The following is a 72,089-nucleotide window of genomic DNA, read 5'->3' as shown; positions in this document are numbered from 1 at the left end:
TAGCAGCTCCTGAAGCTGCGTAGACAACTCCTGCGTCTCAGGTGGCGTCAGGCGATACTACGCCTTGGCTATTAGAGCCTCACCAGGAACCGAATCAATCTGAAACTCGACCTGCCTCTCGGGAGGCACTCCCGGTTAATCTTTGGGAAATACATCGGGTAAATCCTGAACAATGTGCACCCCACTCAACTTCAACGTGCCCTCAACTTGAATGTCTGCAACATAAGCTAGAAACCCATAACAACCCTGTTGCAGGTATCTCCTGGCCCTCACAGCTGAACAGAGAGCTGGCCCATGCAAAGCTCTCTAGTCAAGAATAAACAGTTCTTCCCCACTTAGGGTTCGAAATCTCACTAGCTATCACTCGCAATTAATCATGGCCCCATTGGGCCCCAACCAATTCGTCCCGATGATTACCTTCAATCCACTCAAGGGAATCGGTACCAAATCAATAGAGAATGTCTAACTAAACAGATTCAGGACACACCCACGGTGAATCCTCGAAGCACTCACAGTATGGTCATCCGTAATCCAACCTCTAATCGGGAATCAAAAGTCTCGAGAGCATCGCAAAACTTCTTGATAAGTGCAAGAAATACAAAGGATCGGGTAGCACCTAAATTAAACAGAACATGAGTGGTCAAAACATTAACCAAAAGGGTCCTTATACAAGATCAAAATAATCATAAGAATGAACAAAGAAGGAAACAAAAGATAGAGAGAATTTACATACCAGTAACCACATCCGGCACTGCACGGGCCTCATCGGTGGTCAGTTAAAATGCCCTGCTCTTCACCAAAGGAGCCTCTGCCTTACCGTGGCGACCATCAGTAATCCTCAATGTGGCTGGTGCAGGCGCCGCCATGATTCCCCCTGACAAACTTAGACAATCGGTCTTGTTTATGTCCGGTCTGATTGCAATGAAAGCAACTCAGAGCACTCCCGGGGAAGTCCCTACTCATGTGGATCGGCTGACCATATTCAAAACATACAGAACCCGTCACACGACACGCCCCACCATGCAGCTTGTCGCACTTACTGAAGAGGTTATGACCCTGCGGGCCTCTAACAGGTGAATCAAAAGTCTTGGGCCTCATGGCCTGGCCCACCACTGTCTGTACATGCTCTGGCATTTGCTTCGCCCAAAGCTCCAACTCAATCTCCTGATCACGGGCCTTCTCGATCATATCATTCAGGGTCTTGCACCCTGAAAAGCTCACGAACTCCCTGGTATCCTCTCTCAACATGTTATTATACATCATCATCCTCTTCATCCGCAGCGTACTGCGGGACCAGCAAAGCCCTCTCCCTGAATTTGATGGTAATCTCCGCCACAATCTTAGTAGTCTGGTGAAGGTCCTGGAACTCCCTCGCCAGCTGGTGCACCTCAATAGTTGGTGCAAAATCCCTCTAAAATCTCTGAACAAAATCCTCCCAAGACATAATTGCCGATGTCACTGACCCTACAGCTTGGCTAACCTCTTCCCACCAGTCTCGTGCTCGGTCCCTCAGCAGGCAGGATACAAACCCCACCTTGCCCCCCTCAGGGCAAAAACTCAACTGCTGAGAATTTTCCATGTTAGCGATCAAACATCAGTTAGAGATAGGGTCCTGAGCCTCTCACCCTCTAGCTCCAAAATCCCCTCCTTGATGGTATCGAATATCACAAGAGTAGCATCCAAGATACTGCAAGTAACGTTAGCCAAAATGAAATCGTGCAGACGCTCATCAATCGGCTCTAAGTCGGAGCTAGAACCTGAACCAGAAATAGAGCCAGAACCTCCTCGAGTAGTCATCACAATCCTCCAAACTGAAACACAACAATAAACATCAACACATGACTCGAGGGGATCCCACCACATAAGCCTCCTTAGAGTTTCCAGGTTTGCGCTTGTCTCAGGTACAGATCATGTGCTTCTAGTAGTATGTGCCCAATACTACCTTTCACACTACCTGTACCTTCCTCAAGGTCAATCTTGATTCCTCTGAGCCACCACACTAAAACTATATACCAATCCTATGTTATACAACATGCGAATCCTATGCTTTTCTAGGAAATCTCAACTCTCACTACTCACACTACCAATAACCTCAATCAATACCGATGGTTGCCTTATGCATGCAAGTTATAAACAATATAGGATCACATAGACTTTCAAATGATGATTCTACCCTAAGTCCACAACCAAACAAGTAACAGGAAATGAGGCCAAATCGATCATTCTAGGGTTATACAATCCTAATCGTATACAACTTTGAAAGCATACACTTAGCAATTAACCGAGCCGATATCAACTCCAAGTAATACATAGCATCAAGTTCCAATAAATACGGGATAAGCTTCATCTTTTCTGTGAAACTAGCAGCGTATTTAGTAACGCTCGATTTCCCCTTCTTCAAATTCTAAAACTCATTATTGATTTCCAGAAGGTCCTGCTCGGAGCAGTATTGCAGTTTCAGTTGTTCCACAAAGTCTTCCAAAGACATTTTGCTCGCTTCTCCCTTGGGCATAGAGTTAGCTAACAACTTCCACCAACTCAACACACCAGATTTTAGCAGAGGGATCACAAGAGCGGTCTTCTGCCTGTTGCTGCATTCGCAACTTTCAAACATTGTCTCCATTTCGGAAATCCAGTCCATAACTTGTACCGGCGTCGGGCTTCCGGATAGACATGGTGGTTTGGATGCCATGAAATCCTTGTACTTGCACCCACGCCCATCATTTCCTCTATCCTGGTTATTCCGCCTAACAATCGATGGGTCGTCTTGACCAATGATCCCACTAAAGTTTCCTCCTTCAGACTGCCCTCCATTCTCCTCGGGCTCTTCCACTTGAATTGACGGTTCTTCACGATTCTGCCTAAGCAGACTTCTTGTTTCTTCCATCTGACGATCCAACATTGTTTGAATCATCAACTGTACACCAGCCATTGTTATCGGCTCAGGTGCAGCAGCTACAACAGGTACTTGCTCGATCACTGGTGGTTGATTCCTGTTTTCATCAGTATTTCCCACTCCTCTCCTCATTCTCACCATTTTTGATCTATACACCGAATAAGGCGAAATTAGATCCTCATTCACGATAGATATTCAAATCATCCTTATCACTCCGAAACGTTTACATGTTAGTTCTAATACCGTAGACGTACGCTTAGAATCCTACACACATAAGGTTTCCATATCCGGTCGGCAACAGACCATAGATCCGAAAAAATAATATCATATATGGCAACATATAACATTTAGCACATAAAAGCATTTTAGGCAGCTTCCTAAAATATACTAGTGCTCGTGTCTATATTATAACAGACACACATCTCACAATCTCCACTTAGCATTCTAAGTTTAAGTCTAGAAATCCTACAAATTCCTAGTTCACTTAAACTAATGCTCTGATACCAACTGTGACATCCCCAAAATCTCGGGCAGAAAAGACCGGTTTCATTTATGTTTTTTAAACATTTTCAGAGTAAATTCTTTTGATTTAAAAAAGTTGCGGAATTTGTTTCCAAAAACAAAATATGATAAAATAATATTTATCAAAGCATTTCATCAAGAGATGCATTTTCATTATATAAACAAAACTCGGGATGTCAAGTTCCGATACAAACCATAAAGCATAAACGATAACATTACAAGTCATTCAACAAATATATACATATACAGACTTGTAAACAAAACAACTTAATGATTCATCCATCTTATGCCCTCGCGTCACTACCTGTGACACAAATAAACTGAGTGGGTCAGGCTTGGGAGCCTGGTGAGCATATAGGGTTTTCAACCGGCAATAAATAATTATATTTAATTTTACCAACCAACAATAACCCGATTACCCGTTCCCGTTATCCTCACTTTACGTCCCTAAAATAACATCTATCTCAAAGGACTTAATCTAGGATTTTCATCGGGACGGACATTACTGCAGAGGGGCTTCCTTAGCAATAAGTGTCCTAAAGGCCACCATGTGGGGGATAGAGTACACCGGTGAACACATCGTTCACAACACCTACAGGTTATGAGTCTGCTAGCATTCCACATGACTGTCTAGAAGGAGTCTGTGGTCGTTATACATACTCTGCTGAATAACTAGATCAACAACAACAACAACATTGAGGCCTCTCATCTGTTTATCACACATCAACTATCTACCCATGTTCTACCCAACATATTACTAGATAAATAAATAAATATATATATATATATATATATATATATATATATATATATATTTATACATAGTTTAAAACCTGTATAGCATTCTCATTCAATACATATTCCAAACAATAGATGAGACACTTACCCATAACACGTATTTCATAGATAATAAAGCATATCTATGAGATAAAAGAAAGTGAATATACATTCACACATATAACAACATAATATACACATAACACGTAATTTGTATAAAATACTTCATAATTATGTGTTAGAAGAAGGTAACTACACACTCACTTGATCAGAAGATGATCGGACAGCACTACGACTTGTAGAAGTAGTATTCTTCGATAGATCTGGAAGATCTTCACAAAAACCGGGCTCCTCGCGGGCAGAGCTTCGGCTCAGGAATCTCACTTCTCGGGATCGTCGGGACTTCGGAACTTGCTTCAGGACTCGGGAATGATACCGGGGCTTCGGGATATAATTGGCACACAAATCGAGGCAAAAACTAGAGAGAAAGGAAGAAAAATGGCAAGGAAAATGGATAATCTCGGTTTCTATTTATAGGTTGCTGGGTTTGGGATTACACTGGGCGTAATTTCCAAGTACGTTGGGCGTACTCAGTACGCTGGGCGTAATCTTGGTTACGCTGGGCGTACTTTGACGTCACTGCATGCGTCATTTGGTGGCACTCGAGTATTGGTCAAGCAAGTTGCACTTATCCGAGTACGCTGGGCGTACTCAAATTAAGATGGGCGTAATTTGACTCGTCAAACTTCTAAATTGCGTAACTTTCGCATACGAGCTCCGTTTCTGACGTTCTTTATATCCACGCGTAGGTCAAACCATACTCTACAACTTTCATTTTAGACTCCGTCGGCTAATTTTGACTTTTATTTTTATTATTTATTTTTAGTAGGCTGGGACAGAAAAACTTCGTTAGAAATTCATAACTTCTTCCTCTGATGTCCATTTTCGTCTGTCTTTTCACCAACGCACTACTATCAACGAGATCTTCGATTCTCGTTTAGAAAGTTTCAGCTAAAACTCGCTCGATTTCAATTCGAACTTTTGGGCTGTCTACTGCTAAGCTGAAACTTCGATAAATCATAACTTCCTCATACGAAGTCAGATTTAGGCGTTCTTTTTATGCATGCTCTCGGTTCAACACTATCTACGTCTTTCGTGTTGATCATTAAGGCTAAATATCACTCCTTCGTAAATTCACTATTTACGTCATGCTGTGCCACACCGGTTTTGTCGCGAAACTTCGACAGGTCATAACTTCTTCGTTATAACTCGGATTTCAGCATTCTTTATATATTTGGAAACTCCGTTTCAACTACTACAACATTATCCATAGATATCGATTTTATCTAACATTTCATTTTGACGCTTATTTTTATTCTTAATTCAATTAAGACACACAATTAAGCACAAAACACATAATACTCAAATAATACATTCTTATTATTTCAAATTGGGTTACAAAGGTTAACCTAGACTATTACATTGCTAAACAATGGCAAGCCCAGACACACGGGCGTTACATATTTCAACCCGATCAACACATATGGGTCCTGCCTTGGGGTCTATTCTGACCCGATCATATGTAGTGAGCCCCTTTGGGGTATATTTCAACCCAAACATACTATATTGGGCCCCTCCATGTAGTATATTTCAACCCAACAGACAATCGCATACAAACCACATAGTACTACCATTCTGAGTAACACTACAATGGGCCAGCATTGGTGCCTTCGACCCATGGATACAGTGAGAAGACTCATCTCAGAGATCGATGAGTAAACTGAAAAGCACGTTGCTCCGAAATCGACTCTGACCGTCACTTTGATAAAGTCAGTGACACAAACTCACCTTTCAAAACAAAATACCTAAAATATCCCTAGGTCAAACCGTAGTCAAAATCCAGGTCGAGTCAAATGAGTTGACTTAGTGAGTACACTAGGCGTACTCCTTACGTACGTGGGGCGTACTGCATGGTTGACCGGAGTTAGGGAGCTGACCACGTATGCACATCATACCTCTTGCAGCGTACGCGGCTGCTCACCACCTAAGCCATTAAGTGCTTAATCCTTAAGCAGTTACGTCCAAAATTCAGATCTAGGCTCAGAAAGATGTCCTCAAATATAAAGTTTCCAACTTTATGGTTTAGCATGGTTATTAACACCTTAGATCCAAAAACTCTAGCTTCTTTACCAATTAAGACAAACTAGGTCTTGCATGGAAAGAAACTAATGACCAAGAACATATTATTATGACTTAACACCCCCTACAACTTCAGAAAGGACAACTCAAATGCCTTGGAGTATCTCCTACTCACAAAGATAGAGTTTGGGAAAAAAAAGGTGACAACTTTGGGCTAAAACTAGATCCATAAGAAATATACATCAAGGTTGAATCTTTTTACCTCCAAAATATACACCAAGGGAAGTAGATGTTGGATCCAAGGCCTTAAGTGAAACACCACCACCTCAAAGTTCTTCCTTCTACTCCAAAAGCTCCAAAATGACACCAAAAAGGGCTCTTCAAACTTCACAATGAACTAACTCACTTTACGGTTTTGAAAGGAGGAAGGGGGTTGGAAATAAGAGGGTGCATGGGGCTATAAAGGTGCTTAAATAGGGTCCAAACCCTAAAATTTAGGGTTTGCACCCTGGCAACATATGCTCATCATACTAGCACGGAGTCGGGTACGCCCAACGCACCAAGGTGTACGCCCAGCATACCCATGATGCATCTGGAATTACGAAAATGCCATTAGGGACTAATCTTGAAAATAAAACACAACGCAAGGGTAAAAAAATGAATACCTGAAAAATTAGGTGTTACATGAGTGATCATGATAATTGAAGAAAATGTGAATGATCAAAGGAGAACTCAAAGGATGAGACTGAAAGGAAACCAGATTAATGATGAAAATGAGATGTAAATATTTTGATTGCAAGTAGCAATACATGATTTTTCAAAGATAGAATGATTTTGATAACTAAAACATTAACTTTGACATATATGTCTATAGTGCAAGAGTATAAAGCACTTACATTGTGAATATGATAATGAGTTGTAATAAACATATGATGTGATAAAGCATTTTATGTAAAATGAGATAACACTGAGTATAACAAGACATATGATAAATCTACTTAAGAGAAGAGTGAAAAGAGAACAGAACTTGAGAATATGAGATAATGACACACGAGATGATATAGAGTATGATTATGACGAGTAGCAAGAAAAAAGTAGATAGTTAAGAGATATGTTGGATTGAGACCACATATATGAGAAAAAAGAAAGAGAAAGATAAGTGATGCATGTGGTTGGGTGAAAGTGGGACAAAAGATGAAAAATGACATTGATCATATAACGATATTGCATAAGAGTACATAAAGAAATAGGCGTCCTACAATAACCATTTTAAGTAAGGAAATTGACAAAGTTTTGACACTGCATTGATAATGCAAAAAATTGGAAAGTAGATTGTTATTTAGGGTTATGAGGTTAAATAATAGAATAATATTAGATTGGAGGTCATTAAGTGAGAATATAACCAAGAGAGCAAGTGTAACATCCATAAAATTCATGAAAAATTTAAACTTTTAAAACCACCCAGAAATCATCATTGTCTACAAAATAGTTTTCAAAACATGTTTAATATCAGAGTTTTCCCAAAAACATAAAACCAAACACGAGGAGATGCACGATCACGTCTTCGCCTTCCCGCGATCCTCTGAGGTACCCGAAACATAATCCAAAACTGTAAGCCCAAAGCTTAGTGAGTTCCCCCAAAATACCAACACACAAACAAATAGCACATATAACATAACAGCATGCAATAGGTCCACAGCTAAAAGACTAGATTACCCCTGAGCCCATAGCATAAGTTTGGCTTGCCCTCAGCCCACAGCTTATGTTTGTCTTGCTCCCTTGCCAGATCAGTCCTCAGACTGAATACCACAAAGCCCTCAGTATAAGTCTTGCATGCCCTTCCCATCCCTCAACTTGTATCTGGAATGCTCATGAGCCCTCAGTATGAGTTTGGCATGCCCTCCCCGGCCCTTAGCTCATATCTGGCTTGCTCCATGGTTTGTTGGCTACCGTACGGAGCAGTACAACCTCAACCCAACCCACGTAATATGTCGACTGATCATAGGTAGTCCTACAGATCTACCAGACTAGCACATCAAAACTAGAACGCATATCTATTCCATACTCAGCATATCAACGAATATCAGGTTATCAAACCAATGGGTCGGCCTTAGTGCCTTCACCGCGTAAGTACAGTGAGGAAAACTCACCTCACACTGCTAAATCACACTGAAAGTCTCTGATTGTTGGCTCACTAAAATCCCCGTGCTATCACAACAAAATAACCGTCCAATTAATAACTGGATTACAACCCTTAGCTATCAGTCCACAATTTGGGTAAAATGCCACTTTACCCTTTCCCTAGTTAGGCTAAGACCCAGGCCCAAATCTTGATCTAAAAAAGGCCCAAAACTAAGTAATCACTCAACGCCCAGATTCGGCCCAATTTTCCATATTTGGTTTCAATCTCCGACTTGGGCCTCACTTTAAAGTCCATCCTTTAACTTAGCCCAACACACCAACATCTAGATGGTCCAAAAAGGGCCCAAGCATCTAAGCCCAAAAGGTGGCCCAAACTTGCTAAACCAAACAGAGTGAGTACACAGGGCGTACCCAGCTGTACACTCAGCGTACTCCGCCCTTGACCAAGAAAATGTGTTTTTGAACACCTACGACCAGCGGACGCGGTAGCCATGCAAACCTTCTAATAAGAGCTTAATTCATTCAGTCCAAACGTCCAATTTCCAGATCCAAGTCAAGAAGGTGCTCTTAACCATAAAGTTTCCAACTTTATGGTTATTCATGCATCATTAAGACCCAAAACCAACCTCTTAGTTGATCAAAACCACTAAATACCTCTATACTTTACATGCAAGCACTAAGTGAGTCAAGAAAGCATTTTTATGACTTAACACAACTCCAATCCTCTGAAAAGGCAGCTCCTTTGGTATTAGAGTATCATTTAATATTTAATCTAAGAAAAGGGACAAAACTCATAAAAATCCATATGGCTAGATCTCTAAGAAATACAAGTAAAGTTCAAGGCTTTATAACTTTTGGAGCTTCAAGAGAGATGAAGATCTCCGATCTACAAGCTTAAATCCCACACCAAAGCTTCTCAAAGAATTCTTTCTTCTTTCTTCAACACCAAGAACACACACACACTCAAGCTCAACACACACAAGGGTTGGGGTTTGCAAAATCATCTCAAGGAGGGCGGAGGCTGAAATGGTGAGGGAAATAGGGTTACAAGGGGGATTATATAGGGATCAACCCTAAAAATTATGGTTTTCAACATCTGATGAGTACGCGCGCATACGTTGACGTACGCCCAGCATACTATGGCACGCCCTAGTCCGCTAAGCGTACTCACGTATGCATGGCGTACTCCCATTCCTTCTAGATTACGGTTTTGCCATTAGAGCTTCTCATGGCTACTTCCTTCTACTATAAGGACCAAAATGACAAGAATTAAAATTATAAGGATTAATTGAAAAGAACCTGAACACCGGGGTGTTACAGAAAGAAAAGATTTCAATGAAAAAATCCCTTAAAGGGGGGAAGACTTGTAACAACCTAAAATTTAGAAATATTGACTTTTAATCAAATATTGACCAAAATGGCAATTTGGTTATTTATGAGAAAAAGACGATAATATGAAGTTGTAACTTCACCAAGATAGTCTAAACAAGTTTAAGTCACTATAATAAGTTAGATGAGTGAGTTCTAGAGAAATAATGCACGAGAAATGCATTTTTGGCCAAAAGGGTAAATTTTCTATTTTTATGATTTTTAGGCCAATTCTTGACTTAATATACTAATTTTTTATTAAGTCAATGATATATGACTTAACAAACTGTATAGTATGTTCCCACTTTCGCGTGGATATAAAGATCACCAAACGCAGATAAGAAACGAAGAAGATATGTGCATTTCGGGTGCTCGTGTTCGTTCCGTTTTGTTTATTAAGAAATAATCCCTTTTGAACGTTTATCAAAATGACTCAACATTATCACAATTGGCAAAAATGGTCTTTCCTTTCTATAAATAGTCGGCTCAGATCCATATTAGTCAAAAGAAAAGTGTCAAGTTATAACTTGTGTAATTTCATGACTGTGGGTTATGACACGTATTTTCTGTTTTATGACATAAAGGTCATTACTTATGTTCCTAAAGGTTTTATGACAGTAGTTTATAACATGCAAATACTTTTGTCATGAAAACTCTGTTTCGTATATTCCTCTTGATAAAATTATTTATATTAAATATTTATAAATAATCTCAACTAGTTAGTTAATCAAGTAAAAAGTCATGAGCATGAAATAATATTCCAAGATAACCTCAATATTTATGTTTGACCAATAGTGATTTCAAAATATTATTATTTCCAAATTTTAATCACTTCCCAAAATATTTTATCTAACAACTTGTTTAAGTGAAGCTTGAAGCAATTCCTTATAGTTGTTGTAAAAATTCATGACTTATACTTGGTACATACTAGTTCTTGTTTCTAAACATGTTTTGTGAAATATAATCCAAACTCTTGAGACTTAACCAAAATCTCATGTTTTTGGACTAAGAGTAAGGAATTTCATACTTAAGCATATGTAAGATGGCATGCATACACAATAAGCAATTAGATCATGAATTACACAGGGCGCTAACTTGTATTCTCCCCCCCCCCCCCCCAAAAAAAAAATAATAAAAGCTTAGAAAAAGTGGGGGTATGAAGCTCACCTTGAGTTAGTTGATGAATTATTTGGAATGAAGGAGTGAAGATTTCAAGCCCAATCTTTGGCTGAGATGAGGAACTTCCTTGCGAGAATGTTATCCTAAAGGTGATTTTTCACATATTATTATGAATAAAATAATATGGATTCATCTTGAAATTTATATAAAATGTTAGATGAGTGGAGAACTTACTTTAAATTTCCAGGAAGAAGTTCAGAAATCTTGCTTTCAGCAAGATCCTTGATTTTTGCTCTTGGGAGGAGTAGGTGAGAAAATAGGAGAAAAGTGAGAGGGAAATGTGAAAAGCCCAAATTTCCGTCTACTGGCATGCTTAAGAGTAAGCAAAGGGAGGGAGTCTTTGGTGCATGGGGATCTGATGGTCTAAGCTTTGTTATTTGGTGGGTAAAGCATTGAATACTGCAATTTGCATGGGGAAATGGAAGATTACATCAAATCACAAGGTCAAACCTCCTTGTCCTTATCTTGATTTAGGATAGGATCTTCCTAAATCCAGAAGTTTTATTTTATGTAAATATGATTTAAATAATTAAATTTGGCATAAAATAGAGGTTTTAGGGGTCTTAGTTAAGAAAAACACGAGTTTGGTGGGATTCCCGGCCTCAAAATACCCCAAAATGGAGAAAAGGTCCAAAAGAGTCCAAAATCCGAAGCTAAAAGGTGATTTCCGGAGTCATATGACCAGATCTGAGGCTCCTCTTAGAATTCCGGAGTCATTCCTTACCTTCCGGAGTGTCTTCCTCGGATCCGAAGTCCTTGCAAGGTTTGAAGGTTCCGTGAGTTCCGAAGCCAAATCCTGACTTCCGGAGTCAGGTGTGAAGTTGGTAGTCAGGACCGAGGTGCGAGGCAGGCTAAGGATTCTGAGCCAACTGAAGGGTCCGGATGAGAGGCTTGTTCCGGAGTGAAGCCTTCCGGAGTGAGGGAGGTTCCGAAGCAAACGAGGTTCCGAAGTGATTCCTCCTGGTTCCTTAGAAGGTATTCCGGACTAAGAGGGTTCCGGACCAAGAGGGTCCTTTTGGGTTTTCTACTCCGGTTTTGAGTTGTTTTCGACTGAGGAAGCTATTTAGAGAGATTTGAGATACGTGGAGAGATTTCGCATACTTGGAGAGATGTGGGAGAGATTCGATATACTTGAAGAGATTTGATATACTTGGAGAGATTTCACATACTTGGAGAGATTTGGGAGAGATTTCACATACTTGGAGAGAGTTGGGAGAGATTTGATATATTTGGAGAGATTTGATATGGTTGGAGAGATTTGGAAGAGATTTCACATACTTGGAGAGATTTAGGAGAGATTTCACATACTTGGAGAGATTTGGGAGAGATTCGATATACTTGGAGAGATTAGGGAGAGATTCAATATACTTGGATAGATTTCACATACTTGGAGAGATTTGGGAGAGATTTCACACACTTGGAGAGATTTACATTCAAACACTACCTGGCTCATGAGGAACTCATATTGTATACTTAGATGTGTTAGCACAAGTCTCACAATAGTCCTTGTTTACTTGAGGATGAAATTTCCTAGTCAAAAAGGCTAGTTGTGACACTCCTCACGACGTGACAACGAAATAGATCAAAATATCAGTTTGCTCTCTGTTCTCGGCACAACACACCCAAACACCCCCACACTTAAGCTCCGACGATTTCGATGGTGGGTGTTAGGAATATTATATTGCGTCACTGTATGGTTTTGGTAGTCCATTTATGTAAACGGGCTTGGTCTTGTCTACCCTTCATTTATTAGGGTTAGAGTATATAAGGTGCATGCATGCACCGTGTTTCTTAACTTTGGTGATTATTCTTGTAACCCTAATGACGCCTCTACAATAGCAATTCTTAATCGAGTTCTTCTGAAGTTGTGGCTTTTTAATCCTTCAACATACTTTGAATCATTGTCGTGTTCATATTCATTAACTGTTTTGAATCTAATCGATCTTTCAAGGATTAATATCCTATCAATTGGTATCAGAGCAGGAGACTGTGTAATATATATACGCATCTTTTCTGTTTAATAGTCATTAGGGTTTCCGTTAATACTGGATCTAGTTTAACAATCTTCACTGTGTTCTTGACGCTATTTAGCGATCTCAATATTACCCTAAAACTACTTCAGCTTTACACGTCTGATTCTTAACAAGTTTCAAAGATCTTGTCATCATGCACCATGACGATTTTCACATCAACTCTATCAATATTGGATCGACCACTAGGATCCTAATTCTCTTCCCCAACAAATATGAAGTTTGGGCGCTTTACTTTGAAGATTACGTTCTTGGTCTAGAAGACAACTGATACCTGATATGGGAGGCAATCACTTTACGGACATTTGTTCACACTGAAAGAAAAAGAGTTATCAAAACATAGAATAACTATATCAAACTCCTTCTGGAAATTAAGGACGTTCCTCAAGATGAGAAGGAAAATTTGATTAGCAATGTTAAGGCATTGAGAATTATTCGATTTGCCTTGCAGGATGACACTTTTCGTCTCGTTAGTTCATGTGACACCGCCAAAGCCATCTGGGGTCGGCTTAAGGAGCTCTACTAAAACATATTTGAATCTTGAGCACTCAACCTAAACGCTCTTGCATTCAGAGTTTGGTGCTTAGATTTTGGTGCTTTTACACAGAAATCTGAAGAGATTTTGAGTCAAACTTTCAATTGGTACAATCATCTTTTAAGCAGAATGACGAAACATTGCATTGGACGTGAGTTAATCGAACAAAAAGTCACGGTTATGAATGGACTTTGATCAGAGTAGAAGGTCGTGGTTTCTACATTTAAGGCACATGAGCGGTTCAAGAACTATACACTGGCCAAGCTTGTTGGTATCCTGAAGTCACATGAAGATAAAGTGACTAAAGAAGCGAAAGTAGTCTCTGGAATGGGATCATTGGCCCTTGTCGCAAAGGGTAAGAAGGTAGCTGAAGAGGATGATTCATATTTTTGAGCTTTCTGATTGTGAACTCTCTAAAGAAGAGTTTGCAATGATTGTGTCGAATCCAAAGAGGTTCGCAAAGAAGAAATTCAATCGGAACAAGAACCGAAACTGGCAGGGCAGTTATAGCTCTGAAAAGGTGAAAGAGGAAAATGTGAAGTGTTCCTAGAAGGTTGAAAACAAGAAAGAGAAGAAGCTCATGGGTGACTCCGGCTAAGATTGCAACTATTGTCATGGAAAAAATCATTTAGCAAAGGAGTGTATGATGCGTAGATTGAACGAGAAGAAAGAGGGAGAAGATGATGAAGCTTACGATCTGTGAAAGCTAGAATAAATCAAGAAGAAAAAGAATGCAGATAACACTATGCTTGCTTTAATTGTGCAGGGAAAAGAAGATGATGATGAATTTGGCAGGGTGGAAGTTTGGTCCACAGACTCTGAAGACGAGGAGGTTCGCAGACCTACTCATGGGAAAATCTTTGTTGCGAAAGAAGAGGATTCGCACTCTGGAGGAAGATGCTTTGTGGTGACGAATGATGTGTCACAGATGCGAGGATATGCCACTGACTGTGTACATGGGAGTGATAGTTGCTTTGCTGCAAAATCAGTGTTTGAACAAATCAACAAATATGATCAAATGATCAATAAGGTACACTCTATTCTTGAATCACTCAATGTTCCTGTGTCTCGATACGAAACTGAATTAAATGAATTAAAAATTCACCTTTTCAAGTATAAGTAACAGTTTAAAACAAACTCGCTTGACAAATTCTAACCTAACTGATCAAATCAGCAGGATTTCGTCGAAGAGTGAGGAGAGACGCATTTGGATAGAGGAGATTCAGTCCAACTTAGCTAAATCTAGGGATGAGTTAATTTACATGTAACGAGACAATTTAATGCTTTTCAAACAACGTAACATTTTTTATTTAATTGCGAAAAGGCTTTATTTTAACATTACATAGTTGCATCTTGATTGTGAGATTGGTAAGAAAATTCACAAAATGATGTTACCATTCCTTGAGTTAAAGGAAGACGAAATCGATGTTGATTGTTACAAGTGTGAATCAATAGTTTCGTATGATTAAACTTCATAGGCTTATAGGATAGGTCAGGACAAAATCGAATCATACATTTAGTCCAAAGACAATAAGAACATGTTAAAGCAGCTTTTGGGCGAAAATGACAAAAGGAAAATTAAATATGATACTATACTAAAGTTCGACTCATTGAGTACCAAGTTAACTTCAGATAATAAGCTTAATGCCGAAAATACATCTGAATTTGATAAGGACAGTGATATGAGTGAAATTTCAGTAGAGGATGAGGTTGATTGTTCTGAGTTCATTAAAAATGAACCTGTCCCTACAAAAGCCCTAATATCTGAGGATTCAGTAGAGTTCGCACGAGTTTCTAAATTTAAACCTGAACTTTTAAAAGCGAAAGCGACTATTTTTCCTAAAGTCCAAACTGTCCCCAACCAAGTTTTTACAACAAAAGGACTTGACAAAAACCAAACTGTTGAATTTTTTGGATTAGTGTCTAAGTCCATAACTGTATTTGGTATGTACCTGGCCCGGTTATGCATGGTCCTTTCAGGTTGCCTTCACCAAAGAAACTTGACTGGAGGAATAATATAGAAAGAGGTGATTATGTTTTAGTAATATATTATTAGACTAATATATTAAAAGAGAAATCATATTTGTTTACTTAACATTGGTCAAAAAATAATTAAGAATTAATTTTGTGATCAAAAGGAAGTTAATTGAACTAAGGGGACTGAACTGTAATTATGTGATAGTTGCACAGTTGGGCAAGGAAACCCTAATAGATAGGGTGGAAAAATTCTAGGGATAAAGCCTTAAGAATGGGTTGCTTGGTGGCTAAGTAACCAAATAAGGATAATGAATGAAACCCTAATTCCTACATCTATATAAAGGACCCTTGGGCATGAGAAATTCGGCCACTTGAACCCTGGAAGTCCTAGAGCCGAATTTCACTTCTCCCCTCTCTCTCTCTCTCTCTCTCTCTCTCTCGTTTCCTCCAATCGCTCTTGGTGTTTCTGATTCATTAGAGGCACAACATTTGAGGTGCTAAAGTTCTCAAGGCTTCAAGATCTTCAATCAACAACAAGGTAATCATCTAGGTCTGTTTATTATGTTAACTTCGAATATCATATGCTAGATCTAGGGTTTGTGTAACACCCCTGTTTCTAGGATAGGCATTAATGATGATGTAATAGTCTAGGTTAACCTTTGTAAACTGTTGTGAAATAATAAAAATGTATTATTTTGAGTGTTATGTGTTTTATGCTTAATTGTGTGACTTAAATGAATTAAGAACAAGAATAAGCGTAATAATAAAATATTAGATAAGTCCGATATCTATACATGAAGTTTTAGTGGTCGTTATTCGGATTCCGAAAATATAAAGAATGTCGAAATCCGAGTTATAACGAAGGAGTTATGACCTGTCGAAGTTTCGCGACAGAACCGGTGCGACACTGTATGACGTAAATAGTGAGTTTATGATAGAGTGATATTTAGCCTTAGTGATCTAAACAAAAGTCGTAGAATAAGTTAAACCAAGAGCGTGCATAAAAAGAATGTCTAAATCTAACTTCGTATGAGTAAGTTATGATTTTTCGAAGTTTCGACTTAGCGGTATGCAGCCCAAAGTTTCAATATGAGATCGAGTGATTTCTAGCAGAAACAATCTAAACGAGAATCGAAGATCTCGTCGATGGTAATGCAACAGTAAAAAGACTGACGAAAACGGACGTCAGATGAAGGAGTTATGAATTTATAACGAAGTTTTCCTGTCCCAACCTACTAAAAATAATATAATAAAAGTTAAAGTCAAAATTAGCCGACGGAGTCTAAACGAGAGTTGTAGATCATAATCTCACCTACACGTACATATAAAGAACGTCAAAAACAGAGCTCGTATGCGAAAGATATGAATTTATGAAGTTCGGGGCATGAACTTCAACCCCTGTGTCAGAGCTCACGACGTGAGCGTAGTGTTCACGACATGAGCAACTGATGGAAATCTTCCAGGGCAAGTGGCCATGACGAACGCAGTGACCTAGCGAGCTCACGACGTGAGCATATATTTTCAGCTTCATATAAATAGAAGTCGAGTCCAACCATTTATGGTTGCCAAATCTCTTTCCTCTTACCCCATATTACCTCGATTTACGTGCAAGTTATACCCCCGAAGTCCCGGTATCATCCCGAAACCCGAAGTAAGTCCCGAAGCACCGAAGATCCGAGATGAAAAGAGTTTCTAGCCGAAGCTCTCCCCGCGAGAAGCCCAATGTGTGAAGATATCGCAGTTTCACCAAAGAATACTGCTTTAAGAGTCGTAGTCCTGTCCGAGCATCATGATATGAGTAAGTGTGTAGTTGCTTTCTGATAACATACATATATGAATTTTACTCTATGAAATACGTGCTATGTGATTATATACTATTTGTTATGTGGTATGAGTATTGAATGAATATGTTATACATGTTTTAAGCTGTATATAAACAAGTATATTTTATCTACAAATATGTTGGGTAGAACATGGGTAGATAGTGATGTGTGATGAAATTAAAAATGATGAGAGGCCTCGATGTTGTTGTTGATCTGGTCATCTAGCGGAGTATGGATGACGACCACGGACTCTTTCTAGACAGTCCAGTGAAACGTTGGCAGGTTCATAACATGTAGGTGTTGTGAATGATGTGTTCACCGATGTACTCTATCCCCCTCATGGTTTCCTTTAAGACATCTATTGTTGAGGAAACCCCTTTGCAGTAATGTCTATCCCGATGAAAAATCCTAGACTAGGTCCCTTGTGATAGTTGTTTTTTTAGGGACGTAAAGTGAGGATAAAGGGAACGGGTAATCGAGTTATTGTTGGTTGGTGAAAAATTAAATATAATTATTTATTGTCGGTTGAAAACCCTATATGCTCACCAGGCTCCCAAGCCTGACCCACTCAGTTTCTTTGTATTATAGGTAGTGGCGCGAGAGCATAAGTTGGACAACTTGTGAAGATATTTTGTTTATAGGCCAGTAGTTGTATATAACTGTTGTAAGGCTTATAATGTGCCATTTATGCTTTTGGTCTGTATCGGAACATGACATCCCAAGTTTTGTTATATATGAAAATACATTTCTTTAAGGAATGCTTTGATAAATTTTATTTATCATATTTTGTTTTGGGAATAAATTCTGCAACTCTTTTAAATCAAAGGATTACTCTAAAAATCATTTTAAAAGCATAAAATTAAATCGGTCTTTTCTAGTCGTGATTTTGGGGATGTCACAGTTTGAAAGTCTTGGATGAATTGCATGTACAATAGAGAAACCTAGATCCAAGCATTAAGGTTTGCATGAGCACATAGGATGTTCTTTTGGCTCAAACCCATCATTGGTGTCAGAGCTTTGTTTGGTTTTTATTCTATTGATGCCTTGTATGTTCATTCATGCTTTAAAATCATTTTTTGGGCTTTCTGTCTGATGAACTCGACGAGTTCCAATGTGAACACGACGAGTTTAGCTGTCAAACAGAGAGATTTACGGGATTTCTTGTTGTTTTGCTTAAGGATAATTACCTAAATCGTTTTTGACTAATAAAATCCGAATTTTATTACTGCTTTATAATTATCCTTACCAAATCAAAATATAATTATCAATTGTTTGAATAATAAATTCCTTATTTGATAATATTTGATTATTTAAATTAATTGTTGAATCTTGTAAATAAAATTGATTAGGTCAAATTTAGATAATCATTAAATTAATTGTTTAATTTAAATTATTTTCTATTTGATCCTTTGTGTTTTGAAAAGTTCAAAACTTGTCCTCAAGTTTTGAAATTTAAATTCTTGACTAAAAGTTTAATTTGAACTATTTAAATTTCAAACCCTAGAATTTTACAAGTTTAAAATTCAACCTTATACTTTATAATATTAAAAGATTAATATATATATATATATATATATATGTGTGTGTGTGTGTGTGTGTGTGTATAACTTAAATGCTAGTCTTATCGTTATTAGGCCTCATTCATGAAGCCAATCTATAATGGGGGTATAAGGTTATGGCCTATAAAATGGTCGTTTAATGGGTGTCCACTCTCACCCACCGCTTCCTTGATTGGTGGAGGGTCGTTAGCTGAACGGGTAGGATAGGGCAACCCTTTACTCATTAAAAGCATCATGAATCTATATAAAGTAACTAAATGTTTTTACAAAATTCCCAATCTTAGTTACTTTAGGCAAAAGTGAATTGATGCAATTTCATGACATTACACTTTGTACCCTTGCTGAGACGTTAGTGGAGCGCGTGTGGTTAACCGGCACACTAATTGGATTCTAAGAAAAGGTAGCAAAGGGTGACTCATCGTTTGTCAAGGATCAATGGAGCGTGTGTGGTTAACTGGAACATTGAATAGCTTACTGTAACAATGAGGCACCATGTATATTTGCATGGTTATTCACATCCGCTTTGTGATCCTCGGCATCCCAGTCACAAACTAGAGGGGCATATCGAGATTTAAACATGCCATTGAAAAGTTCAATGAATCTCAAAAGAACTAGGATTTTTCAATACATTTAAAACTTAATCTCTTTTTCGTTTTTCATGGTGGAGAATTAGTGAATCGTCATTCACTTACCTTCAAATTATTTGCATGTTAGATTACGGAATCCCTCTTCTAATTAGTAAATAATGTTGTTGGATCCTAGCCCTAGTTTCTCATTTGGGTGTCTAATTGGGGATTCATCTCTAATCAAACTTTGTTCTTTTTCCTTTTCAAATGTCGAACGTCAACAACAATGCTTCCGGATCGAAATCCTCAGGCTCGTTCTCACTCATGAACTTGTGTGGGAGAGTCATCTTTGACAGATCCACTTTCAATGATTGGATCCTCAACATCCGAATGGTCACTCGTTACGAGGACAAATAGTATGTCCTTGATGACAAGCTAAAGGAAATCAACCTTAACACTGCCACTGCTGAAGAGATCTCCGCCTTTGAGGCCCCTGAGTGTGATGCTATGAAAGTCCATTGCATCATGCTGGCGACCATGACTGCAGAACTCCAGTCCCTATGAAATCCATGAAATTCATCAAGACTTGTTGGACCGGTGCCACCAAAGTGCGAGGAATGAAAGGTATGAGATCATCACTTCGATGATCACTACTAGAATGGGTAATGGAGAGTCTCTTACCGCTCATATGCAAAAGATGCAGAGATATGTTGATCTCCTGCTGAAGTTAAATGTTAACTTCGATGAAGAGCTACCAATCGACATTATCCTTCACTCCTTGCCTCCCTGCTACAACCATTTACGCATGACCTACCACATGAATAAGGAAGAGGTCACTTTGAGCAAGCTTCAAGGCTTGTTGAGGACTGTTGAGAGCAATCTCAAAGATAAGTTTGTTGCATCAACTCCAACTCCCGCTGCTGTCCCGGTCTTGAAAATTAGGAAATGGAAGGGTAAGAATAGGAAGGCTCCCTCAAAGAGTCACCACAAGGGAAAGTCCCAAGATGGTACCTCTTCTAGTGGAACCAAAGTTGGTTCTGCTAAACCCAACTCAAACCCCAAGGAGGCAGAGTGCAACCACTGCCACAAGATAGGGCATTGGAAAAGAAGATGCCCAGAATATTTGCAAGCTATCAAGGATGGATAGATCAAGCCGTCCTTCGCAGGGATTTACACTATTAAATATAATGATTCATTGCATGCTATTTCTTGGGTTCTTTATATAGGATGTGGTTTTCACATATGTTCTGATTTGTAGGAACTAAGAAGAAATAGGGATGTGGAGCGTGGGAAGATAAATCTAATCATGGGAAACAGACGATCGTCTCATATAACCAAGATTGGAGTTTATTCCCTAGTGCTTAGTAATAGATTAGGTTTAGATCTAAATAATTGTTGCTATTCGCCAGATATGGCAAGAAACATCATTTCCTTTCATGGTTTATATAGACAGGGATTTAGATATTAATTTGATAATGAAAAGGGTTCTATTTATGCTTATCTTAATAGTATTTTATATTTTGAAGCATTTCCTTGTAATGGAATATATGAGACTGTGATGTTTGTAGATAACTTAGTAAATGATGTGTTATGTGTTGATTCTTCCAATAGTATGGATAAAGCATGATGTGGCATTACCGTCTTGGACATGTCAACAAGAAACGCATAGCCCAACTCCAAAAGGATGGAGTGTTGGAGTCATTCGACCTTAGGGACGATGACATGTGCGAGTCTTGTTTACTTGGAAAGATGACCAAGTCACCCTTTACAGGAACTTGTGAAAGGGTTGAGGTTTTATTGGATCTCATACACACCGATGTGTGTGGGCCCTTTAGATCCACCACAAGGGATGCGAACTGCTTCTATGTGACTTTCACCGATGATTATAGCAGATATGGGTATATCAACTTAATCAGGCACAAGTCAGAAACCTTTGAAAAGTTCAAAGAGTTTAAACAAGAAGTGGAGAATCAGTTGGGCAGGAAAATCAAGATGCTTCGATCCGATCGAGGTGCAGAATACCTAAGTCTTGAATTCCACGACTACCTCAAGGAATGCATAATCGTTTCATAATTGATGCCACCTAGTACACCGCGGTTGAATGGTGTGGCTGAGAGGCATAATCGAACCTTGCTAGAGATGGTTCGTTCCATGATGAGTCGTGCTTTGCTACCTATCTCATTCTAGGGGTATGCCTTAGAGACTTTCGCCCATATCCTTAACTCAGTCCCTACGAAGAAGGTTGCCAAAACACCTCACGAGATGTAGATAGGGAAAGCTCCCTCGTTGTCACATATCAAGGTTTGGGGTTGCGAGGCTTTTGTAAGACGAGAGACTCACGACAAGATCGAACCTCGTAGTAAGCGTTGTATTTTCATCGGCTACCCGTAGAAGTCCTTTGGATATCTCTTTTATAGACCGAGTGACAATGTTGTCTTTGTCGCGAGGAGAGGGATTTTTCGTGAGAGAGAACTCAAAAGTCAAGGGGACAGTGGGAGGCAAATCGATCTTGAAGAGATTCAAGAGTCGAGTGATGAAGGAACCTCTAAATCTGGCACTCAACCCGAGGAGGAAACTCCGGTTAAACCGATTGACGAGTCCATACCTCTAAGACGTTCTGAAAGAGTTAGGGTTCAACCCCAGTTTTATGGTTTTCATATTACTACAGAGGGGGATACGTTCATTAGTGATAGTACACTAGTGAATTTGGACGTACCTAACAGCTATAAGGAAGCCATGGCAGGCCCGAAGTCTGCGAAGTGGAAAGAGGCGATAGACAGTGAGATTCAGTCTATGTATGACAACCAAGTTTGGAATTTGGTTGACAATTTAACAGGTCATAAGACAGTCAGGTGCAAATGGATCTTCAAGAAGAAGGCCGACATGGATGGGAATTTTCACACCTATAAGGCGCTATTAGTTGCTAAGGGTTTCACTCAAACTCCCGGAGTTGACTATGATGAAACTTTCTCACCGGTTGCGAAGATAAAGTCTATTAGGGTGATGCTGGCCATTGTTGCATTTCATGACTATTAAATATGGCAGATGGATGTCAAAACCGCTTTCCTTAATGGAAAGTTGGTTGAGGATGTTTACATGGCTCAGCCAGAGGGTTTTGTCAGTGTGAAGCATCCCAATAGAGTGTGCAAACTTGAAAATTCCATTTATGGACTGAAACAAGCGTCTCGCAAATGGAATCTTTGTTTCGATGAGAAAGTCAAAGAGTTTGGTTTTCTACGAAGCGAGGATGAATCATGTGTTTATGTCAAAGCCAATGGGAGTATAGTAAGCTTCATCGTATTGTATGTCAATGACATACTACTCATAGGAAACGACATCCAGACATTGCAGGAGGTTAAGTCCTGGCTCGGAAAGTGCTTTGCTATGAAGGACCTCGGAGAGGCTGCCTATAATCTGGGAATAAGGATAGTGAGGAACAAAAGTAAGAGACTAATAGGACTTAGTTAGAATACTTACTTAGACAAGGTACGAAAGCGTTTTAGTATGGAGAATTCAAAGAAGGGAGAGTTACAAATCCAAAGTAATGCCAAGTTGAGTAAGACTCAAAGTCCAAGTACCGATGTCGAGATAGCAAAAATGAGCCGAGTACCATACACTTCCGCAGTTAGCTCGATTATGTATGCTATGAATTGTACTTGCCCTGATGTGGCCTTCGCTTTGATCATGTTCAGTAGATATCAAGGGAACCCTGGCAAAGCACATTGGACCGCAGTCAAGAATATTCTTAAGTACCTTCGGAGGACCAAGGAATGGTTTCTAGTCCTCGGTGGGAGTGATGACTTAAAAGTGCGAGGGTATAGTGACGCCAGTTTTTAAATCGACAGGGACAACTACCGTTCGTAGTCGGGCTAGGTCTTAACCCTAAATGGAGGAGCAGTAACTTGGAAAAGTTCCAAGCAAGTGATCGTAGTTGATTCAACGTGCGAATCAGAGTACATTGCAGCGAGCGAAGGGTCAAAGGAGGCAATATGGTTGAATAAATTCATTAGATACCTTGGAGTTGTGTCAGCCATACAGGAGCCTATGGAAATTTTCTATGATAACAAAGGAGCAGTTGCCTTGACCAAGGAACCGAGGGATCATGGAAGATCTTGACATATCGACAGAAAATCTCTTTATTCGACATCGGGTGGAAGAAGGACTCCTCGTAGTGAAGAGGGTATCGTCGTAGGATAACCCAGCAGATCCGCTTACGGAGGGACTGAGTAGGGTTAAGCACTTGCAGCACGCTAGGAGCATCGGACTGAAGGACGATATTAGTTTAGATTAGATAGTTTAGAAATGTGTAATAGATAAATTGTAATTAACATTTGATGATTAAATAAGTATTATTTGTGAGTAAAGTTACTGCCTTATGTTAATTGTTTACCTATTATTTCATTTTGAATGTTTTTTGTGACAACCCGAACCTTTTTCCATGACCGTTAGCCGATTTCTGTTAATAAAATTTGAATTTTATTGAGTTTCGTCAAATTCCTTTGGTTTGGAAAATCATTTAGTTATATAATTGAATTTTACATAAGATTTGGAACTAAAATCACGCGAAAAACCTGAATTTCCTTTGAAAAGTCAGTAGTTTTCGGCCTGAGTGGTGTTCACGGCCGTAAACCCGTTTACGGCTAGTGACAGGTGGCCCCCACCACCGACCATACCCCCCATCCTAAATATACAGGACTCCCACCTTCATTTGAACTTTCCTAGGCAAAAACGATCTCATTCTCTCTCTCTACCTCTCAACCGTAAACACCAAAACACCCTCTTTTCTTCCGGAAATCATCAAGAATCACCTCTAGAGGTTGTTTTGGAGCATCTAAAACGCGTTTTTCATGAATCTAACATCATTGTTCTTGAGTTTACGGTCGTACACCCTTCAAATCTTCAAATCTTCAAAGGCCGTAAACCCGTTTACGGTCGTACACCATTCAAACCTTCGAATCTTCAAAAGCCGTAAACTCGTTTATGGTCGTAAACCCTTCAAAGATTCATAAGCCTTTCAAGAACATTGTTCACGGCCGTAAACCCTTCAAGGGGCAGTTCACGGCCGGAACCCTTCTCGGCCGCAAACTCCTTCACACCGTGAATCTTGGCTGCAAATCCACTTTTCCACATCGATCGAGTCTCGGTAACATTCCAAAACCAATAACAAGTGTTTTTCCAACACTATAAATAATGGTTTCGCTAATAAAATAAAATCATGTATTTAACTGTTGATTAGGATCCCGTTGAGTACCGCGTGCATCCAACCAAGGGTTTCCACTCCCAGTCTCGCTATTCGACTAATCACACGACCAACAGTGAGTTCATACGCTTATGCTTTACGATTTTTAATGTTTTAAAGGGGGAGAATACAAGCCAAACACAAATGATTTTGTGAACTTATACAAAAGAATTTCAACAAGTTTAAAACTTATGCAATTGGTACAACTAAAAGATTTCCATGTTTTATAAAATATTTAAATATTTTAATCCCTTTTGTAACAGGTTGAGCATAAGGGAAGTTTTCAAATGTAACACCCGTGTTTTTGGTCTAGGCATTAATGTTGATGTAATAGTCTAGGTTAAACTTTGTAACGCATTTTGAAAATAAGAAAAATGTATTATTTGAGTATTATGTGTTTTATGCTTAATTGTGTGACTTAAATGAATTAAGAATAAAAATAAGCGTAATAATAAAATATTAGATAAGCCTAATATCTATGAAGGAAGTTGTAGTGTTCATGGCAAGGGTTCCGGATATATAAAGAATGTCGAAATCCGAGTTATAACGAAGAAGTTATGACATGTTGAAGTTTCGCGACAGAACAGGCACGACACTGCGCGACGTAAATAGTGAATTTGCGATAGAGCGATATTTAGCCTTAGTAATTTAAACGAAAGTCGTAGAATACATTAAACCAAGAGCGTCCATATAAAGAACGTCTAAATCTGACTTGGTATGAGGAAGTTATATTTTTCTAAGTTTCGACTTAGTAGTATGCAGCCCAAATATCGAAATTGATATCGAGTGATATTTGGCCGAAACAATCTAAACGAGAATCGAAGATCTCGTCGATAATAGTCCAACAGTGAAAAGACAGATGAAATCGGACGTCAGATGAAGAAGTTATGAATTTCTAACGGAGTTTTCCTGTCCCATCCTACTAAAAATAATATCATAAAAATAAAGTCAAAATTAGCCGACAGAGTCTAAATAAAAGTTGTAGAGCATAGTCGCACCTACGCGTGGATATAAAGAACATCAAAAACGGATCTCGTAACCAGAAGTTATGAATATCTGAAGTTTTTAAATAAATAAAATAAATAAATATAAATATAAATTCGAAAGCTTATCCGAAGTCGTGACTCCTCCGGTCTGATCCACCAGGTACGCCCAGCGTACATGTCGACAACGAAGTACGCCCAGCGTAAATCGGGGTTCAACCCCTATAAATTGAACTCAAGGGCTGACGATCTTATTTGCTAATTTCACTTCTTCCCCCCTTTTTCTTTCTTCTACTTGGCAAGAAATAACCCCCCCCCCCCCGAATCCCCGGTATCATCCCGACACCCGAAGCAAGTCCCGAAGATCCCGAGAAATAGAGTTGTCGAGCTGAAACTCTGCCCGCGAGAAGCCCGGTTTTTGGAAGATATCCTGGTTTCATCGAAGATTATTATTTTAAGAGTCGTAGTGTTGTCCGAGCATCGTCTTATCAAGTGAGTGTGTAGTTGCTTTCTTCTAACACATAGATATGAATTATTTCTCTATAAAATGCGTGCTATGTATTTATATATTATCTGTCATTTGGAATGAGTATTGAAGGAATATATTATACTGGTTTTAAGTTGTGTATATATATATATATATATATATATATATATATATATAATCTACAAAAATGTTGGATAAAGCATGGGTAGATTGTTGATGTGTGATGAAATAAAAATGATGAGAGGCCTCGATGTGATTGTAATCTAGTCGTCCAGCAGAATATGGATGACGACCACGAACTTTTCTAGATAGATCAGTGGAACGTTGGCAAGCTCATAACCTGTAGTTATAGTGAACTTGGGTGTTCATTTGTTGTATTCTATCCCCCTCATGGTTGCCTTAGGACATTCATTGCTGAGGAAACCCCTCTACAGGTTATGAGCCTGCCAACGTTCCGATGAAAATCCTAGATTAGGTCCCTTGTAATAGTTGTTGTCATAGGGACGTAAAGTGAGGATAACGGGAATGGGTAATCGGGTTATTGTTGGTTGGTGAAATTAAATATAACTATTTATTGTGGGTTGATAACCATATATGCTCACCAGGCTCCCAAGTCTGACCCACTCAGTTTCTTTGTATTATAGGTAGTGGCGCGAAAGCATAAGTTGGGGAACCTGTGAAGATGTTTTTGTTATAGACCAGTAGTTATATATAACTATGTAAGGTCTATGTTTTATTTTTTATGCTTTTGTGTCTGTATCGAAACATGACATCTAGAGTTTTGACATATAATGAAAATACATTTCTTTAAGAAATGCTTTGATAACCCTTATTTTATCATGTATTGTTTTGGGGACAAAATTCCGCAACTCTTTTAAATTAATAGATTTACTCTTAAATTATTTTGAAAGCATAAATGAAACCGGTCTTTTCTGGTCTTGATTGTGGAGATGTCACATCAACATACAGCCATAATTGCATAGTTTTCAGATTAATACACAAACCAAGTACGCAACATACATGCAAACTATAGTAGGTATAGTTTGGGATTTTCAATACACAGTTTATGAATTCAGAGTTATGCATTGCAAAACATATAAACTATGACAAATTTAGTTAATGATATATATTACTACATACGGACTTCAAGAGTACAACATTTAATAATTATTTAAATATAATTATTACTCTATAAAGTACACACATATGGATTCAAATACAAAAGAACCATAATGAGCTACACGTAAACTAGTTAATATAGGATTGTGAGACAACACTTCAATTATACCTTTCGAGGTACAGGTTAAATCATATCATAGTATAACTAGAGTCTCCTGGAGGGAGAGCGTGAGATTTGTGAATAGATCTATTCGGGATTGACTATCTCACACCTGAACTGCTAGCTATAGTTAGGCAGGCATGCCTGGGGTGACAAATGTCATAACGTCCGACGCCTGAACAGCATCAATCATATATGTTAGAAAATATTGGATTTTCTTGGGAAGCATACAAACATTTTACAGATTCAATGACAGGTTTTCATTACAAAAACATGATTATGAACTCACTAGCTTTTATGTTGATACTCTCTTTTCAAAACCGCTTGTATTCTCATGAAATCAGTAGACAGGTACCTCGGCAGACATTTGAGAAGACGGAGCGTATAGAGTCTCATCTTTATTTTGCTACTTTTGATGTATATAAATATGGATCAAACAGATGTAAATACCTTTATATATATATATATATATATATATATATATATATATATATATATATATATATATATATATATTCAATGTAATGGTTGTGTTTACTTTGATTACTATGATGCAATTGTTGTGATACTACATATGACATCATCCACCCCCGAACGTTTCGGCCGTTCCGGTTGGGATGTGACAGATTGGTATCAGAGCTATTGTTTATAGTGAACTAAGTATACCGAACCTTACATGGTATACAACTATAAACACTAAAGGGGCCTAAGTGATTTGAAACTAAAAGTGTACTACAAAAATACAATTATTTTTACAAGAAGTATACAAGTATACATACGTACAAGATTTAGGGCGAGATGGACACTACGGTTAAACCTGGGCAGTTATCTAGTCATATGTGGGGCCAATATAACCTAATCAACTATATTTGTCTGAGATATGACCAACATGTGTTTGGCAGTGACTGTGATATCGCGACAAGTCTAAAACTCAACAAATCTTATACTAATGAAAACACATAGTTAAAATACTATAGGAGTATTTTATGATACTATAACACTGCACAGAGTCATCACTATTAGTACAAATCCTTATAATCGAAAGACCTGCAATTCTTTGTTATTGTTAGTAGCTATCATTATAGGTCTTTATTATCATTTTAGGATTAAGATATATCTTGCTCAACAATATTCGATTCATGATCATATAGGAGTCTTATCGTCATTTTTCCCTTGTATCTTTTTAGAGAAAAGATGCCTCCCAGAAAGAGACACAACAGGAAGAACAATGACCCTCCACTGCCACCACCTCCTCAGTTCGATCATGCATTGTTCCAGGCAGCAGTTACAGCCGTTGTGGCTGCTGTAATGTCGCAGATAAATCCGGGTGGCTCTGGTGGATTAGGAGGTGGACCCGATCCTCGTAACCTTGACGACGGTCAGGGACACCAAAATGAGTGTTCCTATAAAGATTTCATGAATGCGAAACCCAAATCTTTCGACGGAAATGGAGGAGTCATTGCCCTGACCCGATGGTTCGAGAAGATCGAATCCATTATCGAGATTTGCGCATGTTCTGAGGCAAACAAGGTGAAGTTTGTCGCATGCACCTTCACCAACAGAGCATTGACTTGGTCGAATAGCCGGGTCAAATCCCTAACTCTGTTGGTAGCGAATGCCATGGGCTGGGAGAGTTTAAAGGAACTCATGCTTGCCGAGTACTGCCCAAGGGGCGAAATGTAGAAGTTGGAACACGAGCTCTGGAACCTGAAGATGAAGGGTTCCGCCATTGCCAATTACACAGCTAGATTTTGTGATCTAGCTATTCTATGTCCGGGGATGGTCACCCCAGAAAGCAAGAAGATAGAGAGGTACACTTGGGGATTGACACCCCCAACTCAAGGAAATTTTTTGGCTGCTAAGCCTCTCACATTCGACAGCGCCAAGTGCCTGGCGCAGACCCTGATAGATCATGGGGTTGATCTTGATGAAGTCGCAGCCGCTCCTAAACCACCAAAGGCGAGTGGTGGGAAGAAGAAGTTTTGGAACAAGCGAAAGGGCCAGTCTTCATAGGAGCCCTCCAAGAAACAGCATGTAGTGGTAGTTCATGATGCCACCACTATTGTCGTTGTTCCTACCACTCCGACACCTACCAGTAGATATGATGGTACCCTTCCAAGGTGTGACAGGTTCAACTTTCATCATCATGGGTAGTGTCGGGAGATGTTGTGCAATAGTTGCGGTAAGAAGCGACACACAACTCGATTTTGCAAGATATCAGCCCAACCAACCAATCAGGCTCCTGAAGCGGGCGTTGGTCAAGCCTGTTATGGCTGTGGGGAGATCGGGCACTTCAAGTGGAATTGCCCCAAGACAACAACAGCTGGCAACATAGGGATAGTGCTAGTGATGGGCCAGGAAGAGGCAGTTGCTGATCCCACCGTTGTTACGGGTACGTTCCTCCTCGACAACTCTTATGCATGTATTCTTTTCGATTATAGTGCGGAGAGAAGTTTTGTTAGTTATGCATTTAAGCACCTTCTAAAACATAAATCCCAACCTTTAACCGAAACATTTACCGTCGAGATGGCTAACGGAAAGAAAGAAAGCACTAACGACGTATTCATTGGTTGTACCCTTACCCTAAACGACCATTCCTTCCCAATCAACCTTATGCCAGTTTCCATAAAAAGCTTCGATATAATCGTCGGCATGGATTGGTTGAGCCCCAATCGTGCTGATATCCTTTGTTATGAAAAATCCATTCACCTCAATCTGCCCTCGGGCGAAGCCCTCATGGTCTACGGTGATAAAATAAGCTCAAACCTTCGTATCATTTCATGCATCAAAGCCCAAAAATATCTGCGAAAGGAATGCCATGCATTCCTAGCCCATGTTTTTAACGAGAAGCAGGAAGTTAAATACCTCGAGAGCATCTCCGAAGTCTGCAACTTTCCTAATGTCTTCCCCGAAGACCTTCCCGGAATCCCTCCCGAGCACCAAGTCGAGTTTCGTATCAGCTTAATCCCCAGAGCTACCCCCATAGCTAAATCCCCATACTGTCTAGCGTCGTCATAAATGCAAGAGTTATCTAGCCAGCTAATTGAGCTACTCAGCAAAGGATTTAATAAGACCAATTTCCTCACCCTGGGGAGCCTCGATCTTGTTTGTGAAGAAGAAAGATGGATCCTTTCGGATGTGCATAGATTATTGTGAACTGAACAAGCTTAACATCAAAAACTGTCATCCCTTACCAAGAATCGACGACCTCTTCGATCAACTTCAAGGAGTCGGTTATTTCTCAAAAATAGACCTGAGATCAAGGTACCATCAGTTGCAAGTCCATGAGAGTGATGCTCCCAAGACAGCATTTCGAACTCGCTATGGTCACTACAAGTTTGTAGTTATGCCCTTTGGTCTAACCAACGCACCCGTAGTATTCATGGATCTGATGAATCGGGTGTGCCGCCCTTTCCTAGACAGGTTTGTAATAGTGTTCCTTGATGATATACTTGTATATTCTCAGAGTGAGGAAGATCATATACAAAACTTGAGACTAGTGTTAGAAACACTAAGGGCGGAGAAAATTTATGCAAAGTTTTCAAAGTGCGAATTCTGGATCAGAAAAGTAACTTTCCTTCGTCACGTGGTTAGAGAGGAAGGCATACACGTGGACCCTTCCAAAATCAAAGCGATTGAGATTGGTCAGCACCAAAGACGCCCACATAAATCCGTCAATTTTTGGATCTTGTTGGCTACTATCGCAGGTTTATCCAAAACTTCTCCAGAATTGCCAAGCCTTTAACTACCCTGACGCAGAAAGGTGTACCCTTTAGTTGGGGAGAAAAGTAAGACACTGCATTTCAAACATTAAAGCAGGCCCTATGCAGCGCACCTATCTTGTCTCTGCCTGAAGGGACGGAGGACTTTGTGGTCTACTCTGATGCATCTAATCAGGGCCTAGGTTATGTGCTCATGCAGCGAGGAAAGGTTATTTCGTATGCCTTGAGACAGCTGAAAGCACACGAAGTCAATTACACAACTCACGATTTAGAGTTGGGAGCAGTGGTCTTTACGTTAAAGATTTGGAGACATTATCACTATGGAACTAAGTGTACTGTCTCCACCGACCATAAGAACCTACAACATATCTTCGATCAGAAAGAGTTGAACATGAGGCAACGGCGATGGGTAGAGCTACTCGGTGATTACGAGTGTGAAATATGCTATCATCCCAGCAAGGCCAATGTGGTAGCGAATGCCCTCAGTCAGAAAGAATATTCAGTCGTAGACTGAAGGCACTGATAATGACCATCCATTCCCATTTATCCACTTAAATCAGATAGGCTCAGCTGGAAGCCTTAAAACCAGAGAACATGTCAGATGAAGCCTTGAGGGGAATGGAAAAGAACTTAAAGGTCAAGGGAGATGGAGTTTATTATTTCATGAACCGGATCTAGACCCTGAAGCATGGCGGTTACAGGGAGGTTGTCATGAACGAATCTCACTAGACTAGATACTCCATTCATGCAGGTTCAGATAAGATGTACCTTGATCTCAAACAACTGTATTGGTGGCCGAACATGAAAGTATAGATCCCTACCTTCGTGGGCAAGTGCTTGACTTGCGCAGGGGTGAAGGTAGAATATCAAAAGCCCTCAGGTCTACTTCAGCAACCAAAAATACCTGAGTGGAAGTGGGAAAGGATTACGATGGATTTCATCACTAAGTTGCCCAAGTCTCCGAGTGGGCACGATGCCATCTGGGTAATTATCAATCGATTGACTAAATCCGCCCATTTCCAACCAATAAAAGAAAACTTCAAGATGGAGAGACTAACGCGAATCTACATTCGAGAGATAGTCCATTTGCATGGTGTGCCTATGTCCATTATCTCTGATTGGGATAGCAGGTTTACCTAGAGATTTTGGCAGTCACTGCAAAAGGCTCTTGGAACTAAGCTGGATATGAGCACAACTTACCATCTACAGACCGATGGGCAGAGTGAGAAGACCATTCAAACATTGGAAGACATATTGACAGCATGTATCATCGACTTTGGCATGGCGTGGGACACTCATTTGCACTTGGTGGAATTCTCCTACAACAACAGCTACCATACCAATATCAAGGTTGCGCCGTTTAAAGCCCTTTACGGTCGTAAGTGCAGGTCTCCCATGTGCTGGGCTGAGGTGGGTGACACGCAGCTAGTTAAGGATCAAGTCCCCGATAGTACTCTCACAAGCCCAGAAATCATCCGAGAAACTATAGAAAAGATTGTACAAATCCGGGAACGACTAAAAGCTTCAAGAGATAGACAAAAGAGTTATGCCGATAAGAGATAAAAACCCTTGGAGTTCCAGGTTGGTGACCGTGTTCTTTTGAAAGTCTCACCCTGGAAAGGCATGATACGCTTTGGAAAGCATGGAAAGATGAATCCAAGATACATTGGACCATTCGAGATCCTTGCTAGGATCGATCCTGTAGCATACAAACTTCGTCTACCCCAGGAACTTAGCAACATTCATCCTGTCTTCCATGTGTCGAACCTTAAAAAATGCCTACCAAAAATACCCTTATGATCCCTTTTGATGAGATCGAGATCAACAAGAACCTCAAATTCATGGAAGAACCAATCGAAATCATGGATCGGGAAGTCAAAAGAACGAAACAAAGTCGCATACCAATAGTGAAGGTCCGCTGGAATGCCAAGTGGGGACCTGAATTCACTTGGGAGCGCGAGGACCAGATGAAACAAAAATACCCGCATCTTTTTCTGAGTCCATGTTTTGTATTCTGTGTTTGAATTTTGGGACAAAATTCCCTCTAACGGGGGGATGATGTGACAACCTGAACCTTTTTCTGTGACCGTTAGCCGATTTCCGTTAATAAAATTTGAATTTTATTGAGTTTCGTCAAATTCCTTTGGTTTGGAAAGTCATTTAGTTATATAACTGAATTTTATATAAGAGTTGGAACTAAAATCATGCGAAAAACCTGAATTTCCTTTGAAAAATCAATAGTTTTCGGCCTGAGTGGTGTTCACAGCTGTAAACCCTTTTACGGCTGTAAACCCGTTTACGGCTAGTGATACGTGGCCCCCACCACCGACCATACCCCCCACCCTATATATACGGGACTCCCACCGTCATTTGAACTTTCCTATCCGAAAACGATCTCATTCTCTCTCTCTACCTCTCAACCGTAAACACCAAAACACCCTCTTTTCTTCCGGAAATCATCAAGAATCACTTCTGGAGGTTGTTTCGGAGCATCTAAAACTCGTTTTTCATTGAATCTAACATCATTGTTCTTGAGTTTACTGTCGTACACCCTTCAAATCTTCAAAGGTCGTAAACCCATTTACGGCCATACACCATTTAAACCTTCAAATCTTCAAAAGTAATAAACTCATTTACGGTCGTAAACCCTTCAAAGATTCATAAACCCTTCAAGAACATTGTTCACGACCGTAAACCCTTCAATTGGTAGTTCACGGCCACAAACTCCTTCACACCGTGAATCTTGGCCGCAAATCCACTTTTTTACGTCGATCAAGTCTCGGTAACATTCCTAAACCAATAACAAGTTTCTTTCCAACACTATAAATAATGGTTTCGATAATAAAATACAATTATGTATTGAACTGTTGATTAGGATCCCGTTGAGTACTGCGTGCATCCAACCAAGGGTTTCCACTCCCAGTCTCGCTATCCGACTAATCACACGACCAACAGTGAGTTCATACCCCTATGCTTTACTATTTTTAATGTTTTCAAGGGGGAGAATACAAGCCAAACACAAATGATTTTGTGAACTTATACAAAAGAATTTCAACAAGTTTAAAACTTATGCAATTGGTACAACTAAAAGATTTCCATGTTTTATAAAATATTTAGATATTTTAATCCCTTTTGTAACATGCTGAGCATAAGGGAAGTTTTCAACATACATCCATAAATGCATAGTTTTTAGATTAATACACAAACCAAATACGCAACATACATGCAAACTATAATAGGTATAGTTTGGGATTTTCAATACACAGTTTATGAATTCAGAGTTATACATTGCAAAACATATAAACTATGACAAATTTAGTTTGTTATATACATTACTACATACGGACTTCAAGAGTACAACATTTAATAATTATTTAAGTATAATTATTACTCTATAAAGTACACACATACGGATTCAAATACAAAAGAACCATATGGAGTTACACGTAAACTAGTTAATACAGGATTGTGAGACAACACTTCAATTGTACCTTTCAAGGTATAGGTTAAATCCTATCATAGTATAATCAGAGTCTCCTGGTGGCAGAGCGTGAGATTTGTGAATAGATCTATTCGAGATTGACTATCCCACACCTGGACTGCTAGCTACAGTTAGGCAGGCATGCCTGGGGTGACAAATGTCATAACGTCTGACGCCTGAATTACGTCGTAGAGGTCACTAGGTCATATCAAGCATGGTTATACGAACTCACAATAGTATAAACTAACCTTATTGTTTACGGGATTTCATTCTTCTTAATTTTATTTTCATTAATAAAACTAGTTCATAATACAACTGGAGGATTCCAAGGATTTCAACTCATAGTTTTATTTTAAGTAAAGAAACTTCTATACATACTGGTGGTAACCAGGGTTTTCAAAAAGAATTTTACATACATTACAGGTGATAGTCAGGGTTTTCATACAAACGGTTTTCATTCAAAACAATGTTATACAATACAGCTGGTGGTAACTAGACATACAAAACTAATACATTATACACTACTACAGAACACAGCATCAATCATATATGTTAGAAAATATTGGATTTTCTTGGGAAGCATACAAACACTTTACAGATTCAATGATAGTTTTCATTACAAAAACAAGCTTATAAATTCACCAGCTTTTATGCTGATACTCTCTTTTCAAAACCGCTTGTATTCTCAGGAAATCAGTACGCAGGTACCTCAGCAAACATTTGAGAAGACGGAGCGTATAGAGTCTCGTCTTTATTTTGCTACTTTTGATGTATATAAATATGGATAAACAGATGTAAATACCTTTATATATATATATATATATATATATATATATATATATATTCAATGTAATGGTTGTGTTTACTTTGATTACTATGATGCAATTGTTGTGATACTACATTTGGTGTCATCCACACCCGAACATTTCCGCCGTTCTGGTTTGGGGATATGACATTTTGACTTCCTGAATAATAAGAATTATTCGAACAGTCCACAGTCGTTCATATGTTGGAAGTAGATATGAATGAAGATTGTCATGAACTGGTGTGTAGATTGTCTAAAATGTATTAGACATAGCAAAAGTTTGCTACAACATTTATTAGTGCTTATGAACTTGATTTGAGCATTGGAATAAACCCTCGCTTGCTGGAATCACTTGATGGAATTTATCACGAGTGATCGCAAGACAATAATATCATATCGTCTTAAAACCTTGATATATGATTTATTGTTTGCTAATTGGTTATGCATTGATAATGTGTAAACGCATCAGTAATTTGATGTTATACAATGCATTGTTGTGTATGATTTGATTGTTGGATAGTAAACGCATATAAGTTGAATTTTATCTGCTCCTTTTATCCTAAGAGGGTAAAGGCGATATTAGGGCCCCTCGATGATTTGGTTTGACTTATGTGTCAGGCCCGGTCGAGACTGAATTGATGTGTTCAATTAAGCTCTATGTCAAATGAATCTGAGATTGAGAAACAAAATGATGGACAATAAGTATGACTATGTTTCATGTAATTGTCCGCACGATATCTATAACGGAGGATTATACGATCCATTATCTTAAGGACAGGTTATTGATAAGATCAAGAGTTTTGAGTATTGCGATTGTTAATAGGATCCAAAAGTTACATTTGAATTTATAGTTATTAGACTTATACAAGTGGTAGACTATTGGATTAGTGTCTTAGTCCATAATTGTATTTGGTGTGTACTTGGCCCGGTTGTGCATGGTCCTTTTGGGTTGCCTTCACCAAAATAACTTGATTGGAGGAATAATATAGAAAGAGGTGATTATGGTTTATTAATATATTATTAGACTAATATATTAAAAGAGAAATCATATTTTTTTTAATTAACATTGGTCAAAAATTAATTAAGAATTAACTTTGTGATCAAAAGGAAGTTAATTGAACTAAGGGGACTGAACTGTAATTATGTGATAGTTCCAAAGTTGGGCAAGGAAACCCTAATAGATAGGGTGGACGAATTCTAGGGATAAAGCCTTAAAAATTTGTCCATGATAAGGATTCTAGAATTATCTTATGGGCTGCTTGGTGGCTAAGTAACCAGATAAGGATAATGACTGAAACCCTAATTCCTACACCTATATAAAGGACCCTTGGGCATGAGAAATTCGGCCACTTGAACCCTAGAATTCCTAGAGCCGAATTTCACTTCTCCCTTCTCTGTCTCTCTCTCTCTTGTTTCCTCCGATTGCTCTTGGTGTTTCTGATTCATTAGAGGCACAACATTTGAGGTGCTACAATTCTCAAGGCTTCAAGATCTTCAATCAACAACAAGGTAATCATCTAGGTCTGTTTATTATGTTAATTTCGAATATCACATGCTAGATCTAGGGTTTGAAAGTCTTGGATGAATTGCATGTACAATAGAGAAACCTAGATCCAAGCAATAGGGTTTGCATGAGCACATAGGATGTTCTTTTGGCTCAAACCCATTAGAATTAACGTCCTTAGTTGAAAAAAGACAACACAGATGGGTGTGATGTGTACTTTTGGTCAGCTCCTATCGATAACGTTGATGAAACAGTTTGTCTATCTGAAAGGACGACATGGAGAGTAAAAGGAAGATATGTAGCCGAACCTTTAAACAAGGTCTACTCCAGCTACAAGAAAGGATGTCCCAATGGAATTAAGAATGTTCCTAGCGACACATATTTAGTGCAAAATGAAACTCCGGCAAGAACACCAAGAGCGAAAGCTAACAATCATAAATCTTCCGAATAGTTCGCAGCACAGAAACGTCAAAGGAACGTCAGATACAACAAAAATCTTAGGGAAAGAAAACAGTTCTGGCAATCCAAAAATCCCAACTATGTTCGCATTGAGAAATCACTCAATCAAAATGCGAAAGTCGTACCAAAAGCGAATCCTAGGAATTTTTCGCTTACTTTTCCTCTCTATGTAAAAGGCTCATGTGGACTCAAACAACTTTTGGTTCCTAAATTTACTTAATTTTTTACAGGTAATTCGTGACGAATAGTTTGACACCGAATGGTATATCAAAAGTGGTTGTTCACGTCACATGATAGGTAGGAAGGAGGAATTACGAGGGTATAGGGAACTGAATAACGGTGGACGAGTGAAGTATGGGAATAACTCTGTTGGAGAAATAAAAGGTTATGAGATGATAACAAATGGAGAATTTTCCATTCGTAAGGTTGCTTCTATCGAGGGTTTACAACATAACCTTATAAGCGTTTCGCAGTTGGTCGTTGGTACAAGATTAAAAGTCTCATTTGACGACGAAGGTTTTGAGATCATAGAAAAGAAAACAATGACTGTTCTTCTAAAGTCTAAACGTAAAGGCAAGATGTATCCATTGAACTTAAATCCAATACGAGGGAAGCCAGCCATCTGCTTTCTAACGAAAGCTCAAACAAACGATAGTTGGCTATGGCATAGAAGACTTTCGCACCTTAACTTCAAATATATCAACAAGCTTGTTCTTGGTGATCATGTGCGAGGGCTTCCTATTCTAAAGTATGAGAAGGATCATCTTTGCACTACATGATAAATGGGAAAACAAAGCAGGAAAATTCATCCAACGGTGGTGAATACGAAAGTCATTGGGTCACTCGAGCTGTTGCACATCAATCTTTGTGGTCCGTCTGCGATCGAAAGTATTAGTGGTAATAAATATATTCTCACTATAGTGGATGATTTTTCTCGTTTCACTTGGGTTTATTTTATTAAGCAGAAATTTGAAGCCACTCCAAAGCTCCAAGACTTCGTAAAGCAGATTGAACTACAATTGTGAAAGCTGCATCGCAACATTCACAGTGACAATGGGTTGGAATTCAAAAACCAAGTGTTTGAAGATTTTCTAACCACGAAAGGAGTTACACATAACTTTTCAGCTCCTTACACTCCACAACAGAATGAGGTCGTTGAAAGGCGAAACCGATCATTATACGATGCTGCGAGAGCCATGCTCTCATTTGCAAATCTGCCACTTTACTTCTGGGCAGATGCGATTGGAACTGCCTGCTATACCCAAAACCGTTCTTTCCTCAAAAAACGATTCTTCGTCACTCCCTATGAAATATTAAACAAAAAAAATCTAACGTAAAGTTTTTCCATGTTTTTGGTTCCAGGAGCTTCATCTTTAATTCTAAAGTACAAAAGAACAAATTCGATGTGAAAGTTGACGATGGTATATTCTTGGGATATTCGTTAACCTCTAAGGCATATAGGGTCCTTAACAAACGTTCAAAACGAATAGAAGAAACTCATTATGTAATGTTCCACGACAACTACTTAAAGAGGATTCGAGCGAACGACAGTCAATCAAAAGAGATTTTTCATACACCAAGCCCAGCTACGATTCCACTAGCTAATCTATAAGAAGAGTTCATGCTTCTATTCACTAAACCTGAAAAGGCAATCTCTTCTGAATCCAAAGCAGCTGACAACAAGGTCAATGATTTGAAGAAGATTATTGACGACGCTGCACATGATATGCATAAAAAGCAACCAAGTATGAATGATCCAAAAGACACGAATGCTACAGTTCAGGGGGAGAGTTCCGAATCAACTACCGATGCAACCTTTCAAAGGGAGCACCCAACTCCAACAAATACCCACGAAACTCCACTCCATGGGGAGAATCCGACAACTGAATAAGAGATATACTCATCATTCGAGGGGTAAAAAGATGAGACGAATGATGCTTCAGATGTACAGTCAGAATTTGAGGACAAAATGTTGAATTGGACCCAACTTATGATCCTAATTATCCTCCTCTGGCTAAATGGACCAAAGATCATCCACAAACGCAAGTAATAGGTGGATCGTCTTCAGGAGTTCTTACAAGAGCACAACAAAAAGCAAAACGAACAGCTTTATGATCCTAATTTTCCGCCGCCTGACACGCTTTTTTGATGTCATAGTTGTCATATCACGCTTTTTCAGGTGCCGATTCAGTAATCAATATACTCTCTCTCCGGATTTCTCTCACCAAACAAATAGTATAAAGGGATTTTGATGCTACCTCTCTCCTTACTATTCTCAAATACTCTTGAAGATTATCGGCGATCCAAATTCTCTCAACTGTTCATCTCCTTCATCCTCAAGATCTCATCAATGGTGGGGTCTTCTGAAACTCCTTCAGTACATGAACACACCGGGCAGTCATTCCTTCTCAACATAAAGCAAAATCAAAACCTAATTCTCGATCTTGATCCTTACAAATACGACAACTACATGTTGCTTATCGTTGAATGCTTGAAGTACTCACCACTGGTCAAAGCTTTAACCACATCAGAAATTGTTCCGATGTCACTCCTGTCGAAGGCTTACTCAACTGCTTGCTTCATCAAGGAAGAACAACGGATCACGTTTGAAGTCCACAATCAGAAAACCTCCATCAGTAAGTCCCGATTTTGCTCGCTACTAGGGCTTTCTCCGTCCGTTGATATGATAGATCCTGACTCAATCTCCATCGCTGCCATCATGGAAATGTTCTATCAAACGGGGTACAAAGAAAACCTAACTACGATCTCAAAATTCAGGAAGCTCAATCTGCTACCACTATGTAATGGGCTTTTCACTCTCCTGTTTAAAAGTTTCTCGGAGCGTGTCACTGGATCGGATTGCGCTAGCAAGTTGTTTATGTCAATTCTATATGGACTCTACAACGGAATCAACATCAATTTTGGAGTTGTTCTTTGGGCTCAAGTGGTACAAAGCACCCATTCAACCACGACAGATTTCTTGTGCTCGATTATGGACAATCATTGTTCATAGGGAAATCGATAAGCACAACATTCCAACAATGCAGGACTCTTTCATGTCTGCCATCTCCACCTTTCATACCACAAAAATTATACTTGCTGACAATTCCAAGTTTTCGTTTGTTGGATCCATACTGAAGGCTATGTTTCGCGATGTTTCAGCTGCTAGCAAAATTCTTGAAGCTTACAGGAAACTTCCTGTCTCTGGTTTTCGTCCTTTGACGTCGGAGATGCAATTCATTATTGATGAAGCAGAAAAACCGAAGAAAGGAGGGAAAAGTTACGTAAGAAAGGGGGTAAGAAAAAAAGCGCTAAAGAGGGTCCATCCAAGAAATGTAAGTCACAAGCTAACATATCTGCACCAACTCCCTCTGCAGCAAAGAAACGAAAGTTAAAGAAGAAAGTACGAAAGTCCAAATCCCCGACTCCCAGTGAAAGCAAACATTCGCAGTCTGAATCTCACTCAGACGTTCGCATTGAAGTAGAGGAGCCTGTTCAAGTTGAAGACACTGCAACAACTTCTCAACCAGAGGTTTCACCACCTATTTCCACTGCTCCTGAGGTAACAGTTGAGATTCCTATCTCGGTTCCAATTTTCGATGATTTTTTTAGACTGTTTATGTCCTTCTCCTACTGCCACCATTTCCACGCCAATCACTATTGCTCCATACCCATCTGTCTCTGTTGGTGTTTCGCAACCTCCACCAATTTTTACTGATTCCACAACCACACCAACAATAACTGTTGAACCTCCTGTTTCTGTCAACACATCTGATGTGGGGGATGGAACTTCAGGTTTCGCAGCAGGTCATTCTACACCCCCCATTTCCCCTCTTCGCCACAATGACCCAGATAAAAATTTTGGCGATGATGACGACTTCGTGGGATTCACTTACATTCCATTCAACATTAGGACTAAGAGTGATGATGAAGCCTCAGTCACGAGAGGGAAACTCAAGGCCATAAATGAGAAACCGGACTCGCTACTCAATGTTGCAAAGACCTCATCCACAGATGAATATTCTCAAGCGAGAGTCAAGTCCATTCTTGAGACCCTAACTAAGGAGCATTATGCTAATCATGTAAGGATGAATAAGGCAGTAGATGACTCTACCTTTGTCTGCAAAAAACGACCGAAAAAGTCAATAAACTAATCTCTGATGCTAAAAATTTCATGGAAATTTCTAAACCTCCTTTGAGTCTAACACTACCAAGGCAAACGAAGTGATTTCTGTCCTGGGCTCATCACTCAAAACTGAAAGGAAGAAACTTTAAGAGGTTCGCACCGGTCTTCAAACTGACCATGGCAAGTGCCAATCTTCCATTACTTCTCAACTCTCAAAGCTTCAAGAAGATTTGGCAATGGAAAGCAAAATATTGGATGCCCTTGCCATCAAGACTGAAAAGGTGAAAGTCTTGATAGTTAATCTTGAAAATGCAGAGAAGCAAATCAATGATTTGTTATCCGAGAAAGTTGCTATGAAGACCTACATTGCAGAAGTTAATGGTATGCTTTCGGATATCATTGAGACTCGCGACTCAATGATCACTATTACAGTGAAGAAGCATCTTGCTGAGAAGTTAAGGCCTGTCTTTGCAATGCTTAATCGACTCGAAGGTGTACCGGAATCTGGATCCATTCTGAAACAAGGGGGAGAAGGTGTCTCAATCTAAAAACGAAAATCCAAAACCTTCAGTCAAACACACTGTCAAGAGTGAATCTGAGCCTAAAGGCAAAGAAAAGCTTTTTAGTGAAGAACCCATTGTTGACAATAGTGAAGATGAAGGAGAAAGGCACGAGAGGCTGAAATGGATAAACATGAAAGAATAATCAGAAAGGCTGAAGCGAAAGAGAAAGCAGAATGTGAAGCCCAGGTTACCTTGGAAAGCCGAAAGCTTTTGTTTCTAAAGTGGACTCCGAAGCGACTTCAGAACGAAGTCGTGGATATGCCAAGTTAGTATTGGCTAGAACCAATTGTGTCATTCGAGCTTCAGAATACACAAGATTCGCAGTTTGATTTGTCAATTACTCCAAAAGCCTTCTTGTATCGATCCTTTGTCAAACTAGCGAATATCCCTTTCACTAATAATGGTGCCAATCAATTACTATTTTTGTTATATCTCAAGCACATGAAGCCATAGTATGAAACGTGGAGTGCTAGTAAGATCATTGTTGTGAAGGTCACAGGTCCTATAGAAACCAAAAGCTTCCCTAATGTGAAGTTTAAGGTTGTGAGAGGTTCTATTAACCAGGTTTACAAATTTACTCTCGCAGACTTACCAAGCCTCAATCCTTACGAATGGATCATGCTTTATAACCTACTACTGAGAGACGGACAGAAATATGAGTCTGTTATTTCTCACCTCAAATTCATGATAGTTTCGTATGTTCAAGAGGTTGGGAAAATGGATGTGGAAATAGTTGCAGTATTGCGAAAGAATCCATCTATTCCTCCCAAAGAAGCACCAGAAGGATTCAAAAAATTGAATCTTGGGAAAATATACAAAGAAGGTTTGTATGTGGTTTTTCAGACACGAGAACATAGTGATGCTGATTTTCGTAAGGCATGTTTCTTTCTTGATGACAAACACCTGTTCTCAACTGCTTGTCTAGAGTATATTTTGGAGATGGTAAATAAATTCAAAGGGAACAGCCCGGGAGACAAGAAGTGCTTTTCAGATATGATTCTTTGGTATATTCAGGTTCGCAGGTCTCTGCTGAGCATCATTTCTAATGTCTTTGAAGTGCAGAAGCGAACTCGGCCTTGATGGACTCTCACCTCAATGGACGCAAAGGGGGGGAGATTGTTAGGAATATTATGTTGCATCATTGTATGATTTTGTTAGTCCATTTATGTAAACGGGCTTGGGCTTGTCCACCCCTCATTTATTAGGGTAAGAGTATTTAAGGTGCATGCATGCACCGTGTTTCTTAACTTTGGAAATTATTCTTATAACCATAATCACGCCTCTACAATACCAATTCTTAATCGAGTTCTTCTGAGGTTGTGGCTTTTTAATCATTCAGCATACTTTGAATCATTGTCGTGTTCATATTCTTTAACTGTTTTGAATCTAATCGATCTTTCAAGGATTAATATCCTATCAGTGGGGAATGATCAATAGGCGATTTTGGGTGATTATGTCCAGGATTGAGCATCAAAAACACATGAGGTAATTGATTTCTCCTTTTTTAGCTAATAAGGGTTTAATGATAATTTGATGATTTTATCAAACTGATTAAGATTATGTTAATAAAGCTTGTTAATAATGTTAATGAGAGTGTTTAGATGCTAATAACAAGTTTTGTATGTGACCCCATAAGTATAATCAATTTCATGAGAATTAGGGTTTGAAAACCTAATTAATGATTTTGAGAAATTGATTTTTTGGAGTTAGATTATAATGAATTAGGTATTGGGAAAAGCTTATTCGTCAATTAAATGAGATTTTGAGTTAGAGAATGAAAGAAAGAGTTTTAACCCATTAAGTAGTTATTCTAATCTTAAGAGTAATTAAGATCTTAATAGGCTAATACAAGTATTAAGATGCTTGTGAATGTGTATGAATAGGCCTACGAGCTAAAGCTAGATCAAGCTGCAATAACTGACAAAATGAGCCATAGTGGGATAGTTAGTGTTCACTAACTGATAAGGTGAGTTATCACTCTCCCTCTTTCTTTGTGATTGTTATATGTTTAAATTGTATATATTTTTACATGTATGTATGAGAACCTTGAGGCACTAAGTGAATGTCATAAAGTTATGAGATGAAAATAGATCATGAATATACATAGAAAACATGTATCTAAGCATGTATGTATATGATTTGGATATATGTATGAAATATACATAAAGACATGTAGCAAAGCATGTGATGAGCATAATTTCCTTAGGGAAATGAGATTGATATTCCTTCAGGAACATGACTATATTTCCTTCGGAAATGAGATTGAGATATGATTATCTTTCCATTGGGAACGAGAACGAGATATGAGTATATTTCCTTAGGGAATGAGATTGAGATATGAGTATCTTTCCTTCGGGAATGAGATCGAGATATGAGTATATTTCATTTGGGAATGAGATTCAGGTATGAGTATCTTTCCTTTGGGAATGAGATTGAGACATGCATATCTTTCCTTCAGTAATGAGAATGAGATATAAGTATATTTCCTTCGGGAATGAAATCGTGATAAGAGACTGTATGGTTGAGTAGAGATGTGATATACAAAATATATGAGATTGAGCATAAATGAGATATAACAGAGTACACAAGTCTGAATATAGATGAGACTAAACAGAGTATGAGAGACAGAGTAGAAAACAGATAGAGTTAGAGACACAATTAAGATATACATAAAGTATGAGATGAGTTTAAGGAGTAGCTGTGAGGACGAGAATGAATTACAAGAAAGAAAGTAATAAAAGATAGGAGAATAACTCACCATACCTAGTGTATGAGGTAGTGGAGATTTATGTCTTTGCAGGTGCAAGTTTCAGCAGCCGTGGTACCGGAAGAGAAGATAGGAGTACAAGATCAAGATTTAAAGTAGGATGCTATTTTGTACTATTTAATTTATATAAATAAATAGATTTATAATGTGCTCAATTGATTCAACCTGGGATGTAAAAGTTTTAAATTTTGAGTATATTTCCCGCAATTGTAAATAAAATTTGATAATTCTTATAGATTAGATGTTAGAGAACGAGGGTGTTACACACGTGTAATCATGATTCATTCATTGCCACGTCGTGAGCAATATACCTTCACGTCGTGAGGATCAAAACTTGACCGTTGACTTTGACTTTTGTTGATTTTCTCAAAATAGCAACGTACTTTCATCTCAACTTCAAATGGCCATAACTTTCTCGTACGAACTCCGTTTTTGACAAATTGTATATCCATAGAACCGTCTCAGAGTGAAATATCATTTTCTTTCAAAATTTCTTGGTTTAACTCTCATCATTTTCTGATACAACATAATAAGTACAAGAAACTACGTATTACTTCACTGAATTATCATCAGTTCAGTGTTTTAAGCTTTCCTTAAATCATAGTTATAAAAAACACGTACTTTAACTCATAGTATGTGATTCTTAAGTCATTACATGTCTCGTAACAGTTCCTATCATAGAAACAAGTGTAATTTACGGGCGATGACAGATGAGAGATTAGAGATTATTAGGAGATGTCATGACTTTTACTTGCGATGTAGTCATCTAACAGAGTATAAATGACGACCACTAACTATTCCAAACGGTCCATTGGAACACTAGAAGGCTCACAACCTGTAGGTGATGAACTACTCATTCATGTGATGTACTCTACTAACATGTATTGTGGAGGAATCCCCAAAGCATTATTGTTTATGTGATGTAGGCGATGATCCTTAAGAGAGGTCCTAAGCGATGAATATATAAGAAAATACGATGTTAGGCAATGATCCGATGATCCTTGGCAATGAATATATAAGAAAATGTGATGTTAGCGACGATCCTTAGGATAGTAAAATCGAAATGAATATAGAAGAAAATGGGGATGGGTAATCAAGTTAATTGTTTGATACATAATTAAACATATTAATTCCATTATTGTGGGTTGAAAACCCTATGTACTCACCGGGTTTCGCAACATTACCCACTCAGTTTCTTTATATCATAGATAGCGGTACGAATGTACTTTGATAAAAACGTAAATATCTGACGAGGGATTCAAAGATGTATGCCAGTAGCCTAAGATGTTGTAGGGTCTGCTAAGGCTAGTTTATGCTTATGTTTTTGTATTAGTTATGACATCTCAAGTTTTTAATGAAAAAAATTTTCTCGAAAATACTTTTATGGGACACATTTAGCACTTATAAAGAATACTTTGTTTTAAAATAAACATAAATAAAAGGTCTTTTCGGGCCGTAAAAATTGGTGATGTCACATTTTCTAAACATGTACTTCATCCATGTAAGTTAACATTCACATATAGACGTCATCCATTTAAATCGACATCTACATGTGGACTTCATCTATACAAGAACATGCATATTCATGGAATTCATCCATATATATGTTTTCTTATAAGCATATGCTTCTTTGTTATATTATCCCACACATATTCTATTAGTATAAAAATATCTTCCAACTCATAATTTTTTTTCAAATATGATAAGGATATGGTAATTTACCTGCAACATTAGCTTAATAACACAATACGCTACTAAATTAAGAGCTTAGAGTGACAATTCACTCACCTTGGTTGCAAACTTGTTTGTGTGCATCTTCCTTTATATTACCTTTCCAACCAATAATTTGTCATATATTCACTACAATGCAATATCCTTGTTGTATCATAATTCATGTGTGTTTTCACCATTTATACCAACTAGATGGGAATCATGCGCGCCGGTTGGCGCTGAGTCATATTTTTTTTTTTTTTGTTCTTTCAGGTTCTATATCTGACTTGTACTAAAGAAGAAGTGGAGTTCAGGCACCCACAAACAATAAAATATCGATAACTTAAGCATCGAATGGCCTTAAATACTCCATTTGATCCGCTAATGATCTCGATCGTTGATGTCTAAACAACCAATGGGAATATGATTAGGCCAAAGTGAATGAAATAACAACATACCTTAATCTTTTTACCAATATATAGACAACATACTTTATTTTTCTATCATAATAACAATGTACTTATATTTTTACCAATAACAATGTGTTTAGTATTTACATTGTGTTATTACATGTAATTATGGGTCCCATTGAGTAGATGTAAGAGAGAAACCTACCAATCTCGATAGCACTTGAAACACAAAGAATAGATGCAATCCGGCAACATAACTCTACTATTTGTTTCCATGCAGATCCTGCATTCGATTTCTCTTTCTACATCAGCATCCGAGAGTTTTCCCTTATCAAAACCTTCTTTTCGTGAATATCTTTTTGAGTATATTTCTTTTTGTTTCCTCTCTTCCAAATCTGTTATCCCACTTTCGAGTTGCAATATTGAAGGAAATATAACACCTGTTAATGTAAAAATGCACAATTTTTTAACATAATGAGCACTTGTAAATTATTCATTTTTCAGAACCTGAGATAGAAACGAAAATGATTAGTTTTGACGCCGAGTTAATTGTTGTCCCCACCTACCACCTCCTGGATAAAGGAAAAGGAAATTTTGATGGTGTTGATGAAAGCCGATGTAGTATTAGTCATCTTTCTCAACATGAAAATTTAGCATCCCTCTTGCGCTTTACTCTTTCCCTTGACTTTGGTATTACTAAAACATGAACAGGGGCTTGAGGATTAATATCACAAAAAGCAAGAACTTTTTCATCCTCATACACGATTGAAGAAGGGATCTCTTTTGAAATGATCTTGTCAAATCTGACAAAAATCAAAATCTACAAAGTTATATGAAATATTCATCTGCAATATCAAATTGGAGTAAATAAATACAAAAAAATAAAACAAAATAGCAAAAGTCAATTTTATTGATACATGAAGTATATAATAATAACAGAACCTAACAATGACATCTCTTGGCATGTAACTATATGCCACATCCGTTGGTAGAGAAACCTATGGAAAATGTGAAAAAAAATTAGAAGTAATTATTGATAACTTTGAAAATTTTCAGTTGGTTACTTACCTTTTAAGACTTCTGAATAATTTTGAGAAATTTGAGTTGGTTACTTACCTTTTAAGACACTTTCAGAATGAATACAACTAAGAGCAACCGTTTCAGTGACAACAATTTGTCCAGAGGAAACCTGAAAACAGAGGGAATGGAATGGAGGCTTGCCATGTAGGAATGGAATAGAGCAGCTTCATGGAAAGGAATTTGATTCTTTCTCATGGGTATGGGTTGATTTGCATTCCGTAGGAGAAGGGTGTTGAATTTTCGTTCACTGATGAATGAAATGACATCTCATAACTACAAATGTTTTATTTATATAATCTTTACAAAAATCAATAAGATTTCGGCCATGTGTTAACGAAGGCGAGGTGGAATCAACTGCTTGGCGATACCTTCCTCATGATTATTCGCACCTGAAATTAGGGCAAAACATGAAAAACAAACAATCAAAACCTAAAATTGAATGAAAATAGAGTTTGTCTGTAACAAATATAAGGGGAAAAGGTGAAAAATTATAATAGTCCAGTTAACTTACCTGCAGTTCGTTCTTGTAATCTTCTGGCATACCAATTTGAGGTTGCACATAGGAATAGAAGAAACTACAGAAAAGTAAGCACCTGAAGGGTAGAAGGGATTGGCGTCTTGATAACTTGTTTACCCAACTGAAGGGTAGAAGGGATTGGCGTCTTGATAACTTGTTTACCCAAAAGAAGTGATTCACCCAAAGAAGCAGTGAACCAACAAATCCTAGAAAAAGGAAAACGATGACCAGAAGAGAAAGTGGACTGATATACCCAGATAGTTCAAAACAAAAGAAAAATAGAACAGAGGATTCGAAATTAACCTGAAAACTCGTGTGCATATATTGCTTTTATTTGATTCCGAAATCCAAAAAAAGTGAAGAAATTAGGGGTCATATAGAGTGATGTAGCCGTCGACTACTGATTTTTTGGAAGGTTATTGGGATTATTTTTGGTTTCGATTTGTTGCAGAAGCAGATGATAAGAGGAAGGACACCATATGGTAAACGGACTGAAGAAATCAGAGGAGGTGTGCTACGAGGGCCAATAGCTTCCTTTGCAAGAGATGATGTGCCCTTTGAAGATGACGATGATCATGACGAAGCTGAGGTTAGGGTTTTGAGAGGTCTCGTCGGAGGGTTCTCCTAGCAGCAGGTGGGGTGACGTCAGAGATGACCGGTTGTTCAGGTTTTGGGGATGAACGTGGAGGCGAATGCGATTACGTCGCGGTGGCCACTGAAACTGGAGCGGATGTTGGTGCCGACTTCACACGTAAACTCTAGAGAGAGAGAGAGGTTGCCGAATGAAGTGAGTAATGAGTTGAAGTTGTTATCTTCTTGGCTGAAGAAACATGGGAACGAGAGTTTTCAATGCGAGTGAAAACGGATAAGATGGAAGGGAAAAAAGAGAAGAGTTGGGGCGCTTTTATGAAAAGGAAAACTTGAGAAAATTTTAACAATAGACTCAGTCACCATGACACAATATCACACAAACGGACATGATCTAGTGTGCCTTATAACCCTTTTAGTTGCTAAGTTAGTCGAGTTATCTTCAATGCGCACTTTATATCAAGGTGTCACCTCAATCAACGATCTCTTAGATGAAATGACATTTCTTTAGTATGTGTTTAGATTTGTTTTGTAGCTGTGGTTCTTTGTCTAAGCAATCACACATCATTATTTTCACAAAAGATTTCAATCACATTCAAGACCCAAGCAATGACTACACGATCCGCAACAAACTTCCTCATCAAAACAGATTCCTTCGACAGATTGTGTGCTGCTATTTACCCTTTACACATAATTAAACTATGTCTCACTTATATATTATAAACAAACATATGTTAGATAAACAATCATTACTTTATAACCTAATAATAATAGAAAAACCAATTCTTTTTCGAAGCCGGAAAAATGACAAGTATAATAGAAGAAAGAAACAAGAAACATGTAAAAGTAAAACCTAAATTTTCTTACTCTTTGATAAAAATAACTAATAACCCATCATCATGATCATGATATGCTATTTTTGTTGAAAAATTAGAACCAAAAATTGAGCAACCAACCAACAAAAACCCAAATTTCTTTGCACAATCAGTAGAACCAAATTCCCCTTGATAAACCCTAATAAAAAAACCCTACTACTCTCTACTACTGTATTCCCACAAAGTTGATGCATGCATTCATATCCCATCCCTTCACTTCACTTCTGGACCAATATGTTTGTTATGTACTCCATTTTCAAAACTTTCTTCATTTGCAGTTTCACCATTAATAGAACAAATCAAAACAAAAAGACACCCCAACCCCAAAAATCAAACTCAAGCATCCACCTTTGAATCAGATGAAATCTCCATCTCCATCTCCCCCACTCTCATCAATACCTTCGCCTCTGTCCCCTTCAAATATTTTGAGGCCGGCTTTAAACTCAAGTACTGCAATCACACACTTCCATGTCAGCATATGATTTTTTTTTCCCGGGTAAATGACCATTTTGCCCTTCTAAGATCAAGACTTTAACAAACATATATATATATATATATATATATATATATATATATATATATATATATAGCAAAGATGCTAGTATAACATAAAGAAACAAAAGGGTTTAACTTTTAAGTTTTAACATATTTATAATTTATAAAAGTAGGTTGCTATTTCTTACGTTTCTGTAGAAAGAACTAATCTCCTCTTCAGTAAGACCTTCTTCCTCCTCATCCTCAGCAGTTTCATCCCAACCCAAAGACCTTAAAAACCTCGCCTCTTCTTCCTCAGAGTAAAGAATCACATCATGATGCTTCCCATTATCATTAACATTAGCAATAGCATCACCATTGACTTTGACCTGAGTCGACTCAGACCCACCCTCAGATGGTGGCGGCGGTGGTGGTGGTGGAGGAGGATCTGCCACCTGTTCACCGGATTTTTCTCCAGAAGAGCTGTTGTTACTCATTGATTTTTTCCTCATAAGGTTAAAGAAGTTGCTTCGGCTTTGAGCTTGTGAAGAGGGTCTTTTTTCCACAACTGGAACTGAGGGTATGGCTAAAGGGCTGTTTGGTAATTTGGCACTACTACTACTACTAGCTGTTGGGCTTAAACTCTCTTTTGTAGTAGGTGAGATTCCGTTTCTTTCACGTGAGGGTTTTAGGACAAGAAGTTTTCCTACACTTGATGTTTTTGAAACTTCAGGCTTCATGGATGATACTACATGTCTAGGAGAATGTGGATGGTTGACTATTTGTGATTGGTTGACTTTCAGTTTTGGTTTATCAGCCTAAACAAAATTATATTATTAGTATAATTACTTTTAGTAAACTCCCAAAAAGGTAATAACTTTTCATTTATATCAATTTATATTACAAAATAAAGATTTTACCAAAGCTTTAGGCAAAGATGGAGTCATGGGAATCAATTGTCTGGATTGCTTAACAGCAAGTTCTTCAAGCCTTTGAGTTCCAGCATTCAACTACAATTAATTAAAGACCAAATGTTAAAAAAATAAAAAAGTAGAACATATTAAAACACTGTTTCTTTTTTACTTAATGAGGACATGACTTGATACTTTTTTACTTATCAGAAAAAGAATTACTTGATAAAGAAAGTCAAGAAAAGAAGCTTTTCACTTTTTGCAATAAAGTCCTTACTTTTTATAAACTTTTCAAGATTAATAATATATACCTGAGGAGCAGTTTGAATACGTGGAGGACCATGAGCCAAAGTTTCTGCCATATTCCTGCCACCTGTCATGCTTGTAGTTGCAGAAACTGAAGATGGTTGAACTTGAACAGCAGTGGTGTTACCATTACTACCAACAATCACAGGCACCTCAGCCAGGGCGGAGGTCCACCCATCACCGCCAATGACCGCCGGATTCCCGATTGGAAGGCTCTGAATGGCAGAGCTCAATCCAGGAGAAGGTACTCTTCCTATATCATTATCAACTTGTTTTTCATCTGTTCCAAGAGAAGGAAAATCCCTCTCAAATGATGTCTTTACATTGCTACTTTTGTTAGCAATGCTTAAGTCACTTGCTACTTTTCTGGGCCATGAGTCAGCACGTTTTCCAGATACACCTGAAAATGACCTTCTTAACCCTTCTTTTTCAAACCTAGTGGGCAATATGTTAGCTAAAGGGTCAGAATAGTCTTTTTGCCTGTTGTTGTTGTTGTTGTTGTTATCTTTTTCCCAATCTCTATCCCTATCCCTATCCCTATCACGATTGTTTCGATTAAAGCTACTGTAAGATCTTGAAAGAGCCGAACCATTACTAATAGAAGATCGGCGAAAATATGAAGAAGTTGTTCGATCTGAAACTGATGCGCGTTGTAATTCGTTATCTAATGACTTGTTTCTCAAGGATTTTGATGATTTTGATACCCCTTGTTCATCTACATCAAGAAAATGTGGTGAAATTGAGAGGTGAAGAGATTGTTTAAGTGGAAAAGAAACATGGAAAGAAGAATTACCAGGGTGTAATGAAGATGATTGGTGAGATGTGCTCAAGCCTCCACTGCTCTTTAACCATTCGGGTACAAATGTTGGCTCAGTTCTTTCCATAATTAGTAACAAACATCATAAGAAAGGAACAAAAAAGTCCCAAATTGCATCAGGGTGATAATTCTCAATTCTCAAATACTCCCACCTTTTGGGTTCTTTAATGAATCAAGATACTCAATTTAACTAGTTAATCAGCTTCCACCTAACGTTGTAAGACTTGAATACCACCACTATCATCCAATAAAAGAATCCAAAACTATCAACTAAACTGTAAAATAGGGCTCTTTATCTCCCTCACTCTTCGTATATACTGTGGTTCACTTCCAAATTCGATTCAAGAACAAAGATCAACAACGCTTCTCAGTGTTCAGAAGGCATGGCTCGCGATTAAACAAACTTACAAGACCTTCATGTAATAAAGAGGCTCAATAACCACCACCAGCGAAACAAAAACCGTTTTATATCATCAGAAAGCACAAAATATAACCCCTCTTGATGAATTAGCCTACCACCATTACCAATAAACAAACCCTAGAACCCAAAACTCCACAAACAAGCCAGACAAATTGAAACCCCTAGGGTTTGTCCGTCAACCAGAGTACGAAAAAATCAAGACAAGGGTATTGTAAATTTGTAATATATCAGCCGCAAATTATCAAAAATTAAACTGACTAACCCTTAACCGCTTGAATTAAAGGAAAACCCAAAAGAACCCGAAGGCGCCGCCTCTGCTCTTTTGTATGTCTTCGATTAAGCGATTGATTGGGAATGAAAATTTCAAATTCGTTAATATGTGAAACAAGAAAGGAAGCGAAGAGTTTCAATTGGCTTTTTATGAACGACGAAGATATATCGATAAAGAGAGCATGTAGGTATATAGTACGTGATGGTTTCACAGAGTGTAGAGGGAGAAAAACACCAGGAAGCCGCTTTGATTGCGCCGTGTAGACGAAGAGATTTTATCTCAGTGTGTGTGAGAGAGAAGGGGAGAGAGATGGGGGTAGAAGGAAGAAGGGATTCCGGAAGTTTTCTTTGTGTTAGGTGTTGGTTTTTTTGGTGTGAAGGCCAAGGGTGAGTTTTTGTGATTAACGTTTTGTAATTATAGAAAATTTGGATTAACCCTAAATCCCATTTTGTTACCAATTCTAATCCAAATCAAAAACCCCAATTTCCTCCAATGTTGTTTGGATATATTTAATTTTTTGAATATTACCCATTTAATAAATGCAAATACACGATAATATGACTAAATATGGTTAATTACATTACTTAAAAAAGTTTGTTGCCATTCTTATTAGTTGATCAATTGGCTTACAATTGAAATTTTAGGTGGCATGTTGTTCAAACGAATTTAAGACAAAGTTTGGTCTAACAATGGCAACTAAATTTGGCCATACTACCCTAATGGATCTTTTTTTTTTGTAAAGTTTTAGTTTTGTTGTTGATTTTCGATATTCAATAATTGGTTAGAAATTAATTAAAACATTTTGATTTATTATGTTAATGCAACATGCATAAGTATGGTGTCCTAATAAGTGTCGAACATTTAAACCAATTCTAAAGATTTCTTCTAGAGATTAAATGTCATGTTACATGATATCACAATTAGTTTATAATATCATATTATTGGGTGATGTAAAACATGTTTGTATTAACTTAGATAGTAATTTTTATATGCTTAGGTGTGGTTAAAAACCAAAGGCGACAGACGATTTAGAATATGTTTGACAGACTAACTGATAGTTGGAAATCACATATTTGATAATATAATATTATGAATGATGCAAAACTGGTTTGTACCAATTTAGATGGTAACTTTTATATGCGTAAGTGTGATTGAAAGCCAAAGACAACAAAAGGTTTAGGCTAATGTTCGGCAGACTGGCTGATAAGTGAAAAGCTAGTTTTTAACTGATTAGAAAAATGATGTTTATTAAAACTAGATGATAAGCTAAAGGGTAAATGTAAAGGGACATGTAGAAAAACGAGTTTTATATAATTAATAACAAGAATATATAAGAGAATTTTAAAAGAGTTCATAAGTTCGTCGAACCACTATTGTAAATAGTTTTTAAGAGAATTTGAGTAATCTAACCCATATAAATATTTTTAATAAAAATAACTAATTCTATATTTTATTGTAACAATGACCACTTTAGGGTATCCTCTTCAGCCTCCATCTCACCATCTCGAAATCCTAGCCTCCATGCATGCTTGAAAGTCTATTTCTTCAATTTTGAGCTTTGTTCTTGGATTTTTGGTAGAGTTTTAGAAGAGGAAAGCTCACAAGGAGGCAAAGGAACAAGAAGCAAGTTTGGATACAACATTCTCTTCAGTTTTCTGAGTTCTTGAAGGTATAAAGTTCATACATTGACACCTTTCCTTTTATATTCATGTTCTAGGTCATATTTGGGTGGTTTTTGTCCCGTTCTTGGATGTTCTTGGAGTTTGAAGAACTCCACAACATATAGTGGCTTTCCCAGGTCCTTGGATTTCTGTTGATTGAGAAAAAGGACCATGCTTGGTGTATTTTTGTGTCCATGTTCAAGTTACAACCTCATTAAGGACCTAATGGACTTTAAATGCTAGATCTAGCCTTGAAATGGAGTCCAAATGGATAAAGTTAGAAACTTTATCCATTAAGTCATTGTGGAAGAGTAGATCTGGAAATATGAGCTTATATCTGAAAGGATTAAGCTTAACGAGAGAAATGACATTTTTCCAGTAGCCACGGCGTGGCGGAGGGTAGCCACAGTGTGGTGAAGTCAAAAATCACGATTGTCTTGTTCTGGCATTGTCACGGCATGGCAATGTCATTCATAATTGACTATTTAACTTTACGCTCCCACGATATGGCTAGGGAGGGCCACAATGTGGCATTTACTTTGACCAAGATTAACTGTTGAGTTTTTAGCCAAGTTGTACTTTAGGTCAAACTTGAGGGTTTTTGGACTGTTGATTAAGATTCTACCATGTTTTAGGTGTTAAAAGGTTCGTGGGAGCAAACCATACATAAAGGGGAAGCGTGTCGCAGTGTTTCTTGGTTCTTCCATTTAGGTGAGTTTTTCCTCACTATACTCGTTGGTCGAAGGCACTAATGTCATCCCACTAGTTTTGGTTATCATTTATTAGAGGGATGCCCTAGGGACTGTTTGTAGTTACATAGGATAGATTGAGGACTTTTGATCTAGGCTTTCTTGTTTGTTCCTTGTTTGGTTGTGGCTCTAGAGTAGGATCATCTATATGGGTGTTTATCTCATCTCTGGGTACATATGGTTACACATTCCTTAGAGGGTTGGTTGTGTATCCTTGTGTATAGGATGTTATTATGTTGTAGTAATCTGCTAGATTTATATTTATCCTTGTATGATAGAATGTAGCAGTATTTTTATGATGGTTATAGTACCATTAGGTTGGTTATCGTTTAATTAAGTGACATAGGGTTTGTTTGTAGTCATGTAGGATATTCTAAGAACTCTTGATCTAGGCTTTCTTGCTTATTTCTTGTTTGGTTGTGGCTCTAGAGTAGGATCATCTGGTCGGTGGTTATCTCACCTATGGTTACTTATGGTTACACATTCCATGGAGGTTAGCTGGTAGCGGAGCAGTGTGTTGTGAGGGGTCTAGTAGGCAATAGTGAGCTATATGACTGATAATTACTTGTATTTGTTGGATTAATGTCTAATTCCATAACTATATTTGGTATGTACTTGACCCGACTCGGCATGGTCCATTTGGGTTGCACTTCATCGAAAGTTTTCAAAATCACAAAGAAAGATAACACCACCTTAATAAAACAAACTTATATGGTTGATCTTTCAATTACTTTTCCTCTCTATGTAAAAGGCTCATGTGGACTCAAACAACTTTGGGTTCCTAAATTTGCTTAATTTTTTACAGGTAATTTGTGACGAATAGTTTGACACCGAATGGTATATCAAAAGTGGTTGTTCACGTCACATGATAGGTAGGAAGGAGGAATTACGAGAGTATAGGGAACTGAATAACGGTGGACGAGTGAAGTATGGGAATAACTTTGTTGGAGAAATAAAAGGTTATGAGATGATAACAAATGGAGAATTTTCCATTCGTAAGGTTGCTTCTATCGAGGGTTTACAACATAACCTTATAAGCGTTTCGCAGTTGGTCGTTGGTACAAGATTAAAAGTCTCATTTGACGACGAAGGTTTTGAGATCATAGAAAAGAAAACAACGACTGTTCTTCTAAAGTCTAAACGTAAAGGAGAGATGTATCCATTGAACTTAAATCCACTACGAGGGAAGCCAGCCATCTGCTTTCTAACGAAAGCTCAAACAAACGATAGTTGGCTATGGCATAGAAGACTTTCGCACCTTAACTTCAAAGATATCAACAAGCTTGTTCTTGGTGATCATGTGCGAGGGCTTCCTATTCTAAAGTATGAGAAGGATCATCTTTGCGCTACATGATAAATGGGAAAACAAAGCAAGAAAATTCATCCAACGGTGGTGAATACGAAAGTCATTGGGTCACTCGAGCTGTTGCACATCAATCTTTGTGGTCCGTCTGCGATCGAAAGTATTAGTGGTAATAAATATATTCTCGTAATAGTGGATGATTTTTCTCGTTTCACTTGGGTTTATTTTCTTAAGCAGAAATTCGAAGCCACTCCAAAGCTCCAAGACTTTGTAAAGCAGATTGAACTACAATTGTGAAAGCTGCTTCGCAACATTCGCAGTGACAATGGGTTGGAATTCAAAAACCAAGTGTTTGAAGATTTTCTAACCGCGAAAGGAGTTACACATAACTTTTCAGCTCCTTACACTCCACAACATAACGAGGTCGTTGAAAGGCGAAACCGATCATTATACGATGTTGCGAGAGCCATGCTCTCATTTGCAAATCTGCCACTTTACTTTTGGGCAGATGCGATTGGAACTGCCTGCTATACCCAAAACCGTTCTTTCCTCAAAAAACGATTCTTCGTCACTCCCTATGAAATATTAAACAAAAAAAAATCTAACGTACAGTTTTTCCATGTTTTTGGTTCCAGGAGCTTCATCTTTAATTCTAAAGTACAAAAGAACAAATTCGATGTGAAAGCTGACGATGGTATATTCTTGGGATATTCGTTAACCTCTAAGTCATATAGGGTCCTTAACAAACGTTCAAAACGAATACAAGAAACCCATTATGTAATGTTCCACGACAACTACTTAAAGAGGATTCGAGCGAACGACAGTCAATTAAAAGAGATTTTTCATACACCAAGCCCAGCTACGATTCCACTAGCTAATCTATAAGAAGAGTTCATGCTTCTATTCGCTAAACCTGAAAAGGCAATCTCTTCTGAATCCAAAGCAGCTGACAACAAGGTCAATGATTTGAAGAAGATTATTGACGACGCTGCACATGATATGCATAAAAAGCAACCAAGTATGAATGATCCAAAAGACACGAATGCTACAGTTCAGGGGGAGAGTTCCGAATCAACTACCGATGCAACCTTTCAAAGGGAGCACCCAACCCCAACAAATACCCACGAAACTCCACTCCATGGGGAGAATCCGACAACTGAATAAGAGATATACTCATCATTCGAGGGGGAAAAAGATGAGACGAATGATGCTTCAGATGTACAATCAGAATTTGAGGACAAAATGTTGAATTGGACCCAACTTATGATCCTAATTATCCTCCTGTGGCTAAATGGACCAAAGATCATCCACAAACGCAAGTAATAGGTGAATCGTCTTCAGGAGTTCTTACAAGAGCACAACAAAAAGCAAAACGAACAACTTTATGATCCTAATTTTCCGCCGTCTGACACGCTTTTCTGATGTCATAGTTGTCATATCACGCTTTTTCAGGTGCCGATTCAGTAATCGATATACTCTCTCTCCGGATTTCTCTCACCAAACAAATAGTATAAAGGGATTTTGATGCTACCTCTCTCCTTACTATTCTCAAATACTCTTGAAGATTATCGGCGATCCAAATTCTCTCAACTGTTCATCTCCTTCATCCTCAAGATCTCATCAATGGCGGGGTCTTCTGAAACTCCTTCAGTACATGAACACACCGGGCAGTCATTCCTTCTCAACATAAAGCAAAATCAAAACCTAATTCTCGATCTTGATCCTTACAAATACGACAACTACATGTTGCTTATCGTTGAATGCTTGAAGTACTCACCACTGGTCAAAGCTTTAACCACATCAGAAATTGTTCTTATGTCACTCCTGTCGAAGGCTTACTCAACTGCTTGCTTCATCAAGGAAGAACAACGGATCACGTTTGAAGTCCACAATCAGAAAACCTCCATCAGTAAGTCCCGATTTTGCTCGCTACTAGGGCTTTCTCCGTCCGTTGATATGATAGATCCTGACTCAATCTCCATCGCTGCCATCATGGAAATGTTCTATCAAATGGGGTACAAAGAAAACCTAACTACGATCTCAAAATTCAGGAAGCCCAATCTGCCACCACTATGGAATGGGCTTTTCACTCTCCTGTTTAAAAGTTTCTCGGAGCGTGTCACTGGATCGGATTGCGCTAGCAAGTTGTTTATGTCAATTCTATATGGACTCTACAACGGAATCAACATCAATTTTGGAGCTGTTCTTTGGGCTCAAGTGGTACAAAGCACCCATTCAACCATGACAGATTTCTTGTGCTCGATTATGGACAATCATTGTTCAGAGGGAAATCGATAAGCACAACATTCCAACAATCCAGGACTCTTTCATGTCTGCCATATCCACCTTTCATACCACAAACATTATACTTGCTGACAATTCCAAGTTTTCGTTTGTTGGATCCATACCGAAGGCTATGTTTCGCGATGTTTCAGCTGCTAGCAAAATTCTTGAAGCTTACAGGAAACTTCCTGTCTCTGGTTTTCGTCCTTTGACGTCGGAGATGCAATCCATTATTGATGAAGCAGAAAAACCGAAGAAAGGAGGGAAAAGTTACGTAAGAAAGGGGGTAAGAAAAAAAGCGCTAAAGAGGGTCCGTCCAAGAAATGTAAGTCACAAGCTAACATATCTGCACCAACTCCCTCTGCAGGATATTCTAAGAACTGCTAGATTTATATTTATCCTTGTATGATAGAATGTAGCAGTATTTTTATGATGGTTATAGTACCATTAGGTTGGTTATCGTTTAATTAAGTGACATAGGGTTTGTTTGTAGTCATGTAGGATATTCTAAGAACTCTTGATCTAGGCTTTCTTGCTTATTTCTTGTTTGGTTGTGGCTCTAGAGTAGGATCATCTGGTCGGTGGTTATCTCACCTATGGTTACTTATGGTTACACATTCCATGGAGGTTAGCTGGTAGCGGAGCAGTGTGTTGTGAGGGGTCTAGTAGGCAATAGTGAGCTATATGACTGATAATTACTTATATTTGTTGAATTAATGTCTAATTCCATAACTATATTTGGTATGTACTTGACCCGACTCGGCATGGTCCATTTGGGTTGCACTTCACCGACACAATTTATATGGTTAGTCTTTTGAGAATAGTATATTTATGATTTATATTAATATATTATAAGTTCTAATATATTAATATGAATCATATTATTTAATTAGTATTGATCAAGAATTAATTTAGAATTAATTAAGTGATCAAAAGGAACTAATTAAATATGGACTCTTAGATATATATGTGTAGTGGGCCAAGTTCATTTAGGTTGGGCTAAGTCTTCGTGGATAGTCCATGGTGCTTTAACCCATGGATCCTAGGAAATGAAAGGTCATGGGTATCAGGGTTTAACCCTAATCCTCCACACTATATAAAGGGTCTTATGGTTCATGAAATTGTGCTGGTGGCTAGTGTGGATACACTAAAGAGGGAAATAACCGATCCCATAAGTGTGAGCCAAGTATCCATATTCTCTAAAGGTTTTCCAAGGTGTTTTGGTGATTTTTGATTTCACTTGAGGCTTCCACACTATTGGGTCTAAGCTCTTAAAGCATGAAGACATCAAGCTACATCAAAAGGTATGTCATCTAACTAGAACTTTGTAGTATAAGAGCTTTATAATATGCTAGTTAGGATTAAAGCCTTGGAAAGTTCTTATTTGCATGTATGATAGAGAAAACATAGATCGAAGGTTTATAGGGTTGCATGTACACCATAGGAGTGTTAGAATGCTCAAAATCCAACTGTGGTATCAGAGCCTAGGCTTGTTTTCTTGTTATACTTGCAAAATCTGCTTAAAAATCGAAGTTTTTTGCTGTCTGGACAACGGACTCAGCGAGTCCATCAGGGGACTCGACGAGTCCATGCCTTAAAAATGTTCAAAACGATCCAACTCGCCGAGTTGGTTCATGCGCTCGACGAGTTGGACCCCCAGACAGCATATATTCGACTGTTTTGGCTGGAAATGGACTAGGAACATTACCCTAAGCTGTTTTTCAACTTATAAACCTGTTTTTGATGTGGTAATGTTCATGATAATCCAATTTCAAAGATAATTGTCAATAGATTCATGTTTTGTATTAGTTTAAGGATTAGACTAATTGCATGAAAAAGTTTGATTTGAATTATCTTGTTCTTATGAGTTGCTTAGATTAATAGGAAAGTTATGTGGAATTGTTGTTTTCAATCCAAATTAATCTAAGATTTAGTTCTAAAATGTGTTTTTGTAACTTGTCCTCAAGTTATATGAAAAGTCACATTTAAGATCCATAAAACTCATAAAGATTTCCATAAGTTATGAATTTTGAAGAGTCACATTCTTTTAATAGTTTAAAGTCTTCCATAACTTGTTCTCAAGTTATGGAACTTGAAAAGTTTTTGGATTGAAAACTACTTTAAACACATAAGTTATGGAAATTGAATAGCTTCAAAAACTTGCCCTCAAGTTTTGGAATTTGAAAAGTTTTCCCTTATGAATACTTTAGTTCCAAGTTAAGCCCTTAGAATTTTAAAAGTTAAAATCCAACCCTTATACGTTATAATATTATAAGTTAATAATATTTATATATATGTATAAGATTAAGTCGTCTTACCATTATTAGGCCTCATTCACGAAGTCGGTCTATAAGGGGGTATAAGGTTACTGCCTATAAAATGGTAGTTTAATGGGTGTCCACTCTCACCCACCACTTCCTTGACTGGTGGAGGGTCGTTAGCCGAACGGGTAGGACAAGGACTATAGTTCTCCCTTCATTAAAAGTATTAATGATAAATATAAAGTAACCAAACCTTTTATAAATTCTCAGTCTTAGTTACTTTAAAATAAATTTGAATAAGGTGCTAGTCCATGAAATTACACTTTGCACTTTGTTTAAGGCGGTTAGTGGAGCGTGTGTGGTTAACCGGCACACTAACTTGATTTAACAAGGTAGGCAAAGGGTAACTTAATATTTATCATAGCATCGGTGGAGCACGTGTGGTTAACCGGCACATCGATTGAGGGATAAATATTAAGGGTACCAAGTAATTTGCATGGTTACTTCACACCTTGTTTTGTGATCCTCGGCATCCCAGTCACAAAACCTGAAGGGCACACTCGAGATTGAAACATGTCATTGAACAGTTCGATGAATCTCAAAAAATCTAGGAGTTTCAAATCTAATTAAAAACCTAATAAATTATTTCGTTTTTCATGGTGGAAATTGGTGAATTGTCATTCACTTACCTTCAAGTATTCTATAGCCTGGATTACGGCATCCCTCTTCCAAGTTATAAAATATTATGTTGGGTCCTAGCCTTAATATTTCATATTGGGTGTTATATTAAGGACTTTAAATCAACTATCTTGAATATCTCCCAAAAGATGTCTAGTTCAGACATCTATGATCTTCCCAAATATCTTGGAACTTCACTTTCTCCACCTCCTCCAATTATTCTCCCTTACCCACAAGTTCAAGGTCACTTAAGTCCTAATGGCAAGCAAGGTATATGTGTGCTCACATCTCGGAGATGAAGTCACATATTGACAAGCCGGGAGAGTTGGGTGTCAAAGTCTTAAGAAAGTTAGATGTTCAATCACTTTCTAAGTCACATAGTGAGTTCCTTTGGGACTACTATGAAATAGACTATGACATGACCCTTAATGATCTTATCTATTTGCTTGGTACTGCTGAATCAGCAATGATTTGGAGATTTGGTAAAGCAAATTTGATTAGTGGATCAACTTTCCAAACCTTCAATGGACATTAACAATGGTTACATTGGATACCAGTAAAATCTTTATCTTCCCAATAGAAAGGGATTGGCCATAGTCAACTCGGTTGACCAAATGGTAAAGAGAAAGGCTAAGTCTGAGATTGTTCCATGTACCAAAGGGTCCATATGGTTCTATTGCCAAAAGGAAAGGGCATTGGTTGCGAAGCTGCCAAATTTACCTGAAAGATCATAAGGCTGGCTCTACTTCAAGTAAAGTCCACTATCTAACTCGGGTAAGTTTCTATTCTGATATTCTTATTACATGATATGACTGGATCACATGTTGATGTTTTAAGAATCAAAGGAAAAGTGAAGGAAACTTAAAGAAAGAGTATGTTGAATCTTATCTCGAAGATGAATTTCTATTGCTTGATTGAAGATCGGATTCTTGAGCTACTCTTAGGAGTTATGATAGATTGCTAGGAAACATGTAATAGCATTGTTTTCATTCAAAGTTGCATTGTAAGGAAAAGTTTTTCCGCAAAGTTTTAGAATAAAAAGAAAAATTTTTGTTTTTATTTATTTTAAAAAATATCCTTACAATGACATTTGTGAAAAAATTGTTGCTTATATAATTCCATTAATAGCAATATTGGAAATATGAATTTGATTCTTTCTTTTGTGGTAGTGTCTAAATTTACCAAATAAGGAAAGCTTCTCATCACTCAAGTTTTCAGTTGGATAGAAACTTGGCATCATACAAGTTGTACAATATGATGAATAAGAACTTTCAACTTTGGAAAATTAAGACTAGTTCCTTGTTCACAAGTATATGTGAGTTAAGTGAAGGACTAAGGGATCAAGTACACATTCTTGTGCACTAGTCAAAGTTCACCACAAAAGATCGATAAAACTATTCGTCATGTTTTACTAAAGTTTAGTAAATATGGTTACACTTACAAGTTTAAGTGTAATTCTAATACATTGAAAAATTTCAATGTATGGCAGAATGAATGAGAAGAATCAAATTAGGCAGAAGGATAAAAGTTTCTCAAATCTTAAAAGATGGGAGAGTACTTTAGTATCATGTTATATGATCATCTTAATGATTAAGAGACCTTATCACAATTCATCCTCTAAGAGGATTCTGATAGCTAAGGAGAGGAGTTATGAATTCTTGAAGTGGTCAAATCAAGAAGATGATTCATATCTCGTTCCAAAAACAATTCTTAGAGTCATACTCCAAGATTGTAACTTGAGTGACATATCTTAAAGGAAGGTTTCTTAACACTAGTCAAATGTAAGAGTAAAAGTATCCTACTCATGTACATTTGAAATTGGTAAGTTGTGATGTTTTGGATAACACAAAGACCAACTAAGACCAATTGTATGAAGTGTTTGTCTTGATAAATAATCCAAAATATCTCTTAAATATTTGACAAGATAGTCTTATATGTCAAGAGGACAGTGGGAGTCTTAAAGATCCTAAAAAGAATTTCAAGATCTAATCAAGAATAAAAACTTGTAGTTTAACACTAGCACACGACGTGAGGTTTATAACCTATCGTGTTGACATTTCTGTGCCCATTCCAGTTAAAGTTGACTTTGCATGTGAGTTCTTAGAGTTCTCAATTGGTTGCATAACAACTTGGAAGCAATGGCAGGTCCTTGAGCAGCCAGGTGGCAAGAAATTAAGATTGATTTCAGTCCATATGTATTTGGATTTGTCATTATCCTTATCTTGGGACTATGGTTTTGACAATTCACATGGATAAGAACACATACACCAGAAAATCTAAGGGTCATAAGGTTTCTTTCCGATTCATGAAAATGATGGTGAGGAAACACTTCCACCAAGAAGATTTGAAGCAGATAGCAAAGATCTAAACACTTGAGACTATGATTACGACATCCTTTTTCATAGTTCTAAAATTGTTTAGACACACCTATGAGATATCTAAGATTAGGTGTATGATTTGATAAACTCTTATCAAGGCAATCTCGTCTCAGAAATCTAGACTTTGGTAAGAAAGTCAATAAATTATTGATTTCTAGAAGTCCAGCTGATTTCTGAGTACATGTCAAAGCTAGTGGGAGCATGAGTGTATTGCTAATAATCATCATGTTAGTGGAAGCATGATAATTATGATAAAGGTTGCAAGTTAGCAATGTTAATTATAGAAAACAAAAGTTTCAATTCGTGGAGTCGCAGGGGTTGAAAAGTTGTTTTGCTATAATTAAGGGAGAGGAAGTTATACTTCCTTTCAATTCTAAAGCTTAGATTGAGGTTTTAATCATCTTTAGTCAAGGATATATATGAATTTTGTGTTGGAATGGCTCAACATAAGGAAATTCTATATATGGGTCTATTATTTGCGTTCTAAAATTCGATTATGATTACGACATCCCTTTTCATAATCTGAATTATGAGAACTTGGCAAATAGAAATATTGTAGCAAACAACTGGTCTAGAATCATGTCTTCATGAATCGTGTCCCGTATGCTTCGGATATAGGATCGATTGCATGTGCTATAATTGATGGGTTTTAACCATAAGAACTTTCCTATGTGCGCATGCAAAACCCTAATGCTTGGATCTAGGCTTTCTAATTAAACATGCTTTGAATCCAAGACTTCTAATGACTAATTAGGTATGAAAACAATACAAAATCAGGTCTAGAAGCATACCTTTGAATCTCTTGTTTGATCTTGTTGTCTTGGAGCTCTAGAGTCACAATTGCCACTCCTCTAATGACGTACAAACACCAAATAGCAAAGAAGATGATTTGGGAGAGAGAGGCTAGGAGGAAATCGGCCAGGGGTTCTCTATTCTCAATGAGGTGCCGATTTCCCTAAGCCATGGGGTCTATTTATACTTGTAGACTCCTTAAGGGTTACAACTTAAACCCTAGTTGGATAATCTTCTCTTAAAGCAATCCATATCCTTACCATAGATAGCCTTGGACGGTTTTGAGCTATCCTTAGCTCTAGAATTCGTCCAACCCCTATCCAATAAGGATTTACAGTCTAAAGTGTAACTATCAAACAATTGACAGTTTATACCCTCTTATTTAATTAATCTCTTTAAGTCACCAAATTAATACCAATTAATTTATGACTTATATTAATCAAATAACAATATTATTATTCTTTATATTATTCTCATAATATATTAATAATATTTATTCTCTCTTAATAAATCATCCTATCAAGTTGCTACGGTGAAGGCAACCTAAAAGGACCATGCACAATCGGGTCAAATACTTGCCTAATATAGTTGTAGCCTTAGACACTATTCCAACAGTCTCCCACTTGGATAAGTCTAGTAACTATATGCACAAGTACAATTCGATTTGCAATCGTAGCTCTCAAAGACGCTGTCAAACTCTGATCTAATCAATCTTGTCCTTTAGATAAGGGATCGTACAGTCCTCTGTTAGATATCATGCTGACAATTCTATGGAATGATTAGTCTAGCATTTAGGTTTCTCGATCTATGATTTATTTGACATAGAACTTAATTGAACACATCAATTCAGTTCTGACCGGGCCCGGCACATAAGTCAAATCAAATCATCGAGCGGCCGAGATATCACTTTTACCTTCTTAGGATAAAAGTTACAGATAAACTTCGACTTATATGCATTTACTTATTCATTAACCAACTATACACAACAATGTGTTTTATGACACCGAGTTACTGATGCGTTTTCGCATTATCAATGTACAATCAATTAACAAATAACAAACCATATATCTAGGTTTTAAGACTATATGATATTATCGTCTTGCGATCACCCTTTTATATCATATTCCATAAGGTGATTCCAGCAAGCGCGGGTTTGTTCCAATGCTCAAAACCAGTTCATAAGCACTCATGAACGTTGCAACAACCCTTTGCTATGTCTAATACCATTTAGACAATCTACACACCGATTCATGACAATCTTCATTCATATCTACTTCCAAAATATGAACGATTGTGGACAATTTGAATAATTCGATTATTCTTAATAAACTCAATTATTCTGGAAGTAAAAACATGCAAAATGAAACAATAGTTAAACAATTAACATAAGACAGTAACATTACTTATAAATAAAACTCCTTTATTTAATCATCAAATGTAAATTACATTTATCTATTACACGTTTCTAATACTATCTATCTAATCTATGCTAATATCATCCTTCAACCCAATACTCCTAGCATGTTGCAAGTGCTTAACCTTACTTAGTACCTTCGTAAGCGGATCTGCTGGGTTATCTTCTGATGATATCCTCTTCACTATGAGTTGTCCTTCTTCTACACGATGTCTAATAAAGTGATATTTTCTGTCGATATGTCTTGATTTACCATGATCTCTCGGTTCCTTGGTCAAGGCAACCGCTCCTTCATTATCACAGAAAATCTCCATGGGCTCCTTTATGGCAGGTACAACTCCAAGATCAATGATGAAGTTCTTCAGCCATATTGCCTCCTTCGACGCTTCGCTCGCTGCAATGTACTCTGATTCGCATGTTGAATCAGCTACAGTTTCCTGTTTGGAACTTTTCCAAGTCACTGCTCCTCCATTCAGTGTAAAGACCCAGCCCGACTGCGAACAGTAGTTGTCCCTGTCGGTCTGAAAACTGGTGTCACTATACCCTCGCACCTTCAAGTCATCACTCCCTCCAAGGACTAAGAACCATTCCTTCGTCCTCCGAAGGTACTTAAGGATATTCTTCACTGCAATCCAATGGGCTCTGCCAGGGTTCCCTTGATATCTACTAACCATGCTCAAAGCAAAGGCTACATCAGGGCGAGTACAAGTCATAGCGTACATGATTGAGCCAAATGCGGAAGCGTATGGTACTCGGCTCATTTCTGCTATTTCAGCTTCGGTACTCGGACTTTGAGTCTTACTCAACTTGGCATTACTTTGTATCGGTAATTCTCTCTTCTTCGAGTTTTCCATACTAAAACATTTTAGTACCTTCTCTAAGTAAGTGTTCTGACTAAGTCCAATTAGTCTCTTACTTCTTTCTCTTACTATCCTTATTCCCAAAATGTAAGAAGCCTCTCCGAGGTCCTTCATAGTGAAGCACTTCCCGAGCCAGGACTTAACTTCCTGCAGAGTCGGGATGTCGTTTCCTATGAGTAATATGTCATCGACATATAGAACGAGGAAGCTAACTATACTCCCACTGGCTTTGACATATACACATGATTCATCTTCGCTTCATACAAATCCAAACTCTTTGACTTTCTCATCGAAGCAAGGATTCCATCTGCGAGACGCTTGCTTAAGTCCATAAATGGACTTCTCAAGCTTACACACTCTATTCGGATGCTTTGGATCCACAAATCCCTCTGGCTGAGCCATGTAAACATCCTCAGCCAACTTTCCGTTAAGAAAAGCAGTCTTGACATCCATTTGCCATATCTCATAATCATGAAATGCGACAATAGCTAGCATCACTCTAATAGATTTTATCTTCGCAACTGGTGAGAAGGTCTCTTCATAGTCAACTCCGGGAGTTTGAGTAGAGCCCTTCGCAACCAATCGCACTTTATATGTGTGTACTTTTCCATCCACGTCGGTCTTCTTCTTGAAGATCCACTTGCACCCAACGATCTTACGTCCGGGCACAATATCAACCAAATTCCAAACTTGGTTATCATACATGGATTGGATCTCGCTATCCATTGCCTCTTTCCATTTTGCAGACTCCGGGCCTGCCATGGCTTCCTTATAGCTATTAGTTTCATCAAGATTTATTAGTGTACCATCACTAATATATGTGTCCCCTTCGGTAGTAATATGAAAACCATAAAACTGGGGTTGAACTCTAACTCTATCGGAATGTCTAAGAGGTAAGGATTCGTCAATCGGTTCAACTGGAGTTTCCTCCTCGGGTTGAGTGCCAGCGGTAGAGGTTCCTTCATCTATCGACTCTTGAATCTCTTCAAGCTCGATTTTCCTCCCACTGTCTCCTTGGCCTATGAGTTCTCGCTCTCGGAAAACTCCTCTCCTCGCAACAAAGACAACATTGTCCTTCGGTCTATAGAAGAGATATCCAAATGATTTCTGCGGGTAGCCGATGAAAATACATCGCTCACTACGAGGTTCGAGCTTGTCGTGAGTATCTCGTCTTATGAAAGCCTCGCAACCCCAAACCTTGATATGTGCCAATTAGGGAGCTTTCCCTGTCCACATCTCGTGAGGTGTTTTGGCAACCTTCTTAGTAGGGACTCGGTTAAGGATATGGGTGGCAGTCTCTAAGGCATACCCCCAAAAAGAGATAGGTAGTGAAGCACGACTCATCATAGAGCGAACCATGTCCAACAAGGTTCGATTACGCCTTTCTGCCACACCATTCAACTGCGGTGTCCTAGGAGGCGTCAATTGTGAAACTATTCCACACTCCTTGAGATAATCGTGGAATTCAAGACTTAGGTACTCTCCTCCTCGATCGGATAGAAGCATCTTGGTTTTCCTGCCCAATTGATTCTCCACTTCATTCTTGAACTCTTTGAACTTTTCAAAGGTTTCTAACTTTTGCTTGATTAAATAGATATACCCATATCTACTATAATCATCGGTAAAAGTCACGTAGAAGCGGTTCCCATCCTTCGTGGTTGATCTAAATGGTCCACATACATCGGTATGTATTAGGTCCAATAGACCCTCACCCCTTTCACACGTACTCGTGAAGGGTGATTTAGTCATCTTTCCAAGCAAACAAGACTCACACGTGTCATCTTCCCTAAGGTTGAATGACTCCAACACTCCATCCTTTTGGAGTTGGGCTATGCATTTCTTGTTGACATGTCCAAGACGATAATGCCACAAGGATGCTCTATCCATACTATTGGAAGAATCTATGTTTAAAACATCATTTCCTAAGTTATCAACAATCATAACAGTTTCATAAATTCCATTACATGGTATAGCTTCAAAATAAAAGACACCATTTAGATAAGCCAAAATAAAACCATTCTCATTATTAAAAGAAAATCTAAAACCTTGTCTAAACAAACCATGAAATGAAATGATGTTTCTAGCCATTTCTGGCGAATAGCAACAATTGTTCAAATCTAAACATAAATTATTCCTAAGCACTAAAGAATACACTCCAATCTTGGTCACAGGCGACGATCTTCTGTTCCCTATGATTAGATTGATCCTTCCTTGCTCCACATCCCTACTTCTTCCTAGTCCCTGCACATTAGAACAAATGTGATAACCACAACCGGTATCAAGAACCCAAGAAATAGCACGATTAGAATCGTTAGATTTAATTGTGTATATACCTGTGAAATACGGCTTGATCTTTCCTTCCTTAATGGCTTGCAGGTACTCTGGGCAGCTTCTCTTCCAATGTCCTATCTTATGGCAGTGGTGGCACTCTGCCTCCTTTGGGTTAGGGCAGGGCTTAGCAGGATCAACTTTGGTCCCACTAAAAGAGGCACCATCTAGGGCTTTAACCTTGCGATAGTTCTTAGACGAAGCCTTCCTCTTCTTTCCCTTCCCTTGACCCATAGCCAAGACAGGAGCAGCGGGTGGATTGGGAGTTGGTGCAACAGACTTGTCTTTGAAGTTGCTCTCAGCGACCCTCAAGAGACCTTGGAGTTTGCTTAGGGGTGACCTCCTCTTTGTTCATGTGGTAGGTCATCCTAAATTGATTGTAGCTCGGAGGCAAAAAGTGAAGCACTATGTCGATCACCAAGTCTTCCCCAAAGTCAACATTCAACTTGCGAAGGCGGTCGACATACCTTTGCATCTTTTGCAGGTGCACGGTAAGAGATTCTCCATAACCCATCTTAGCGGAAATCATGTTAGTGAAAATCTCATAAAGCTCTTGTCTCGCGTTTTGGTGGTATCTCTCCAATAAGTCTTGATGCATCTCGTACGGGTACATGTCCTCATAGGACTTTTGGAATTCGGAGTTCATGGTGGCTATCATGATGCAATGTACCTTCGTTGCATCGCGTTCATGAGTTTCAAAAGCGGTCATTTCAGCCGGAGTAGCGATTTCAGGGTTAATTTTCTCGAGCTTCTCATCGAGGACATACTCCTTATCCTCATAGCGAGCAATGGTGCGAATGTATCTTATCCATTCGCTAAAGTTCGTCCCATCGAAAGTGACCTTTTGACAAAGGCTCATCAATGTGAAAGAACTAGCAACAGCGTTGTTTGCGTTCGACATCTACAAATATAAAGGACAAAGATAGATTAGAATATGAATCCCTAATTATCACCCAATAAGAAAGATTAGGGCTAGGATCCAACAACAATATTTACATATTAGAAAAGGGATGCCATAATCCAACATGAAAATAATATGAAGGTAAGTGAATGACGATTCACTAATTCTCCACCATAAAAACCTAACTATAAGTCCTAAATGTATTGAGAATTCCTAGGTTCGGATGAGATTCATTGAAACTATTCAATGACATGTTTAAATCTCGATATGCCCCTCTTGTTTGTGACTGGGATACCGAGGATCACAAAGCGGGTGTGAATTACCATGCAAATTCACATGGTGCCTTCATTGTAACGATCACCTATTCGATGTGCCGGTAAACCACACACGCTCCATCGAACTATGATAAACAATGAATCACCATTTGCCACCTTTGCTTAGAACCAATTAGTGTGCCGGTAAACCACACACGCTCCACTAACTTCTTAGCAAGGGTGCAAAGTGTAATTTCATGGGATTGCATCAATTCACTTTTCCTAAAGTAACTAAGATTGGGAAATTTTTTTAAAAATGTGTAGTTACTTTGTATTTCATATTATACTTTTAATGAGAGGATGAGGTTGCCCTATCCTACCTGTTCGGCTAACAACCCTCCACCGATCAAGCAAGCGGTGGGTGTGAGTGTACACCCATTAAGCGCCATTTTATAGGCCGCAACCTTATACCCACCTTATAGATCGGCTTCGTGAATGAGGCCTACTAACGGTAAGACTAGCATTTTAGTTATACACACACACACACACACATATATATATATATATATATATATATATTAATCTTGTAATATTATATTAGTATATGGTTGTATTTTAAACTTTTAAAAACTTAGGGTTTGAAATTTAAATTGTCTAAATTAAAACTTTTAATCACAAAACATAAATTTCAAAACTTGAGGACAAGTTTTAAACATTTAAAACATGGAGGATCAAATAACAAATAATTCTAACTAACAATTAATTTCCTAATTATCTATATTTGATTTATTCAAGATTTTTTGCAAGATAATTACCAATTTAATCAAAATAATTAATTAATTATCATATAAGGAAATTAAATATTTTATTAGTTGATAAATATCTTTAATTAGATCAAGATTATAGTCATATATATCAA

The 72,089-nt window shown here is 38.1% G+C and overlaps 2 protein-coding genes across 10 annotated transcripts; one reads left to right on the top strand and one right to left on the bottom strand.

Annotated features, from left to right (window-relative positions):
- The first annotated feature begins 37,762 nt into the window (after nucleotides 1-37,762).
- Nucleotides 37,763-38,251, top strand: LOC145064396 (uncharacterized). The gene has a single exon (XM_079011859.1). It carries the CDS (start codon nucleotides 37,763-37,765, stop codon nucleotides 38,249-38,251), a length of 489 nt encoding a protein of 162 aa, XP_078867985.1.
- An 8,866-nt stretch (nucleotides 38,252-47,117) lies between these two features.
- On the bottom strand, nucleotides 47,118-53,681 carry LOC145061938 (uncharacterized). 9 transcript variants are annotated; one of them, XM_079009531.1, is made up of 9 exons: nucleotides 52,593-53,681; nucleotides 51,805-52,514; nucleotides 51,503-51,592; nucleotides 50,792-51,400; nucleotides 48,949-50,558; nucleotides 48,640-48,851; nucleotides 48,165-48,517; nucleotides 47,991-48,046; nucleotides 47,118-47,893 (listed from the first exon to the last, which is right to left on the bottom strand). In XM_079009531.1, exons 1-5 carry the CDS (start codon nucleotides 52,681-52,683, stop codon nucleotides 50,445-50,447), a joined length of 1,614 nt encoding a protein of 537 aa, XP_078865657.1. In that variant the 5' UTR covers nucleotides 52,684-53,681; the 3' UTR covers nucleotides 47,118-47,893; nucleotides 47,991-48,046; nucleotides 48,165-48,517; nucleotides 48,640-48,851; nucleotides 48,949-50,444. The 9 variants fall into 9 exon arrangements, with proteins under 9 accessions (XP_078865657.1, XP_078865659.1, XP_078865660.1 ...); XM_079009533.1 differs by having other exon boundaries at nucleotides 47,118-47,851; XM_079009534.1 differs by having other exon boundaries at nucleotides 47,118-47,488; nucleotides 47,556-48,517.
- Between the last annotated feature and the right edge of the window lie 18,408 nt (nucleotides 53,682-72,089).

Source organism: Lactuca serriola, chromosome 7 (assembly GCF_051521515.1).
Source record: "Lactuca serriola cultivar US96UC23 chromosome 7, Lser_US96UC23_V15, whole genome shotgun sequence".
In the NCBI taxonomy this organism is placed as follows: Eukaryota; Viridiplantae; Streptophyta; class Magnoliopsida; order Asterales; family Asteraceae; genus Lactuca; species Lactuca serriola.
The sequence above is the reverse complement of the archived record's forward strand: the minus strand, read 5'-3'. Positions and strand labels throughout refer to the sequence as shown.

Bases quoted from the DNA above. Each gene is read 5' to 3' on its own strand.
- LOC145061938 (XM_079009527.1), bottom strand. From the start codon at position 52,683: ATGGAAAGAACTGAGCCAACATTTGTACCCGAATGGTTAAAGAGCAGT. The intron at 52,515-52,592 runs GTAATTCTTCTT...TTCTTGATGTAG, and splicing joins ATCATCTTCATTACACCCTG to ATGAACAAGGGGTATCAAAA. The intron at 51,401-51,502 runs GTAAAATCTTTA...AATTTTGTTTAG, and splicing joins CATCTTTGCCTAAAGCTTTG to GCTGATAAACCAAAACTGAA.
- LOC145064396 (XM_079011859.1), top strand. From the start codon at position 37,763: ATGATAGGTAGGAAGGAGGAATTACGAGGGTATAGGGAACTGAATAAC.